The 66,794-nt window shown below is 61.2% G+C and overlaps 4 protein-coding genes across 8 annotated transcripts; 1 reads left to right on the top strand and 3 right to left on the bottom strand.

The window, feature by feature from the left end:
- Positions 1 to 2,000: 2,000 nt before the first annotated feature.
- Positions 2,001 to 17,774, bottom strand: FAM76A (family with sequence similarity 76 member A). Of its 2 annotated transcripts, XM_074563055.1 has the most exons (10): positions 17,630 to 17,743; positions 16,385 to 16,449; positions 15,508 to 15,562; positions 14,780 to 14,932; positions 13,742 to 13,899; positions 13,106 to 13,192; positions 12,317 to 12,448; positions 7,310 to 7,445; positions 6,741 to 6,842; positions 2,412 to 4,141 (listed from the first exon to the last, which is right to left on the bottom strand). In XM_074563055.1, exons 1-10 carry the CDS (start codon positions 17,708 to 17,710, stop codon positions 4,055 to 4,057), a joined length of 1,056 nt encoding a protein of 351 aa, XP_074419156.1. In that variant the 5' UTR covers positions 17,711 to 17,743; the 3' UTR covers positions 2,412 to 4,054. The 2 variants fall into 2 exon arrangements, with proteins under 2 accessions (XP_074419155.1, XP_074419156.1); XM_074563054.1 differs by lacking the exon at positions 12,317 to 12,448 and having other exon boundaries at positions 2,001 to 4,141; positions 17,630 to 17,774.
- A 7,505-nt stretch (positions 17,775 to 25,279) lies between these two features.
- LOC141733133 (digestive cysteine proteinase 1-like) lies at positions 25,280 to 29,371 on the bottom strand. Its single transcript, XM_074563048.1, has 11 exons — positions 29,323 to 29,371; positions 28,721 to 28,780; positions 28,431 to 28,523; positions 28,105 to 28,277; positions 27,448 to 27,688; positions 26,857 to 27,058; positions 26,554 to 26,747; positions 26,300 to 26,391; positions 26,048 to 26,209; positions 25,608 to 25,797; positions 25,280 to 25,467 (listed from the first exon to the last, which is right to left on the bottom strand). The coding sequence occupies exons 1-11, from the start codon at positions 29,369 to 29,371 to the stop codon at positions 25,280 to 25,282; spliced, it is 1,644 nt and encodes a 547-aa protein (XP_074419149.1).
- A 1,555-nt stretch (positions 29,372 to 30,926) lies between these two features.
- On the bottom strand, positions 30,927 to 37,635 carry LOC141733077 (digestive cysteine proteinase 1-like). The gene is given in 12 exon segments (XM_074562872.1): positions 30,927 to 31,297; positions 31,541 to 31,730; positions 32,359 to 32,520; positions 32,611 to 32,702; positions 33,206 to 33,399; positions 34,333 to 34,528; positions 34,604 to 34,847; positions 35,561 to 35,733; positions 35,838 to 35,930; positions 36,167 to 36,226; positions 37,447 to 37,531; positions 37,534 to 37,635. Coding segments are annotated over 12 exon segments (1,770 nt in total). The 5' UTR covers positions 37,627 to 37,635; the 3' UTR covers positions 30,927 to 31,109.
- A 3,191-nt stretch (positions 37,636 to 40,826) lies between these two features.
- FGR (FGR proto-oncogene, Src family tyrosine kinase) lies at positions 40,827 to 53,813 on the top strand. 4 transcript variants are annotated; one of them, XM_074563094.1, is made up of 13 exons: positions 40,827 to 41,060; positions 46,764 to 46,824; positions 47,137 to 47,389; positions 47,501 to 47,603; positions 47,908 to 48,006; positions 48,208 to 48,311; positions 48,392 to 48,541; positions 49,625 to 49,780; positions 50,254 to 50,433; positions 50,593 to 50,669; positions 50,782 to 50,935; positions 51,967 to 52,098; positions 52,322 to 53,813. In XM_074563094.1, the coding sequence occupies exons 3-13, from the start codon at positions 47,149 to 47,151 to the stop codon at positions 52,528 to 52,530; spliced, it is 1,605 nt and encodes a 534-aa protein (XP_074419195.1). In that variant the 5' UTR covers positions 40,827 to 41,060; positions 46,764 to 46,824; positions 47,137 to 47,148; the 3' UTR covers positions 52,531 to 53,813. The 4 variants fall into 4 exon arrangements, with proteins under 4 accessions (XP_074419195.1, XP_074419190.1, XP_074419194.1 ...); XM_074563089.1 differs by lacking the exon at positions 49,625 to 49,780 and adding an exon at positions 49,022 to 49,186 and having other exon boundaries at positions 52,322 to 53,810; XM_074563093.1 differs by lacking the exon at positions 49,625 to 49,780 and adding an exon at positions 49,022 to 49,186 and having other exon boundaries at positions 46,764 to 46,855; positions 52,322 to 53,810.
- The last annotated feature ends 12,981 nt before the right edge of the window (positions 53,814 to 66,794 follow it).

Here is a 66,794-nt window from a genome sequence, read left to right as displayed (position 1 = left end):
GGGAAGTTCCATCCCAACACGAGGAGGAACTTCTTTGCTGTGAGGGTGGCAGAGCCCTGGCACAGGCTGCCCAGAGAGGTGGGGGAGTCTCCGTCTCTGGAGACATCCCAACCCCGCCTGGAGGCGTTCCTGTGCCACCTGCTCTGGGTGACCCTGCTCTGGCAGGGGGTTGGATGGGATGATCTCCAGAGGTCCCTTCCAACCCCTCCGTTCTGTGATCCGAAAACGAGCCTAATAAGGAGGGACGAGGAGCTGCTCAAGGCCACCGACGCGACGCTCAGCTCAGAAAGCCCCAAGTCCTGTGAGGGACACACCCAACAAACCCTGCTGCCTTTGCACCCTCTCCCCGGGTATCCCCAGCACCCTCTGCCTGGGTTTTTGGTCTAACCCCCATTTTTGGTCCGACCCAGCACAGCACGAGGCATCACCCTGAGCCGCAGAAACCCAGCGAGGTGGCGAGAGCTCCAGCGCTCCAAGAAGGACATCCCTCCCTCTAGGGGCTGAAATCCAGCAAACCTGGGATGAAATCCCTGCCTGGCGCACATCAGCCTCTGCTTCCACAGGCGCGAGAAGACAAAGAGATTGGAAGAATAACAAAGAGATTGGAATAGCACCTACGAGAATGATTTCATAGAAACTGTCTTTCTTCCCTGCATTTAACCCTGAATTTCGTTATTTTGGAACAAGTCTGGTGGGGAGCGGCTGAGGGAGCTGGGGGTGTTCAGCCTGGAGAAGAGGAGGCCGAGGGGAGACCTTCTCGCTCTCTACAGCTCCCTGAAAGGAGGGGGCAGCCAGGGGGGGTCGGGCTCTTCTCCCAAGGAACAGGCGATGGGACAAGAGGAAACGGCCTCCAGTTGCGCCAGGGGAGGTTTAGGATGGATATTAGGAACAATTTCTTCACGGAAAGGGTTGTCAAGCGTTGGAAGAGGCTGCCCAGGGCAGCGGTGGAGTCGCCATCCCTGGAGGGATTTAGAAGCCGGGCAGACGTGGTGCTGAGGGACATGGGGTAGTGGTGGCTTTGGCCGTGTTGGGGTGATGGTTGGGCTCGATGATCGGAAAGGTCCCTTCCAACCTCGACCATTCTCTGATTCTTATGTATTTGTCACAACTAACGACTCCCAGCCAAACAGCTGTTTTCTGCGCGCAACTCCGGGCTTTGAAAAAAAATATCTAATATGGAAGGATTAGTTTGAGCTGGAAAAGCCGTCGAGGTGTTTCCCCAGAACTAGGGTTTGCCTCTTCCCACCCGCGCCCTGGGAACAGACGGCCGAGGACGGGGCAGGTCCCCTGCCCTACCAGGGGAAAGCACCGGGACGTCGTACCCACAGGGGACGGGGAGAGCGCAAAACTCAGCTCCGGCTCCCACAAGGACGCGGGACATTTCCAAAGGGAAATCTGCGGAGAGTTTGTTTGGTTTGGTTTTTTTTTTTTTTTTTTCCCCCCACTACCAAATTTCTGCTGGAAAATTAGAATCTTTAAATAACCCCAAACCAATAAACCAGATTTTCCTCCAGACTCACGGCTGAGATAAGGGGAAGAGTTGAGAGACACAACTGGTGTTTACTCACCTCGTTTGCGTCTGTATCCTAAAAAAAAAAAACCAAACCCTTATCCTCGGTGTCTTTTTGTTTCCCACCAAGAGCGTTATTTCTTTATTTTTTTTTTTCCCCTGTGCTCTGCCTTCATTCATGCGGTTGGGGAAGGAAATGGAGAATAGATGTGGTCGGATACAGCCGGATGGGTCCTGGATGTAACCAAGTAACGAGGATCCTAGCAACAGGCTGCACTGGGAGGATTTAAAGATAGAAACAAAAGTAGGAGCGAACCAAACAATGGAAAAATGCCGCCTCCTTCCCATACGCACCAGACCCCGAAGCAGCACGACCGACGCTTCGACCAGGCAGCCGCCAGCAGGAGATAAACCAGTTCCAGGCAGGGAACGATGCTTTGGTTGTTGGCTTTTTTTTTCTTTAAGGCAAATAGAAAGTATCAGACACAGATGAGGATTCTTTTTTTTTTTTTTTAAAACACTTTTACAGTTGTCAAGAGTTTTGTACAAATCAAAGCATCCCTTTTAAAATCTCCATTATTACAAACATACAAAGGAACAATGTTATTACTACAAATCATCGGCTACTCAACTGCATGATCAATTTATCACAATTAAAAAAAAAAACCCCAAAACGTAAGAGTATATACAGGGCCTTTCTCCCTCTATTTATTTCTGTATCTTGAGGGAAGCGAAAAAGCAGAGCCCCCATTTTAAAAAAAAAAAAAAAAAAAAAAAAAATATCCCGTCAACGCACCTCATTTTCTAAAAACGTGTGAAGTATAAAATTAGGTGAGTATTTTCCTGCTGTCACACTCTGGCAAAGTGTAACAACTTTTTTTTTTTTTTTTTTCCTTTTTTTCACATCAGAAGTCTCCTAAAAAAAAATTTAAAAAAAAAAAAAAAGAACAAAAAAAACCCCCACATGGCAGAGTGTCTGATGCTGCAGTGTGCTCCTTCCATGCCGGAAGCCAACATCATCAAAAAAAGTGCCTTTGAATAAAATCATCTTTAGTAACAAAAAAAAAAAAAAGAAAAAAAAAGGAGAAAAAAATAAATCACAAGTTAAAAGCTTAATAAAAACCCTGACGGAGCAGCCAGCCCTGCATCAAAAAAGACAATTTTTCCTCTTCGCTACCTACCTTTAGCGCTGCTCCAAAGGTTTTATCTCCTACTCCTCCGCCCCGAGGGTCTCCAAACCCTGAGCTCTTTCTTCCCAGCCGGAATGGAGCTGGGTGCCCAGCTGGCGAGGAGCTGAGCCGTGCCTTCCCCTCCACACTGGCCAAGTGCTTTTTATCCACCCCCCCAAACCCCAAAAGCCCGAGCCTGGGGAGCTGGAAGGGTCTGTGGTCTCCGTGCCGTTTCTGAGAAGCACGTCCCTGTTACAGGGAACTTCCGTAGCCCTTTTATTCTGCTGGTTTTCAATCAGCAGTGAGAAACGTCCCTGGAGAGCCCCCAAAAAAACCACTCCCTGACTTGGGTCGCTGCCTGAGTAAGCGCTTTCCTGGAGCCAACCTGGCCCCTATTTCTGCATCTGGAAGGGAGCTATGGGGCAGGGAAAGGGGGAGAAGAGGGCCAGCTCCATCCAGGGACTGAGGGGAGCAGAAGGAACATCCAAGCCTTGAACTCTCCTCGCGTAAAGCAATGGAGTAAGAGACGCTCGATCACACCAAGCTGCAGAAGTCATCAAAGCCTCAAAGGTCACCGAGTAACCAGGGCACCGGGGCAGGGGAAGGGGGATACGGGGTGAAATTTGGGTCTGTATCATTACACTCTGGCTCCCAACCCAAAAGGTATCAGAACAAAACAAGAAAACACAAAACCAGGCAGTTCGGTTTGCCAAGTTGACATAGAAAAGCAAAAAAACAAAACAAAACAAACCCAAAAAACTTCCAAGATAAATACATAAGCCCCCGTTTTTGGAAGCATCTTCAAAAAGCTGGATCAACCGTTCTCAGCAGCGGCACAACCTTCCAGTAACGTCTGTTGGGCTGGTGATTTATCGGCTTCCTTTTGAAGAGGGAACAGTTCAAGAAAAAAATAAAAAAAATAAAAAAAATTCAAGCTCCCACCACACGCAGCTCCCGTCTTATCTGCGTTAACGACTGGCCACGGTTATTGCCTCCCAGCAGCAGGTTGGGAACCAGCACGAAGTCTCTAATGCAGCAGGTTCCTGTTTGCTAATGGAAAGGGTTGGCAGTGGTAGTAACTGGTTAGGAAAAAAACTTCGTCCAGAATGCAGTACTTCAAGGGGTGTGTGTGTGGGGGGGAATATTTAGGATGGCTGGGACCTCTCCCCGCGGATCAACAGACCAGTACTCAACAGAGATCGAAACCAGCCACGCTGAAGCATGCTGTCGCAAGGCAACACACACCAGGCGTTTCCATCGAGTCCACGGCAGTGGGATAGTGACAACACTGAGGTTTTGGCTTCCAGCGATCAGGCGGGTCTCCTAGACTCCTTGGCTAATGCTGGGGAAAGCTCCCAGACTGGGGGGTTTGGTTTTAAGGGGAGGTTATTGCTCCCGACTTCTCAGGCTTTTTGCCCTTCGACAGGGCAGCTGCTTGCTTCAGGAGTTCTCTGTTCTTGGCCTGGAAACACAGTGAAAACGGGTATTTAATGGCACGGATCATCACCGGTTCTAGGGATCCTAGAATTGCCTGGACAGAAGCTGCTGGCATCCTGCGCGCAGGCGAAAAAAAGGAGGATGTTGCTGCACGGCATCACAGCACGAGCTCAAGTCCCGCATCTCATCTCTAACCACCCAGAAAGGGCTCTGCACATCCCTTCCCCCTCGCGTCCCCCCGCTGTAACTGAGAAGTGGGCTGAAAGTTAAGAGCTTCCACGGTGAAAGGTGACAAATGCGCAACTCGCATCAAACCAGCCGAGGACACTCACCAAGGTCAGCGGGACTGGCTTTCCTTCCTTCCTTCCCCTTTCACCAGCCACCCTGCTTTCACAGCGTGAGAGGCAACGGAGCAAAACTCTGGTGACTGAAGCTCCCGTCCTGACTCTTTGTTTTAGCAACTCGAAGGCCAGCTTCCCCCACCCCGCGCTCTCACTTCTATCAAAAAAAGCGGGTTGGAGCAGCTGACTGTTCTCCAGCTTTGCTTCACCCTTGGTTTCGTCACATGCCACCAACGTTTTATCAGGATTCAGCGCTGTGCTGACCCTGCATCCCCACTAGAAGCCTTCCGAACCCACCAAACATGAAACGACTTAGTCTCTCTATTTTACGCTGAATTAAAAGTCATGGCAACTTAGGCACAAGGCTCTCTAGCCCCTTCCACCAAACTTCTGAGCTCACTCTCCTCTAGCCTATGTCGTAAATCACGCTACAGCAGTAGGATAAAGGGTAGAACCCATGTGAAGCCAGATACGGGTCTTCTGCATTGGTTTCCAGTGAATGAATGAATATGCAAAGGGTTACTAGAGGAATTAAACCCTCTGCTCCAGTGCTGCACGCGGTAAAGCAGCTTCTTTTACCTCCTGCAGACTGGAAGAATACAGGCACCCCTGCTTCCCCCCAAGAAAAGACAACACAAAATAATAAAACCCCCACAGCACGTTCAAAAAAGTGAATCATATGAACACTTCAAGGCACCTACAATACACCGAGTGGATTTGAGTTTTTATTTTGGAATCAGTGAAGAAAGTTTCCAGAGCCTCAGTCAATACCAGCTGAAGTAAAACATTCGGACACCAGAGAGGAGGAGTTCGGGGCAGTCCCAGTCCGAGCTAAGTACAAACAGCACAGACATGCAAACCCCTCTCCACCCACCCAGGAGAGACAGGAGGCTGCAGGCAAACCTGCTCGTGGAGCTGCTGCTCCCTTTTTCTTTTCAGAATTAAGCAAGTTTAAGGCTGTTGGAAGGTGTCTGACAGCTTTCAAGGCAGAAGTCCTCCTTGAGCTACAGCAGAGGCAGCAGCGGGGTATCCTGTTCCCACACACACCGAGCAACCAGCGTGCGCTGCCTTAAACCACTGCAAGGATGGGGGGGGGTCGTCTCCCACTTAGCCCTTGACCTCGCAGCCAGGGCTGTCAAGGCAACCAAAAAGTGGTGGTTTGGGCTAATGGAAAATTGTCTATTCAGAACCGGAGTAAACACTAACTCATTCTTTGCAGGCCACCCAAAGCTACGAGATAGAAACAGCTCTGGGCTGACACAGGCGGCGCAGGATCAATAAAGCAGAACAGAGACAGAAGGCTCTGGCTGTCATCAGTCCCTCAAACACAAACCACCAGTGCCTCCCAGCTCACGAGGAGCGGGACGCGCAGCCAGCCCTCGGCACACCACACACAGATATTCCAACCTTCAGACAGGCTTACAGCGCTTAAGAATGTGCATTGTGAAGGGGATCTCACAGGCACCAGCTTTCTGACAGCAGCTGTAGTCTCTAAAACCTGTCTTCCACTCCGATAATTAACTTGGGTGTGTGCTGATGGAGGAGGGGCTGTTTTCTCAGGGGGAACATACAAGCCTTTTGTCTTATCCCCTCCCATTTCTCATGGCGAGGGCTTTAGACCATTATAAACCCCAGAGTAATTAAAGGGTGCAAAGTTCATTTCTGTGTCTGGTTTCTTCCCTGTAACCAGCTCCCCTTTGACCCGATCTTGTCGGTGGCTCAGAGCGTATTCATGCTGATAGTCTGCCTAGTGTTTCCATGGCCATGACAAGAATCCTGCTCTCCCTGTTCCCTCCAGCTCAGGGACTCCTTTATTTGGACTAGAGAGATACAGTGCTAGAGGAACTGCCAATTGTTTCTGAAGCTTTGTTCTCTCTGGTAACCGGTCACATAAATCACATTAAGAGCTACGTGGTGCAGGGAGCTGACAAAGGTTCTGCAGTCGGGAGAAACAGGTTCAAACCTGCTTTTGGCAAGGGGTTAAAATGAGTTTGAGGGTTCCCATCTAGTCCACGGGGGACACAACACAGCGCTTTACAATACAGAAGTCTGAGCCTGAGTAGAGAGCAGCAAGGAGGATATAAATAGGGGTTATGATGTACCGCAGCCTGGTACAGAGCTGGGGAGGGGCTCGCCCGGCAGAGCAGAGAGGCCGCAGGACAGGGCAGAGAAGCGTTAGAAGAGCTGTGTGTGCAGCAGCTCACGGGGTGTTGTGAACAGGAGTGTCCTCGGTCACTCCTGGGTACAGCACAGCTCAGCAAATTAAAACAAAAATGCTGTCACCTGTAACTGCTCCATGACCTCCTTGTGTGTCTTCTCCATTTGGTTCATCTTTGCCCTCATCTGCGATTCCTGGTACTGCAGGTCGGCCTTCAGCTCTGTGATCTGCAGATAAACCAGTAAGAAGCAAGTGAGGTGGAAGAAGAAATAAAGGCTTTAACCCCAGGCGAACCTTGCCACAGAAAACACCTCTGCAGAAGTTGTGTGAGACTGGATGAGTTCAGAAACGTGCTGGGGTGGGTAGGGGGAGCGCAAAGAGACCAGAACCGTACCACTGAGCAGCACAGAGAAGCAGGAGCAGCCAGGGCTGTCTTTCTGCACAGAGCGGCATGTTTCCTCTCAGTTTTGCCCCAACATGGAGATCTCCAAGACAGTGGTCAGAAAATGACCCTTTATGAAATGAGATCTCCTGGGTGGGTCCAGAAACCCCCTTTAACTTTGGAAAGGAGGCAGCCTGGAAACAGCCAGAAACTCTCTTGCTCACTCCGAGATAAAAAGCCAGACTCCGCTGGAGTGCGATCTGCGTGAATATGTCAGCATGCTGTGGGGGGGAAGCAAGCCAAGGGCTGTACCTTCTTCTCCTTCTCCAAAATCATCTGATCTTTCTGGTGCAGCATCTTTTTTAAAGTAGCCACTTCCTCCTTCAGCTGGGCAATGATAACAAAGTGGTCAGTGCCAGGAGAGTCCAGGGCGAGGTCCGGAGAAAAACTGCAACAAAGAAGAGGGAAAGACTCTCATCAGGACCCCTTCTCTTCCTTGAAGCAGGGAAACGCCCACAGACGGCACTCGAAGGAGAACGGGAATCGTTTCATGGTACACATTGTATCCTCCAAACACTCCTTGAATGCAGGTGTTACCTGTTTCCCTGCCCTGGATGCCACATGGAATTTGGGAAGCACATGGTATGAAACAGAGGCAACAGGGATTACGTGCGATATATTGAGTTGTATTATCGTGTGATCAGCAGGGACACGGGACTGCTACAGGTGACATCGGCCAGCGTCTGCAGCAACCATTCGAACAGCAAGGATCCCTTTTCCAACCAAAGAGTTGGGGACAGCAACCAGAGAGCTAATGAAACTTTGTACAAGCACTTAGGAACCCTCCTAGCTCGCAGGCAGACCTTGGATGCACAGCAAAATTTTTCACTAAATGTAAACAAACATTCTGGCAAGGAAGGAACATGAAAGAGAAACAAATAACCTCAAGCTAAACAAACAAAGCAAAGGGAGATACCTAGATTAAAGTCAGCACTGTCCTCAGCAGGGAAAAGGGGTAAAAAGACATGCTGGACTTTTGTATTTTGATTCCACCCTGACACTGCAATTTAGGAAAAAGTTTCATCACCACTTGAGAGCAGGAAAGATTCTCTCCAGAAGACAGAGAAATAGCCGAACGCACTACTTGTGCACCACCGGGTACTCTAAACCTAAGCAACCAGCTGAAAACTTATCTGGGCAAGTCGCTCTCCTGCACTGGTGATTCACAAGTGTCCCTACGTGATACCCAGTGAAGGGGGCAGCCACGCACAGTCTTGCACTACAGGAATATTTCAGATTGTAAAATACAACAAACTACAGGCCCAGGGACCTCACCTGATCTTTGCCTGCCTTCTGTTCCTCACCGCTGTAACGATAAACCCGATTTTTATCTCCTGGTGATAAAAGGGCAGCACACTCCCAGCCACACACACCTGAAATTGCTGTATAAAAAGTTAACAGTAATAAGACAACAAAGCTTCACCTAGAAGATTACTTCAAGTCTGGCCGTTGTCAGACAGCACTGCTGCTATAAATAGCCAGGGTTACCTGAAGCCTGACATTTTTTTAAAGTCTCCAGAGTAGGTCAATATATCTTAAGGCCTGCATTCAGCTCTACAGCTGGGAGCTGCAGCGGACTGAGGAAGGCATGGTCTGAACCCAAAATGCTCCCCCTCTCAAATACGCTGCCACCTCCGTGCTTCCAGTCCCCCATCCGTACACTGAGGCTGAGAACACTGTCCGCTCACTTCACACAGGTTCTCCTCTTGTGCCTGGAAATAATCCACTGCCTAATTAAAAGCACACTCTGTGTCGTTTCGACTGGTTAGCAAGGATCTGGCAGAAGAAAAGGCTCTTTCCACCACTGTGCTGGGGAATCTACAGAGGGAAACCGAGCAGGGGCAGCTTCACAGATCTGAAAGTCACAGGACAGCCCTGCGGCACTGGGAGAGAAAGCTTGGCAAAGGAAAACTCAGAACGGAGGGTCTGCAGGAGGCAGCCTGCAGTGGAAGAGTCTTTCATGGTTAAAACATGCTGACAGCAGAGCCCACACCGTAAGATGCGGCAGGTCCCTGGGTACACCAGCTCTGGCGCTGTGCTTGTCACGCTGGGCAGCTCTCGAGTGCAGGAGAGGTTCATACACGCACATTAGTCGAGAATACCTCCATTTTAAAACCATTCCTGAGTACAGTTTCCCCAAGCGGAGGCTGTGCAAGATGATGGTGGGTGCTCCAGCACCTTTCTGTGTGCAAGCACATTACCAACAGCAGCTTTAATTTCCCACTCAGTGCAAATATGCTGAGGAGGAGAGAAAGAGAGAGAAAAAAAAAGCAGCCTCTACAGAGAAATAAAGGCTTCCTCACTGATTCCCTCTGGCTAAAAACAAACTCTTGCTTACACCATTCCTTTGCCCAGGCAGGCTTGCCTCCTGCCATATCCTGGGGTGATAAAGAGTGCTGGGAGATGCTCACATTTCCCTGTGCGGCTCCGGCAGGAAAAATTCCCTCCTTGTCAGCTCCTGTTGCAGAGCACACTGTGGAGTCGAGGAGGTGAGAGCCGGCCCTGCCACCCAGCGGGGAGAAGGGACAGGCAGGCCACCAGCCTTCCACAGAGCTGCTCTCGCACTCAGACGACCTGGTAGCCAGCCCCAGGGCTTCGAGGACTCTGGGCTCTGCACCCACAAGTGGGTGACGGTGGGCTCAGGGTGCCCAGGCATCCTCTCCTGTCAAGTATGTTGAGCACAGGCAGGTATTTTTCTGTCCAGTTGCTGCAAAATGCACCCTGATATGTGTCAAGGTGCTAATTAAAGAAGCAGCTATGTTTTTTCCTTTTTCTTTTTTTTTTTTTTTTTTAAAGACTGACAAGTTAGTAATGAAAGGTTTCTCTGTCTTAAACCCCGCGTTATGGAAGCAGCCCGAGACTCCAAAATTAGAAGGAAAACTGCCAAATACAAGTTGCTCCATTCCTTTAAGAAACAGATTAAAAATTAAAACGACCAACCAACTAAAAAAAGCCATTACCCCTACAAACAAACTCCATACTCCTAGCCCCTTGGAATAGGTCAGGGGGACATGTGCTTTGAACAGTCTAAAATGCATGCCTCTAATTAAAGTCATTTAATGAGCTCCTGTTGCTTTCAATGGAGACAGAGGAAAAAATGGAGTTCTTCCTAAGCCACCTGCCTCTCTATGACTACCTTAAACTCCATACCTGTTAAATGGTTGAAATCAGCCAAAACAAACACCAAACCTGAAGATTTTGCTATTCAAGTCAGGCTAGCATAAAGAGTCACGAACCAGGCTGACCGAACCAGCACCCAAGTTTCACCTCAGACAAAAATACCCGCCATGAGCAAAAATCCATCCAGGTCAACAGGAACCAGCACCTGAACTTACACTTCCTCTAACACCACCAAGAGCAGGTGCAGTCCAGGACTTCTCTACGCAAATGAGAATGGTTGTACTAAATGAACTTTGCTGCTCAGCATCCTGCAGCATCACTGCCCTCCCCCAGCCAGCTCAGTCAGCAGCGCTCATCGTGGCTTGGTGTTAAAAGCACAATTTAGCACCTTGTCTATAGTCACAGAAGAAGGGACTGCAGCGTGTTGATCCGCAGAGTCTGGAACATAAAAACACTTCTGGCAGCATTTGCACAAGAGGATGGGGACACCAAGCCCTGCCCGAATCAGGACAGCACAGCACCAGAGGCTGGAGGTGACACTGGGGTGCTCACACAGGCAGGGGCAGCCCAGGACAGCAGGATTAGTAGGTCAAGGTCTGCAGTGATCAAGAGACAGTGGGCAAGCAGGGCCAGTGCTGTTAGCTCCTCACAGAGCTCACCCAGCACAAACCATTCATCGCCACACATTAAATGACCTCGGAAATCACTCAGTCCCCATATCACAGCCATTGGGAGCAACATCCACTCCAAAATATGTAAGAGAATCACATACAGAGGGAATTCAGTAAGACGCACTTATTGTATCCACAAAGGAGCGACAATTGCAGATAAGCTGGACCCTGCTGGAGATGTTGCCAAAGTCAGCTGAGCTCACGTGTGCCCAAATTTTGTCCAGCTGAAGGCTGCATCAGACCTTTGGCTAGAGCCCATGGCCAAGACACGCTGTACAGAAAGCTGTGACTGATCTCAGCAGCGAAGAGGTGCTGGATGTGTATCACCCCACTCCAGACTACGCTGCTGCTGCTGAAAACATCCTTGCACTGCGGCAGGCCCTAACTCCACACTCAAGCTGCGACCCGGACTCCAGGCTGACTCTGGGCAGGGGGAACAATCTTACAGAAAATTGTGCAAGAGGGGAGGGTTTTGGGGGGGTTCATCCTCACAAAAAGCCCTGCAACTCCAAAACCACACTTAATGAACCACCATTATTATTCCTCTCAAGAAACACAGCCATGTGTCTATTTAAGGCAGCTGCAGCTTGCCTTTTCTACAGCACATTGCTGGAGCTCTTCAGTAGTTGCTAAAATTACACACAGTTTGTTACTGGGATTCATCAAAAAAAGTCTGTGGCAAGGACCACAGCCTTGGCAGGAGCCAGACTGACAACATCTGACACAAGAGCAAAATGAAGGCATTTGATTCCTTTAGTACATGCTCCTGTTTTGCAAACGAATGGCTGAGCAATTGATGCCAGAGCATGGGACCTTTTGCTTCTTGGGTATTTTCAAGCCAGCAGGGGTATTACAATGAGCTGTCAGGTCTCAGCCCAGGCTTTAGTGAGCAGATAAAAATACCTGGTGCTGCGCTATAGCCCGGAGAGCAGCCTCAGCAGGTGAGCAGGAACCTCTCTAGAGGGAACGCTGATGGGCTGCACCAGTTCTACCAGGGATCTCTCACCAGCACTGAAGGCAGTCAGATGAATTCTCTGACCACTCCGTGCTCAGCCACAGCTCCCAAGCCACAGTTAATCCTTAGATTTTCCAGCCTTTCACTGAAAACACCATTCAGATGATAAATGGTCTTTTAGACAACTCCATAGGAATCACTGCCTTACAAATATTTAAGTTCTGTTTCCCATTGTAGCATTTCACATATTAACAAACATCGACAAGGTGTCAATAGTATCTATAGGATAGATGTGATTTGTGATCTCGAAGACAAGACATTCAAGGCAGGTAGCAATTAATGAATTACCAGTGGCTTTAACAGACCCTTTGGCACTAATGAGCCTATGCTCTGGTCCCAATTCACTGCTGTTTGGAAAGAAATCCATCGAGAGGGACAGTTTCCGTGTAGGAGTCATTTCCCAGGGAGTGAGGGAGGGAGGGCAACAGGGGAGAAAACAACGGGTGATCTCACTTCAGGATGTCAGTGCCTTGAGAAACAGGACAATGGTGGGCACCGGGACTCTGTTGGGAAGCAGCCCACTGCGCCAACGTGGACGGGGCACTCTGGATAGGGGGACAAAGCATCTCGGGAGAGGAAGGAACGCTGAGAATCAGAGAGGAAAGGCAGGAATGAAAATATGCATGTACAAGACCGTAAAAAAATAAAAATCCATCTCAATCTCCTGTTTCTGCTAGTGACTCCCATTCTGCTGCGCATGCAGCTGGCATCAACACAATCCAGCAAAAACTGCGACTGCAGAATGGGATCGGATGCTTTCAAAGCTGTTTGGTTGCTTGTCCCTCCCCCAGAAGGCAGGAGAGGAAATGGGAGGTGGGTCTTGATCCTCTCCTCTGAGGCAGTCTCCCTGCAGATCAGTCTGATAGCCCCGAAAGCACAAAACCTGCAGACCTCGACCCTACAGCGCAGCCAAGAGCCCCCCTCTCCCTGTAACAGCGTGGAGAGGATAAAGCTGATCTGGCTGCAGTTTTTCTAACTGTTGGGGAGCTCAGCCAACAAGCAGTTTCTATTCTAGCAGGTACAGACGCTAGGTATTCTTTTCCTCTTCAAACCTATGTCTAAATGCCAGATAAGACTGGCATGCCAGGTTCCGGAAAGCTGCTAACACAGCCCCTTGAGGTCCCAAAGCTCGAGATCCCTGCTCTAGCATAAGAGCTTTCTCCTATTTGCACAGAACTCTGTCTTACAAAAACTTAGCAAACAAGACCGCCCGCCCACAATTTCCCCATGTAACAGGCTCACCTGTCACCATTGGCAGATATAGCATCAAACTTGGCTTTCTTCTTTGGGATTTCGTTCTGAATAGAAGAGGTGGATAAGGTTTTCTGGCTAGAAAAACGAGGAAATCGTATGTCAGAACCTAAATGACTTGCAGTCTAAAACAGAGAAGCAGATAAATATTCCCACCCACTTTGAACCTATTAAAACAAGATTTCCTAGCGCAAGAAAGAATGATAAAAAATTAATTCCTTGAAGAGTAGCTGGAGACTAAAAATAAACAGAAAGCAATGCGTCAGTCAGATCAGTAGGTAGGTGAACAACTCACGCTTAAAATCTACATTTCAATCATTAAATTTTACAAATGCAATTTAGCTTTAATTGTATACAAGTTCAGTAAGTTGAATCACTAAAAAGCACTGTCGGACTACAAGTCTACTCCAGCGCAGTGGGGTTTGCAAACTAGCAAAGCCTGACTTAGCCAGATTCTCCCGAACAACAGACAACTGCCAAAACCCATCACCAAGGTGCCGAGCCCCCAGGCGCTTCTCCCAGTTACTTTAAGGAGCGTGCCTAGGGAGCGTGGAGCAGCCAGGCACCCTCTTTGCTCACCCCAGAGGCAAGCTCACCCTGCGCAACAGAAAAGCTCCTGCAGGTTACCTGTTATAGTGGCTGCCACTGCTGAGCCTACTGTACTGTTCCTTCTCTTGCAGGCTCGCCCGGGAAGAGCTGCTTAGGTGTTTGCACTGCTCTTTGGTCTTCTGTAGGACCCGTTTGTAGGACAGCGTGCACAACCAGCATAGCAGCTTGCCATCCACCTGGAAGGCAAGAGAAAGAAAGGGGGAGAAGTTTTGGTCTTCCTTCCTGCCCACAAACCAAACACTGAGAAGACAAGAAGCACCGTCAGGCTTAAGATCACATACGAACAAGCAGCAATCCAAAAAGGATCCCTTGAGTATCTGGAAAGGGTAAGAATTGCATCTGGCATGGCTGGTGCAATGCAGACAGCACTCATTAATAGCAGCTTATCTATCGTAACAACAGCCTCTGCCAAGCTTCGCTTACCGACCGTCTTATAGCACCCATTCCCCAGGACAGGCTACCTCTGGTGGGATTTCTGTCAAAGCAACACCAAAGAATGGTACATGACAGGGTAATCACTGGAGACCAAAACCGATTGGGTCTCTGCTTGAGGAGGATCCACAGGAGGACAGGGATTATCAGTGAGAGATGTTTATAGCCTGCAGGAAGCAGGCCTTAGAAATACACACCTCCTAAGAAGCACTTATGTTGTTTAAGCACAGGGCGTGCAGAAGCCATGGAATGGGGTTCCTGGTGGAGGTATGGCACTTCCAGCTCCTCAGGCTACAGCACAAATATCGTTCCCCACCTCTCTTCCCAAGCAGGCACCTCACGTTTCACTCAGAGGCGCGTTCTCCTTTGCCAGCCCACCTACCCTTTGGCCAAATGCAAGAGATCTTCCACAGCTGATCTGGCAAAGGAGTTGAGGGGCTCAAAGACTAAACAGCTCCACAACACAGCTCCCACAGCAAAGCGCAACTCCAGAATCCAGAAAAATACTTTACAACAAAGAGACCCCCCCTTTTGAAATGCTCGAGATTATGTGAGGGAGATGGACAGACAATCACTGCCATCAGCCCTTTTACCTTTTTGGCCTCCTTTTATAGAGATACTGACCTTCTTTCTGTCATCCTTCCGGTCAAATGCACACTGCTGCTTGCACTGCTCGCAAGAGTGCGGAGGTCCATATTTCTTTTCGGAGTTCGTGCAACGCTGGCACTTGTTTCCAATAAATGCTGCTATAATGTTGCAGTACTGGCAGGGTTTTGGCTTTAAGAAACAAGAACAACTGATAGAGCAGTGCTGCCTAATTACATTAATACATTGCTCTTTCCCCTTCTCCCCATCACTTCAAAACTTTTATTTCCTCATTCCAACCTAAGTATAATGCTGATCCAGGAGACATAACTACATCTGGACCGCTGGTCTCCAGCTAAATGTATTTAGCCATGGCACCCAGACCATTTATTAAGGGCTATGAAATCTTCAGAAAATGTGTAACACCAAAATAGAAACAATCAAAATTGCTTTTTCAGATTTCAGACAGGCAGGAAAGAAAGATTTATCACTGCTTCCTGCAGCAATCTCAGTTTGTGTAAGCATGCTCTTGTTTCTATTGGGTATCGAATAGTTCATTTCCTGGCCTCAAATGATGCAGAGCGTCTCTTTTCTGCACTAAAAGAAGAGAAAAGGTAAAAGCTTCACGCTTGAGGGACCCACATATTATTGATCAGTCATGCTATTACAACAGAGCCAACCTATAAAACTGCTCTGGGATTCAGCAGGATAAAGACAAGAAAGATGAAAGGAAAAAAGGCTGGTGAGAACGAGCCCTGCTCACTTACTGTTCCATAGAGCTTCACGTTCTGAGCACACTTCTTGCATATTGTGTTGGTTTTGCTGTTAAAAAGAAGGACAGATCATTCTATTAACACTTCCTCAAAGAAAATTAAACCTCTGTGGTTAGGATCTCAGTCTCCCCTAGGCTCTGTCTCTAGTGGCAAGACTGTTTTCATCTTCACTAGGGACTCAGATATCAAAGTGCATTTCCTATACCCATCTGGTTGAGGATAATTTGCCAAAAAGTAGTATTAGTAGGAGGTATTTTTTAATTAAGGCATCCCCAGATGACACCAGTTTTTTGCCCTTACAAATACAGGGGTCTGATCAACGGCTAATTGGCAGCAGGCGTGACTCAGCACTGGTGACAGCCTCAGTTCTGGAGGAGGTCCGGTCTGGATGACGAGGTTAAGGCAGGACAAATACACCTCTGTCTTGACCAACAAACACAGGAAAGAACACCCCACACACTGCCCGCACTCAGCTACTGGATTTAGCAATCCTTCCTCTGTAAGCTACATAACTTGCAAAAAGGCAAAAAAGGCAAAAGCACAGCTAAAGAAAACACATTAGGAAATAATTTTTGGATACCAGAAATCAGGTAAGAGGAAAACTCGTGAGAAGATGCACTGACATCCTTTACTGGAAGATGCATCTGAACCCTGACCAAAAATAAAAACCAAGCAAAAGGTGCAAATCTAAGGACACCACAGAGGCATACCAACTCGCCCAGCAGACCTTTGAGGAAGGCCAAAGTTCCCCCCAGTATTCCACAGCAACAATCTGTTAAGGCTCAGTCATCAAAGGCGTGGAAACATTACGGTTCCTCGGGTGCGTCTGTTCTAAAGAAAACATCCTCTCCCCAGTTCAGCGGGCATTTACCTTTCCTGCTGGAATTCAGTCCTGCAGTAAGTGCATTTAACAATGGGATGCGCAATCCGGCACTCCTGCAACAACAGAAGCGTTTGGTGAGATGCAGTGCTTCCCCCACACACTGTTTCCCAAAAATACTAGATCACCTGCTGACCTCTGCACCCACCGCACGTACACACATCTGCCAAACCCTTCCTCCTTGTACAGTCATGTTGCTCTCACAAGGGCTGAGAGCAGAGGAAGGGCAACAGGAATGGCATGTGTCACAGGTGACCCACAAGTAAACTGAGATTCGTAACGAGGGCTTATTTGTGCCCAACGCCCACAGACAAGGGTCACAGTGGTTGGCCTCACCTCCCAGGGCAGGAACACGGAGTCCTGCCACAGTTATTCACACCTCTGCCCTCCACAAGCTTCCTGTGCCCGGAGTGCACTGTCCCGGCTCTTCTCTCACCCCATGCTTCGGAGGTTTCCCTGTGCCCGTCTGCTTTACCCCATCTGCCTCAGCAATCCCAGGCTACTTCATTTCCTGCCCTCTATTACTTGTCTCATCCCTGATCTCATTCTTCCTCACCCATCCAGACTGTGCCCCAAAACCCATCTACCTCCTTCAAGATACCACAAGATCTCCCCTAAACATCCCCAGACCGTCCCAAACACCCTGGCATCCCCCAAATGCCCCAGCCCTCTCCCCTTGCTAACACCCCCCCTCACAAACAGCCCTTCAATTGCCCCCAGGCCTTCCCTCATGAACAGCATCCGCTTACCTCCCAATTCTCCACAACAGCCCCACGACTCCCTCTCCAACGCCTTCCAAATACCCCCAGCACCCCCAAATGGCCTCCAGCGCCCTCAGGTCCCCCTGACAAACAGCTCCCAGATACTAGCCCCTCAACGCCATATCCCCCCCCCCCAGCCCCGCCACGGCCCCCAGGCTCTACCAGTCGCCCCCATGCCTCCAGCCCCTCCCCACACAGCCCCCAACTGCCCACCCCGTACCCTCAGGCCCCAAACAACCTCCCCGAGGCCCAAACCTCCCTCAGGGCCTCCCCACAAACAGCCCCCACCCCTCAGTTACCCCCAGGCCCTCCAAGAGCCCCCAGGCCCTCCAAACGCCCTCCTGCCTCCCTTCCTTCCCAAACAGCCCCGTAGTCGGCCCTTCACCCCCCCCCACCAGCAGCTCCCTCACAGACAAGCCCCCCGCAAATCCCCTTCCCCCCAGCACCCCCACGGGCCCCACCGGCCTCCCCGGACCTTGCAGAGCTGCTGGCCCTGGCTGAGCGCCTCGAAGGGGAAGCGCTGGTGGCACTTGGTGCAGGCGTAGAGCGCCGCCATCCCGCCGCCCCGCTGACAGGCGCAGCCCAGCCCGCCCCGGCCGCCCGGCTGCACGGCCCCGCCCCCTCCTGCCGCTCCGCCTCCTCGCCATTGGTCACCCGCCGCATCACTCAAGCTTTACCCGCTTCTCATTGGTCAACGCAGCCGTCATTCATAAGAGGGGGCGGAGCGGGGCCTCCTCTCCCCCACCCCCCCCGCCCTGTCCCTCCGCGGGCGTTGGGGAAGGGGAAGCGTTGACGTCACGCGCGGGGCGCTGCGCGGTGACGCAACCGACCTGCCCGCCCCCTCCGCGTGACGTGTCACGGGGGCGCGCGCGGCCGCGCCGGGTGTGTGTGTGGGGTGGGGGGGGGCTGGCCCAGAAGGCCTTGCGGGAGGGGACCCGGAAGTAGGGCCCGGGGCTGAGCTGGGCCAAGGCCGGGGGAAGGGGTTGAGCTGGGCCAGGGTTGAGAGAAGGGACTGAGCCAGGCCGGGCCTGGGCTAGGGAAGGGGCTGAGCTGGGCCAGGGTTGAGGGAAGGGTCGGACCGGGGGAAGGGGTCGAGCTGGGCTGGGCCGGGCAGGGCAGGGGCTGAGCTGGGCCAGGTTTGAGAGAAGGGGCTGAGCCAGGCCGGGCCTGGGGAAGCGGTTGAGCTGGGCTTGGCCTGCGCCGGGCTGGGCAGGGGCTGAGCTGGGCCAGGTTTGAGGGAAGGGGCTGGGCTGCGGAAGGGGCTTTGCTGGGCCACGGTTGAGGGAAAGGGCTGGTCCGGGGAAGGGGCTGAGCTGGGCTGGGCCTGGGCCAGGGAAGGGGCTTTGCTGGACCAGGGTTGAGGGAAGGAGCTGGTCCCGGGGAAGGGTCTGGACTGAGGTGGGCCGAGGCCTGGGGAAGGGGCTGATTTGGGTCAGGGCTGGGGGAAGGGGCTGAGCTGGGCCATGCCAAAGCCGGAGGAAGGGGCTGAACTGGGCTGGGCCAAGGCCAGGGGAAGGGTGAAGGAGAGTGGTGGCAAGGCTAATCCACGCTGAAAGATCCAAAGATCCGTAGCTGGTGTGCGTTAGGGGAGAGCAGGGTGAGGAGGACATGCAGGCCCAGAGGAGGAAGGGAGGCTGGCTTAGGGCAGGGCTCAGGGGCTGGGGAGGTGAGGAGATGCTGGAGGGAGGGGAAGGCCTCTGCAGAGGTGGGTGAAGGAGAGGCTGAAGGAAAGAAGGGAGCAGAAGACCGGCGAGCAGTGGGTGTCTCCACCTTCAAAGTGGACTTGAGGGGGAGCAGAGCCACGTGGGTGGGCTGGAAAGGCTGGAGGCAGAGCAGGGGCAGAGGGAAAACTGTGTCTCAAAGGTTGAGGGAAAGAGAATTGGAGGAAAAGGAAGGGAGAATGAGGTAGGAGGTAGTGTCGCAGCGAAAGGAAAACCTTCACGTGAACTTGTTTCCCTCTCTGCTCCCACTCCAGCAGCTGCTGGCCCGCTGCTAGGGCAGCTGCTCATCTGCAAGTCCCAGGCGCAGCCAAGACTCTGATTTGCATGGGTGGATCTGCCTCTGGTTTGGGGCAGGGTCAGCACTGCAAATTGCAGCTCGCTGTGTTTACGCCGCGGTTTGGGTGCTGGAGTTTGCAGCTCCAGACGCTGGGAAGATTTTATTTTTATTTTTTTTTCCCCCTCCTGTTTCATTTTAGGTATGGGGTTGGACTCCAGCCGCTGCAGCAAGGGCAAATTGTTCATGGCGCACACACTGAATAATTGCTCATTATTTTTTTTTTTAATCAAGTAGTTGTCATTTCTTCCAATGTGATGCAGAACAGGTGCTGCCTGCCTGAACAAATGGGGAAATTAAAGCATTTTGGAGTTAAAAGGTCACTCTAGATCCAAGATCGAGCGAACAAAAGGCAGTAACTACTCCCGATTGTGTTAATAAACCCACAGCAGTGTGATCTGGTCCCCTTTTGTGCCTGTGTTGCGTGACATTCCTGTGTTCTCACACCCTTCTCTCCCTCAGACCGTCAGGGATGCCTTGAAATCTTTGAGAAACTTCTTTCCCCACCTTTCCTTTTTTTTTTTTTTTTTTTTTTTTTTTTTTTTTTTACACCAGATGACAGAGTATTCCCAGGCCGAGCTTGTGCAAGTGGTGAAGCTGAAATACGAGCTGCTCGCTGCAGCGCTCAGCCTTTCCCAAGAAGGACCGGGGGAGTGTCTTGGGTTTTTAGTAAGGCTGCGTGGGTGTGCATATTAAACCGAAATTCTGCTGTGCTTGGCTACCTCGGGGACTAGTTATAATCACCGGGCAAATATGCTGTGTGTAGGAGAAATACTTAATTTCATGAAATTCGTTGCATTGTGCTGGATGTTAGCTTGTGATTGGGAAATAATCAGGCGGCGAAAGCAGAAGGCAGAGCTTGGCAGAGGCGGCGGATGGCTTTAAACAAAACCCTCCTCGCTGCTCAGGGGCCGCGATGCTCCGAGGAGAGAGGTTCTGGGGGAAATCAGGCGGAGGTGGAGGGCTGGGGCTGCCCGGCTTTCTGGGGTTTGAGAGCGCACCTGGAAAACGTAAACGCCGCCAGCGATTCGTTACAAGAAATAAAACCTCCTAAAAGTCATGGGATGGGAGGGGGGGGTTGCAAATCTCTCGAGCTGAAGGAAAAGGAACGATTTCGTTTCAGAACGTGAACGACAAACCTGCCAGAGCAGTCACGGTCGCCAAGGGAAAAACATTTGGCTAAGGAAGAACATTTGTAAAGCTGCTACCGAAGGAAGTGTAATAAGAAACGTTTAAAAAGCCACTGCCTCGGTGATTTTCCAGGATAGCCTCGCTAGCAGCAAAGCAGTTCATAGCTCTGCAGAGCTTGGAAGACCCCTTCAGATCAGGGATGCAACCATTTGTACCCCAAAAAAGCTCCGGTTATCATATTAGATAGTAAAAGCGAGATGGCCTCCCCCTGCATCATGGTCTTTGCCATCTTGAAACCTCAGGGCTCTGCAACACGTGTCCTTTCCCGCTGTGAACCACCCGGCTCCGTCCTGACCTGGCTCCGGAGACCCAGACCCCCAGGAGCCCCTTCCCCAGGGCGTAGCAGTGGCGGCGGGAGCCCGTGATCAGTTCCCCCCTGGGTCGTCTGGAGCCTTTGGGAGCCAAGAAGTTGCCAAAGCAACTTTGCTTCAGCTGCTGTTCTTTGACACCGTCTGGTGTTCTCCGTAAATCACTAACAGACAATATTTTCATATTCTGGCTCTCTCCGCGTCCCCTGCTTTCTGAATAATTACCTTGTTTTGTGTGAGCCGTAAGAGGTTTTTCGCAGATAATTCATCCAGCGCTGAAAGGCAGCCAGCTTCGGGGCTGGAGCACGTTTTCTGGCCACCTGGCATTGCTGCACAGAGGTCTGGGCTGGAGCGCAGCTGCCTCCGGAGGGAAGCGCCGTATCCAGGACAGCCGAGGGCAGGCTGAAAAAAAAAAAAAAAAACAACCCCTCAAACCCAGCTGAAATCCCAGCCGCCCTTCCTCGGGAGAATAATTTAGCTTGGCAAATTCAGCCCACCCTGAATTTCTGGATGTGTGGACAGATTGATCCCGCAGATCTGGATGCTCTCACCCCCAGAAAGGCCGTTTCGCTGGAAACAAAACCCCTCTCGGGAGCTGTTTGCGGCGGTGGGCTCTGCCTCTGCTCGTTCCCCGTGTCCTGGCTGGCCCTGGGCTCCGCCAGACTGAGTGGGTCGGAGCCCAGCACGGAGCTGGGATTGTCCCAAGGTCCCCATCCTCATCCCAGGGGATGAGTTGCTCGGGGGCAGGCAGGAGGAGCGATGATCACTCCGCCAGCTTATCAGCGCCTCCCAGAAGCAGGCCACCAAAGGTGTTGTTGGTACCACTGGTCCTCAATGAGACAACATCAGCAGCCATGGCCTACAGCCTCCACCACCCTGATGGAGAGCGCGGTGTCCTCATCTTTAATACGGGCCGGAAGGGGCATCAGCATCTCCATCTTCACCACAGACAAGGACGTTGTTGAGGTGAAAGCCACATTTAGTGACCCTCACCTGGGAGACGATGACTTTGACAGCCACTTGGTGAGCATCTTCATGGATGAATTCTTCAAGAAGCATCAAGAGAGCATCAGGCAGGGACATGGAGCTGTTTGGAGGCTCAGGGAAGCCTGCGAGGTGGCCAAATGGACTCCCACCTCCAGCATGAAAGCCACCGTCAGCTTGGACTGCCTCTAAAGGGATTGACTTGCAGGCAGACATCACCCACGCCTGGTTATAAGCACCTGAGCACCAACCTCTTGGTTGGCAGATGCCAAGAAGGGGCGGCTGAACAAGGAGGAGACCCTGAAGGTGGCAGAGGACCATGAGAAACACCGAGTAGAGGACAGGGCGCAGGACTGGAGGGTGGCCACCAAGGACTACCTCTGCTCCTGTGTTTTCAGCGTGAAGCTGATGTCTGGAGACATCCTGAACTTCTTCAGCCTGCAGACTGAGAAGGAGATGGGATTCTCAAGGGGGAATATGGGATGTAGATGCCAAATCCTCTCGGCTTTCGCTCTCCAGGCAGTGCTGACTCCCCATGAAGCGCCAGCCTCAGCTGATATTTCCCCATCTAGGTATCAAATTTGGGGAGTTTCCCGCATACCCAGCATTTCCAGCTTGCCAGCTCCGCTGGCAACGTGCCTCTTCCAAAGGAAACCTTAACTGCATACCTTTCGGCTGGCTTTGCTTTCAATAAAACTCAGGGTTCAGGGTGGTGGTTCTTTGCTATGCTCGGCAAAACCCGGAGCGACTCCGAGGTTCGGGTGTCAAGGGGAGTCTGGAGGTCGGAGTTCTCCTGGGCTGGGAGCCAGAGCCCAAGGCTGGCTCTGGAAACAGCCAACCTGTCTTCAGGTACGTCCTTTCTTATTTTCTCCTTTTCCAAACATAATTAATGGATTTTTTTTTTTTTTTTTTAACGTTCCCAGCCATCCTTAACTACCCACGCTCAGAACTCCTATCCCTAATGCCACAAAATGCAAAATTTCAGGCTCCTGCTAAATGCTTCTCAGAGGTGGGGGGTGGCGGGTGTGCAAAACCTCCGGCTCTCCAAGCCGCCTGCGTGTTCAGCAGCAAATTCAGAACATCACCTGTCCAAAGGGAGCCTGAAAGTCACGGTTCCCTGAAAGTCAAAGCATGTTTTATTGACTGCAGTCAAGAGAATCAAAGATCCGGAGACCTGGACTCCCACGGAATAAGCCCCATTATTCCTGCCCGGTGATCGTTCCTCTCCCAGACGTGAATTCGAGTCAGCACCCCCTGCTGAGAATGATTAAAGACCACTTCAGAAATCAGTGCAGCAAATTGTGAAACGAGCAGGTGAACGAGCGAGAGAAAACAAGAAAATGTTATGACCTGCCGCCCTCGATGGGGAGCAGTCGCGTCACCTGGGAGGAAGCGCTGCTCCCTGGGTGCTGCCGGCCGGCGCGAGGGAACACCGTGGCCGAGCCCGGCTGTTTGTGACACAAATTAAGGGTGTAGCCACAGGGGACGTCGCTTCTCGGCTGCCAGAAACCCATTTTGGGGGGAGACACAGCCCACGCACACACTGGTACAAGCCAGGGCTGACTTTTTCCCCTTTTGCAGGCTCCCTTCCCCGCCTGCCTGGCTGCTAATTAGGCTCTCAAATTGGGAAGGCAGAGCCTGGCAGCACCAACGACTCCCACCTGGGAGCTCTGGGCTGCCCACCCACACTGCCTGCCCTGCTCCGTCCCCAGGGTGGGGGTGAGCATGGCACCAGAGCCCCAACAATGAACCTTCACACCACAGAATCCCAGACAGGCAGGGGTGGGAAGGGCCCTCTGGAGATCATCCCGTCCAACCCCCGGCCAGAGCAGGGTCACCCAGAGCAGGTGGCACAGGAACGCCTCCAGGCGGGTTTGGGATGTCTCCAGAGACGGAGACTCCCCCACCTCTCTGGGCAGCCTGTGCCAGGGCTCTGCCACCCTCACAGCAAAGAAGTTCCTCCTCGTGTTGAGGTGGAACTTCCCATGTTCTAGTTTGTGCCCGTTACCCCTTGTCCTGTCCCCAGGCACCACTGAGAAGAGCCTGGCCCCATCCTCCTGACACCCACCCTTTCAGTATTTAGAAGCGTTGGTGAGATCCCCCCTCAGCCGTCTTTTTTCCAGACTGAAGAGACCCAAATCCCTCAGCCTTTCTTCATAAGGGGCTCCAGTCCCCTCATCGTCTTGGTAGCCCTTTGCTGTCCCCTCTCCAGCAGTTCCCTGTCCTCCTTGACCCGGGGAGCCCAGAACTGGACCCAGCACTCCAGCTGTGGCCTCCCCAGGGCAGAGCAGAGGGGGAGGATGACCTCCCTTCACCTGCTGGCCGTGCTCTTCTTGATGCCCCCCAGGATGCCATTGGCCTTCTTGGCCACAAGGGCCCATTGCTGGCTCATGGTCACCCTGTTGTCCCCCAGGACTCCCAGGTCCCTTTCCACAGAGCTGCTCTCCAGCAGATACAAGCCAGGGCTGACTTTTTCCCCTTTTGCAGGCTCCCTTCCCCGCCTGCCTGGCTGCTAATTAGGCTCTCAAATTGGGAAGGCAGAGCCTGGCAGCACCAACGACTCCCACCTGGGAGCTCTGGGCTGCCCACCCACGCTGCCTGCCCTGCTCCGTCCCCAGGGTGGGGGTGAGCATGGCACCAGAGCCCCAACAATGAACCTTCACGCCACGCTGATATCCAGCCTGGCCCCACCCCGAGCAGCGCTGGCCTCAGCTCTGGGTCAGGCTTCCCCGCGGCCATGCAATTTTGGGGTAAAGGGGAGAGAAAAGGAGCTCCACAGCTCTGGGGGATCAGCTCTGAGCCCGGCTGCTCCCCAGGAGGTTGGACAAAACCCACCTGAAGTGTCCCGGGTGAAAGGAACTTTGCATCCCCTTTGAGTCGACTTGGGCTCCCTCCATCCTGGAGGCTGTTGGCAGCAGCATGGAAACCTCCAGAAGCTCTGTTTTCCCTCCAAACGGGTGGGGAAACTGAGTCACCAAGCATTGACCCACATGGGAACCTGGAGAGGGGCTGAGGAGGGGACCCAGGCGTCCCGAGGGACACTGGGCACTGGGAACCGCTCTCTCTGGCAGCGGCAGCTCCCTTGTTCCCGGCATGATGCCGGCTGCTGGGGTGGGGCAGCGTCTGCTTGGGAACAGGAGGGCCCTGAGCCCAGCCCGGCTTCTGAGAGTGGATTCAGGCTCCCTCCCGCTGCTGGGGAAGGGGGTGTAGGCACTTCTGGGGGTGGCACTGGAAATTTGGGGGTTAGGGTACACATAACCCAAACGGGGTAAGCCTGGGCTGAGCACTGGGTGAAACTCATCACACAGGGCGGCCATGGCAAGGGCTGTGGTTGCTGGGCGACGGGCTGGGGAGGCAGAATACACCCCAGCGTGACAGCCAGGATCACTTCTACATGCTTTTATTGCCAAAATGGTAAAATACCTCTCCCAAGGGCTGGGAGCATCCTCCGACCTCCCGGCTGAGTTGCCCCTCTCTGCCCCACAACCACCTCCTGGTGCCCCGCATCCTTCTGCCAGCCCCCCATCCACCCAGAGCTGCCCAGGGGGACATGGAGGGGACAGGACACATATGGGGCCGTGTCCCCATCAGGCCAGGATGGGGAAGGAGGCGGCGGTGGCCACGCCGCAGTTGTTGTCCTTCATGGCCATGAGGATGTAGCCGTCGTTGCCCCAGTAAGTGGACCAGGAGTTCTTGATGAGCCAGTAGCTCTTGCCGTGCAGGACCCCGTAGCCCACGGCCAGCACGGCGTGGTCCAGCGATGACGTCTCGTTTCCTGGCCAAGAGGAGGGAAGAAAATGGAGACATCTCAGCCCCCATCCCCTGGAGATGGAGGTCGTCCCCGGTGCAGCGAGTGGCACCATATCCCAGCCCCAATGAGCGGGACACGGAGCCTCCTGGGCCGGCCGGACTCACCACAGCGGGGCTCCTCGTAGACGCCGTTGGCGTAGAAGGCGAAGGACTTGTGGGAGGCGTCGATGTTGACGGCCACGGGGCCGTGCTTGACCAGCGCAGCCTTCAGCGCCTCGGCGCTGCCCGGCTCCACGCTGGCGTAGCCGGCGAGCTGGGCCACCAGCTCCGACTGGTTGCAGTGGCAGTAGCCATTCTGGGGGGAGCGGGGAGAGACTGAGGTGGCACCGGCGTCCTGGGGAAGGTGGGGGGGGTCCGACCCACCCCGGTGAGGGGGTAGGAGGGAGGGGGGCAGCTCGGATGGAGCATCCATAAACCAAAGCAGAGCCTCCATCCGCTGCCGAAGGGGTGATGGCTGATTTGGGAGAGCCTCTGGGGGGAGGATTGGGGAGGGGGTGGCACTGCACACACACCCCCCCCACCCCGAGCGGCGCTGCCACCCTCACCTGCCCCAGGTAGGGCCCGTAGGACTCGGTGCTGGCGATGCCGCCGTGCTTCATGATCCACTCGTAGGCTCGCCACTCCTCGCCCCCGTCACACGCCTGGTTCCCGAAGCCCCAGGAGCAGTCGATGAGGACTTGTTGGGACAGGGGGGTCAGCACGCCGGTCTGGGTGGGGGGGGACACACGCCGTAGGGACGGGGACGGGCACCCTCCAGGCACCCCGGCCATCCCTATGGGGCACGGCCCCGCTCTCACCTTGAGGAAGAGGGCACCCTCCATGGCACCCGTCGTAGCGAAGCTCCAGCAGGACCCGCAGACGGCCTGGTCCTTCACGGGGGTGACGGCGCCTGGGGACAGCGGGATGGGGGTGGGGGGTGAGAAGCTGGGGTGGCATCGGGGATTGAGGGCGGGCAGAAGGGAAACTGAGGCAGGAGTCGAGGGCTCGCTGTGCTCCCAGAGGCTTGATGCCCTCCAGGCTTCCGCGCCGGTGGCACCGGCTCCCTCCTCACCGTAAAGCCGCCAGTCGAGGCTCTCGGGCAGGACGAGGTCGGCGTAGAGCTGGACGGGGAAGGGCTGCCCGTTGTTGGTGACCCCGCTCCGGCGGCGTCCCCGCAGGGCGGCCAGCTCCTGGGGCGTGCGGTCGGCCAGGTGGTTCAGCGCCAGCGTGTAGGAGAGAGCGGCGCGGTTCCTGGAGTGCACGAACCTGCGGCAGAGCGGGGATGCGGCGAGAGGGGAGCGGGGGGACCACGCCGGCCACCCCATCTCCGAGCCCCCTCCACCCCGGAGCCCCCCCCCGCAGCCCGTCCCCCTACCGCATGTTATGGATGAAGGCGCGTTTGCGATGCTCGTGCTCCTCCTCGCTGCCGTAGCTCTTCCCGAACCGCTCCTTGTAGCGGTGGAAGAGGCGGTGGTGGACGTGGTCCATCTCCGGCGCCCTCCCCACAAACTCCTGCATGGGGTTGGCCACGATGCGGTGCTCGGGGCCGGCCGCGGGCCACTGCTCGCACTGCACCCCTGCCACGAGGCACGGATGGCGGCTGATGCCTCCCGAGCGGGGACGGGCTCTCCCGGCCCCCCAGCTGGGGTGCACGGCATGGTCACCCCCCAAAATCATTGGGGCAGTCCGTCCCGTGTAGACACCTGCACGCAGGGGGGGGGCTGCACCCACACCAGAGCTGGCTCCCGGGCACCCACGATCCCACCCCGCGCTCCGGGAAAGCACCCTCATCACCCCGACTATCAACATTCACTAGATTTCTCCCCTGCTTTTTTTTCCCCGGCCAAACTAATTCACCCAACTGAGAAAAAAAACCCTAAAAAATGAATTGAAAAGGTGGAAGCGGTGGCATTTTGGTGGCAGCACCGGCCGCGGGCTGGGCTGCGGGGTGGCGGGGGACGCTCACCCTCGGGGAGACGGAAGATGCTGGGGGAGAAGCGGTGGCCGAAGGAGGAGTAGTCGATCTCGTACTTGTCGTAGTGGGAGCCCAGGAGGCTGTTGAAGCCGCGCACCTCGTAGTGCAGGGGCACGGGGCCCCGGGCGGAGCTGCCCACCCGCAGCGTGTAGACGTTCTTCTTGTGGCCCCAGTAGGAGACGTTCTGCCAGACGGCGCAGCGCTGCCCGCGAAAACGCTCCTCCCGCACCCGCTGGGGACAGCACACGTGTCAGGGACCATATTGCCATCCCGGCACCGCCATTGAATCATAGAATCTTCACGGTTGGAAAGGACCTTTGAGATCATCGAGTCCAACCAAACAACCTACAATCTCTGCCACTAGAGCGTGCCCTGAAGTGCCACATCTAGACGTTTCTTAAACGTCACCATACCCCGCGGGACACCTCGTAGTGATGGCGTCCCATCCTGCGTCATGCCAGGCTGGATGCAACCCCTCCACCTCCATCACCCATGGCCACATCCAACCCCGTATTTACCCATTCCCAGCCAGGGAAGGCTGCTCTGCCCTCATAGGGAGGTAGCCATCAGACACCCTGTACCCATGGGGGTCCCTCGTCCCCTCCCCTGCCCCATCCCGCATCCTGGAGGACCATGCCCAGGGCTCACCTTGAAGTTCTCCAGGCTGGGGAAGACGCTTTGCGGGGCGATGAGGTCCCCATCGGTGCCGTTGATGCGGAAGCACTTGCGGACATTGACCTCCGTCTCCGTGGTCTCGGGAGTCACCTTGAAGCTGGCACCGAAGGGCTCGATGGACCCAAACTGGTAGGTGACCACTTGGCCTGGGGATGGGGACAGCGCTAAGGTCAAGCCAAACCCCCCCCGGTCCTGGCATGGTGGTGGCTCCCAGGGCTTTGCCGGGGCACCCAGAGGTCCTGGGGCAGAAGGAAGGGGCTGGTGAGGGGTCGGGGGGATGGACCCTTTTCTGCACCCACCGCCGTAGTACTCGATGCGGCTCTTCCCCCCGGTGAGGTTGTACCAGGCTTCGAAGGGCTCTCTGATCTCGGCGTAGGGCAGGCTGATGACTCCTGTGGGGACAGAGGGGCCGGGCTCGGGGGGCTGCGCGGGGGCCGAGCCCCGGGGACATCCCTCGTCCCCCTGCCCTGAGCGCGTGGCCGGGAGGGCAGCGTGGGGAAGGCAGGGAGCACCCCAGGATCCTGCGGCATCACCCCCTGCTCCCACCTACGGCCACCGCCGGCGGTGGTGCCCCATCCCCGTGCGGTACCTGTGACATGGTAGATGTCCCCAAACGTGGGTGTCTCCAGAGGAGCTTTGCATTCTACTCCTGGAAGAAAAAAAAACAAGAACAAACCCCAAACCCCATAACGCTGCTGATTACCCCCCTCTCCGCGGCAGGGGCTGGCAGCGGTGCCGGTCCCCAGCTTGCTGTCCTGTGGGAGAGGGGGACAGACCCGGGGGACCCTGTCCTGGTGGCAGGGCTGGGCAGGCTCCCACTTGCCCGGGCAGGGAAGAGACCAGGGGTCCCCAGGCCAGTGGTCCCCACTCCTCCACCAGCTCTTTGGCTGACCCGGAGCCCCCACGTGCATCTCCCTGGGGGGCAGCCGGCTCGGGGACACCCCAAAGCCCCCACGCACTCCCCAGGGTGTGGGGGGCAACCGTATGAAGCCCCATATGCCAGGCGCAGAGCGTGCCCACTGCTCCGGGCATGGGGACAAGGACAGAGCAGCCCCCTCCAGGGGCACAGACCCCCCCAGCAGCCCAGGACCACCGCCGTGCCCAGGCTAAGGGGCACGATGGCATCACCCCGCGATGGAAGCACGGCATCCGTGTCCCCCCCCCTTGCTCTCTGCCCGGGTGGGTGCTCACCCAGCAGCACGGCAGCCCCCAGCACCAGCAGCCCCCCCAGCCCCTCCATCCTGCCCACCCCAGCCCACGCTGCCGCCCTGCACCCACGGGTGGCTTAAATACCGCGGGTGGGTGGGCAGGGAGCCGCAGGCAGCCAACAGGCAGAGCCCCGTCCTTCCCTCGGCTGGGGCTACACCAAGGGGGGGGGGGGGGGGCGTGGCTTTATCTTGCCCCCCCATGGGCACCTTTCCCACCAGGGTGGGTGCCGACACCGTGTGCTCGCAGCGCTGAGGGAGCAAGGTGGGACCCAGACCCCCGTGGGCACTAGCGCCCCATGGCAGCGCCGACCCCTAGGGATAGGGATTGGGGGGTCCTGGTGGTGGGTGCTGGGGGGGCGGGGGGGGGGGGGTGTGTGTTTGTCCCTGCGCTCCCACCCACCCCACGTGGCAGTTCGCAGCCAGGCTTCGCTGCGAGCAGGGGGAGCATCTGCAAAACCCTGGGGCAAGGAGGTGCGTGCGGTGACACCCTGCTGGGCACCCCAAATTCCCTGCGGGTGCCGCTGGGACAGGAGCCAAGGCGTCCCCAGCGAAGGCAGCGGCGGGGAGACGGGGGCCGTTTGCACCCCTGCATCCCCCTGGATATACCATCAGGGCAAGCCCAGCACTGCAATTCGGGGGTTTTAATTGGAAAAATTAAAAAAAAAAAAAAAAGGGGGAAAGACGCAGAAGAAATGCCAGGAGCTCCATGGAAAAACAGCCCCGGGGAGGAGAGCTGCGCTGTCACCGCGGCGGGGTGGCCTTCACCCCTCCCGCTTGCCGCCTGTCCAGTTGGCCCCCAGCCCAAGGTGACAGCGAGCGGCCGCGGGGCCGCCCGAGCCCAAAACAAAGCCGATAAGGGCTCGGCGTGGGCCGGCAGCACGTGCCACCGGGGACGAGCCGGGCTGGATTCGGCAGCACCCTTGGGTGCAGGGCTGGGCTGCTGCACCCCCGTGCTGCGGCACCCACCTCCCCAGGGACCGCCGCCGTCGCAGCACGCCGGCACCCAGGGCGCGTCCTGCCCCGAGGAGGTGCCACCGAAGATGGGAGACCACCGGGGTCTCGAATCCAAACCGGGAGCAGCCAGGTGAGCCGCGGCCACGGTGTAAAGCGCCTTTCCCTGGATGTTCCCCTGGGGTGAAGGGGAGCCTGGCTCATGGCAAACGCCGCCGGTGACATCCCTACCCGTAGCCACAACAGGGACCGGGGGCAGTGGGGCAGAGGGTGGATGCCTTCCCCCCACCCCCCCCGCAGCCCTCCAACAGCCCGTGCCAGGAATTTCTCATCTCAGCAGAAATCCCTGGGGTTGTTTGTGCTCCACCTCGAGAGAAAGGGCTGGAAAAGCCGCTCCCCTCGCCCTGGGTGTCTGGGACCGGCTGCCAGAGCCAGCTGGCTCTGCCAGGAAGGCCCCGTCCCCCCTCCCCGGGAGGCCCCTGCCATCCCACGGGACGGAGAAAACAAGCCTGGGGACAGGGACCTGTGCAGGGGACAGACGGTGTGTCACGCACCGCGGGCGCTGGGGTCTGCAAAGGGGGCAGAGCCGGGTGGGCAGCAGTTGGATCCCTCCTGTAGAAGCAAACCAGTATTTTTCCAGGGTCTTTATTGGCAAGCTCACAGCTGGGTCCTCATCCAGCCCTTTGTCCGGCTCCCCGTGGCCCTGTCCCACCATGTCCCCAGCTTCTTCACGTGTGGTGGCTTGCACCGAAGGGGCTGATCCAGGGATGGGTGCTGGGAGCATCACCAAGGGCTCTCCCCGCAGAGCCGGGAGGTGGCTCAGGCCAGGATGGGATAAGTAGCTTCGGTGGCCACGCCGCAGTTGTTGTCCTTCATGGCCATGAGGATGTAGCCGTCGTTGCCCCAGTAGGTGGACCAGGAGTTCTTGATGAGCCAGTAGGTCTCTCCCTGCAGGACCCCATAGCCTACGGCCAACACTGCGTGGTCCAGCTCTCCTGGCTTATTCCCTGCAGGCAACAACATGGGAGATGGCCTGATCGGACAGAATCCCTCCCTGCCTGGAGAACATCCCTGTCTGGAGAGCATCCCTGCTCCCCGGAGCTGCCGGCAGCACTGGGGGTGGCTGTAGGACCAGTTCCCTCTTCCACCCCTTGGCCACTCAAGCTGCTCAACAATGATGGGATCCCGGGTGTCCCAGCACGTCCCTGGGCACCCAAGTGTCCCCGTGCCCCACGTGCCACCCAACTCACCGCACTTGGGCTCGTAGTAGACGCCGTTGGAGTAGAAGGAGAAGGTCTTGTGTGAGGCATCGATGCTGACGGCCACGGGGCCGTGCTTGTAGATGGCGGCTTTGACCGCCGTGATGTTGCCGGAGGTGACGTTGACGTAGCCCGTGATCTTGGCTAGCATCTCAGACTGGTTGTAGTGGCACAAGCCGTTCTGCAGCACCCGGAGGAGGCGGGGGGGGGGACACTGCGTCATCCAGAGCCCCCAGGTCCCCTGCCCACCACGGCTGCCCCCATGCAGCTCTGCTCTGATGCAGGGAGTGATCGGGGACTCGGTTTGTGACAGCATCCCGGCTCGGGTCCCTCTGTCCTCCCTTGCCCATCGTGGTGGGGACGTCTTCCCGCTCGCTGCAGGGACACAGGGTTGCCCACACGCAGCACGGGGAGCTGGCTCTGCCCCCAAAACCCCGGGGGGGCTGTTGCCTGCGTTTTGCAGCCACGTCCCTGCCTCCGGGGCAGCCCTGCTCCATCCCTGCCCCCCAGGGTACGGAGGGACCCGTGGCACCACCCATGGGTGGAGGAGCCGTGTCCCTGTTTTGCAAGAAGAGAAACTGAGGCACGCGGTGATGAAACCGCCCAGCTGAGCCCTGGGGCTTGGCCTTGGACCCTGCTTTGACCCACAGGGAGCCTGGCGCCTTGGGAAGGAGGTGACGTCCCCGTCTCCAGAGCCCGTTAGCGTCTCTGATCGATCCTGATCGCCCCACCATGGCTTCAAAGCCTGGCCCGGGGGCCACATCCCGAGAGCCGGGGGGACCCCGGCAGGAACATGGGGCCACCCTCACCTGCCCCTTGTAGGACCCGTAGGACTCGGTGCTGGCGATGCCGCCGTGTTTCTTGATCCACTCGTAGGCTCGCCACTCCTCGCCCCCGTCGCAGGCGTAGTTCCCGAAGCCCCAGGAGCAGTCGATGAGGACTTGTTGGGACAGGGGGGTCAGCACGCCGGTCTGGGTGGGGGGGGACACACGCCGTAGGGACGGGGACGGGCACCCTCCAGGCACCCCAGCCATCCCTATGGGGCACGGCCCCGCTCTCACCTTGAGGAAGAGGGCACCCTCCATGGCACCCGTCGTAGCGAAGCTCCAGCAGGACCCGCAGACGGCCTGGTCCTTCACGGGGGTGACGGCGCCTGGGGACAGCGGGATGGGGATGGGGGGTGAGAGGCTGGGGTGGCACCGGGGATTGAGGGCGGGCAGAAGGGAAACTGAGGCAGGAGTCGAGGGCTCGCTGTGCTCCCAGAGGCAGCGCAGCCAGGGCTTGGCGCTCATCAGGGTGGGGGGCAAAAGCACCAGCGGACCTGCGGGACCCCCACCCTTGGGTTCAGCAAGCTCTGGGGGTGTCGCTCCCAGCTGGTGGGGACACGGGGGGAAGCCAGATGCGGCTTCAGATGCCACATCTGTCGCTGGGGCACCAGAGCGAGTGAGGACCGAGCTGCCTTTTGCCAGATAAACCTTTGCTTCCATCTGAGCAGAACGGGGGCCACAGGGAGATGTGGGTCCCCCGGCACAGCGTGGCCCCACGGGCTCCCAAGCGGGGTGATGGAGAGCGGGGCGGCTCGCTGGAGGAGCAACCTCACGACACCCAGAGGGCGAGACCCCCCCACACCCACCTTTCCCCGGACCCCGCACCTACCGTACATGCGCCAGTCGAGGCTCTCGGGCAGGATGAGGCCGGCGTAGAGCTGGACGGGGAAGGGCTGCCCGTTGTTGGTGACCCCGCTCCGGCGGCGTCCCCGCAGGGCGGCCAGCTCCTGGGGCGTGCGGTCGGCCAGGTGGTTCAGCGCCAGCGTGTAGGAGAGAGCGGCGCGGTTCCTGGAGTGCACGAACCTGCGGGCACGGTGGCGAACGGCGTCAGCGATGCTGCCTGCCGCCGCGGCGGCGGCGCAACCCTCTAGGGATCATGGAATCACGGAATTTCAGAGTTGGGAGGGACCTCTAGAGATCATCCAGTCCAGCTCCCCTGATAAAGCAGGATCGCCCAGAGCACATCACTCAGGGCTGCATCCAGGTGGAGCTTGAAAGTCTCCAGAGAAGGGGACTCCACACCCTCCCCGGGCAGCCTGTGCCAGGGCTCTGTCACCCCCACCGTAAAGAAGCTTTTTCTCATATTTGATCGGAACTTTCTATGTTCCAGCTTGTGCCCGTTCACCCCTCATCCTGTTACCGGGAACCACCGAAAAGAGTCTGGCTCCATCGTCCTTCAACCCACCCTTTAGATACTTGTCAACATTATTAAGGTCCCCCCTCAGCCTTCTCTTCTCCAGGCTGAAGAGCCCCAGCTCTCTCAGCCTTTCCTCCTAAAGGAGATGCTCCAGTCCCTCCATCATCGTTGTTGCCCTGCGCTGGACTCTCTCCAATAGTTCCCTGTCCCTCTTGAACTGGGGAGCCCAGAGCTGGACACAGTATTCCAGTTGTGGCCTCACCAGTGCAGAACAGAGGAGGAGAATGACCTCCCTTGACCTGCTGGCCACACTCTTCCCTACGCAGCCCGGAATTCCGTTGGCCTTCTTGGCAACAAGGGCACATTGCTGGCTCAGGGATAATTTACCGTCTACCAAGACCCCCAGATCCTTTTCTTCAGAGCTGCTTTCCAGCAGGTCCACCCCTAACCTACACTGGTGCCTGCCATTCTTCCTCCCTGGGTGCAGGACCCTCCACTTGTCCTTGTTGAACCTCATGAGGTTCTTCTCTGCCCAACTGGGATGGGGAGCATCCCCACGGGGGGGGTCGGCATCCCCCCCCGGCTCCCTCTGCCTGTACCTCATGTTGTGCACGAAGATGCTCTGCCTGTGCTCCATCTCCCGTGCCGAGCCGTACCGCCGCCCCAGCCGCCTGCGGTAGTGGTGGAAAACCTCGTGGGCCCAAGGTTGGTGCCTTCCCACCAGGTCCTCCATGGGGTTCGCCAGCACCCGGTGCTCCGCCGAGCTCCCCGGCAGGTCCCCGCACTTCTTCGTCTCTGGGGAGCAAGGAGGGGACGCCATCAGCCTCAGCCCCACGGCGGGGATTGGGGGGGTTCCCCAACCCAGCTCACCGTTGACGGGGAGGTCGAAGATGGAGGAGGGGAAGCTGTTGTCGAAGTCGCTGTAGGCGATCTCGTACTTGTCGTAGTGGGAGCCCAGCAGGCTGTTGTAGCCCCGCATCTCGTAGTGGACGGGGGCCACCCCGCAGCTGGAGTTGGTCACCCACATGGTGTAGACGTTCTTCTTCTGCGCCCAGCGGGTGACGTTCTGCCAGACGGCGCAGTACCGGCCCCGGTAGTATTCCTCCCGCAGGAACTGGGGGAGACGTGGCATCGGGGAGGGGATCTCGGGGTGAGGAGCCCTCATCACCCCCCAGGCTCGCTCCTTCCCACCCAGCGTCTTCGCAGGAGCACCGGGCTCTCGGGATGGATCCAGCGGCTACATGGCTTTAGCACATGTGTGGGGCAGAAAGTGGGGCACGGATTCGGGGTGCAACACAGGAGACAGACCCTCCGTGAGGCTCAGCAGTGCCCTGGGGTCACCCCGCTGTGCACCTATAGCCGGGGGGGCCTGGCTGCACGTCCCTTCCAAAAGCCTCCAGGTTTTTCCTGCTTGTTTCCAAGCTCTCGCCCTGCGGGCACGTGTCCGGCTTTGGTGACAGCTTGGTGTCCCCATCGCTCACGGGCTGCACCCCACCTGCTGCGCCCAGCCCTGCCGGAGGCCGGGGCCGGCGGGAGCTGAGCCGCCGTGCAGCGACTTGCCCAAGTTTTCCCGAAACGCCGGCGCTCGTGTGGGCTGCAACACGTCCCAACACGGCTGCCGGGGTTGGGAAAGGAGTCGGGAGTCCGGCCCCGATCCGGGTGGGGAATAATTGACCCTCCCTGCGCCCCGGGGTGCGGGGACATGTCCTGGCCTGTCCCAGCACCCCGCACCCCCCGGGATGGAGGGGAGCGCCTCCAGCACCCCCCACCCAGAGCCTGAAGTTGCTCCGGGCACCGGCTGTGGATCCGGGCTCCGGCGTTTCTCACCTTGAAGCCATCCATGCTGGGGAAGACGCTCTGAGCCTTGACCACGTCCTCCTTGGAGCCGGGCAGCTGGAAGCATTTTCTGGCGTTCACCTCCTTCTCGGTGGTCTCCGGCGTGATCTTGTAGCGCATCCCGTAGGGTTTCACCGCCGCCAGCTGGTAGGTTATCACCTGCCCTGTGCCAGCGCGGCGGGGGAAACTGAGGCACGGCGGTCCTGCCCGCGTCCTCCCTTCGCACGGGGCTGGGGACGGGGCAGGGTGGGCACAGCCCGACGCTTACCCCCGTAGTACTGGATCCGGCTCTTGTTTCCCGTCAGGTTGTACCAGGCTTCGAAGGGCTCCTCGATCTCAGCGTAGGGCAGGTTAATGACGCCTGCGGGGTCCCCGAGGCCTCAGCACCCCGACATCCCCCCCCCCCCCCCCCCGGCACCCGCAGAGGGTGCAGACCCACAGCCAACCAGACTGCCCTCCCCATGGGTGCTGAGGCGGGGAGAGGCACCCGGCTGTGGGAAACTGCCCCAGTTTGGCACTGGGATGGTCTGGTCCTGCCCAGTGCTGAGCTGCGCCGCCCCCCACCCTGTGGCGAAGGATTCTATGGGGTCCCGTTACCTCGGACGTGGTAGATGGAGCCGAAGTGGGGCGGGCGGCGGTGGAGCCCATAGTCCTGTCCTGGAGGGCAGAGAGGGCTTGGGGTGAGGGAAGGGTGTCCCCCCCAGCCATGGCCGAGCAGGGGACAGGGCAGGAGGCTGCCCGAGCCAGCGTCCCCCTTCCCCGCAGCCCCTCCTGGGGTGGGCGGTGAGGGGCGGCTTGGCCAAAAGCCGCTCCACGAGCCCACGCAAAGGACACCGACCCGCTGCCACCCTCCCAGGGCCAGATCCAGGGTTGGCACCGCGTCACGACCTGCCGCCGCGCTGGAGCGAGCCCTGCGATGTGGCACCCCCGGGGAACCCCGGCTGCCGGGGGCTGGTGTCCCCGTGGGAGGCAGTGCCACCCCAGGGCTGGTGGCCGTGGCTTTGGGCCATGTTTCCAAAGCGGGAAGCGGCCAAGCTGTCCCCTGACAAGCAGGGCATGGATGAGGGATGCCGGCGAGCCGTCTAGTCCCGCCTGGCGTCTCCCAGTGACCTCCCCAACCTCCCCCGGGGCTCCCAGCTTGTGCAACCCCACGCCAACACACCCGCCGCTGGGAACGGGCCTTTGCCTCCGTCAGCATCTTCCTCCTCCCCGGCAGCGATCCGGCAGCGCCTGCCCCATCGCCGTCCCCAGGCAGTGGGGACCAGACCCGGCTCTGCCTCCGCGCCCAAAATCTGGGGCAGGCAGGGACCGGCAGCCCCCCCGCTGTCCCGTGGGTGCCCGTCACGCCCTGTGGGTCTGGGCACCCACAGAGGGTGCCCAGGGCAGGAGGAGCGATGGATCCAGCAACGCCACAACCCTGCTTGGCTTTACACCCACCCGGGAAGGGGGTCCTGCGGGGCCATGATCCCCCCCCTCCCCTCCCCTCCACAACCCCTGTCCCCTCCCGCTGCTTCCAGCCTCCCCGGTTTCCCTGCCGGCTCTTTGCAGGCAGCAAGGTTTGGGAATGGTTTGGGCTTGCGCGCCTGTTAAAGCCCATCTGGCTCCATTTAGCCTTATTTTCACACACACACACACCCCCCCCCCAGCCCCTCCAAGCCCTCGAGGCACATCCACCCCCCCCCGCCCCCCGCCCAAACCCTCCTCTCTCTTGGGGGAACTGCAAATCTGGGGACCCAACCAAGCAAAGAAACCACTTCCCCAGCCTGCCTGCCCCGCGTTCCCAGCAGGGAGACCCGCCTGGGTGTCCCCGGGGTGTCCCCGTCGCGGGGAGAACAGTGCCATGGTGGGGCAGGGGGGGGGCCACACGCCAGACTCACCCCGGATGGCGACGCAGAGCGCAGAGGCCGTGAGCCAGCGGAGAACACCCATCCCGGCCACCCCGGCTCGCCCGGACCCAGCTCTCTCGCCTTTAAGCTGGAGCCGATGGCGGCGAAACCCGGCTGAGCCAATGCCGAAACCGGGGCCCTCCCCGGGAGGAGGGAAGGAACCGGCATCATGTGGTGCCTGGCGGGGGGGACGGGCACCCCAGGGTGCTCGTCGGGGTGAGCGTGTCCCGGCAGGGTCCCCCCGCGGAGGGAGATGGAGCAACGGCGGGTGCTGCAGGGGGACGGGAGGTGCAGGATGAGCCCCCAAGAGCCGCCAGCAGCATGACGGGGGGGGTGGATGGTGCAGATTGGAGGGGGACACTCCAACCTGGGGCGGGGGGCAATGGGGCTGCGCGTCCCCCCCTGCCTTGTGCAGGGGGAGAGCTTCCCTGGGGCTGGGGGAGTTCTTCGCCGAGCAGCCCCGATGCCGGGGCGATGGGCAGGAGGGCTGGGGCTGTGAGTGCCACGAACAAACCAGGCTCTGAGACTGGGAGCGCTGGGGGGCTTGAAAGGGGGGCTTGAAAGGAAGGAGGGGAAACGCGAGCACCCCCCAGGCAGCCCCGAGGGGGACAGGCTGAGCCGCCCCAGCCCCCAGGGCTCGGGCAGAGGGCTGGACACGGTGCGCGTCACCCCTCGCTCGCTGCTCAGCCTCTCTGACCGCAAAGAGGGAAACTGAGGCACGGGGGGGGGGGGGGGCTGGGCTGAAAGGGAGAGCGTCCACTAGGGAGGCAGGGGAGGGTTTCCTCCACCTACACAGGGAAAACACCCCCTTCCTCAAACCCTTACCGGCCTCCCAGGGTTTTGGGGGCTCCCCTGCCCCTCTCTGCCGGGGGTCCAGCCTCCCCAAGCCGTTGGGGCAGGGATGGGGACACTCCTGGAGGGGGGGATTTATATGCCACACACCCCCCCCTCCCAATTTCCATCCTGCACACAGAGACCAGGCTGGGAGCCCTCTTGGCAAGGTTGTCCCCCCCCACCAAGGGGATGTCCCATGCCAGGCTGTGACCCCCAGGCCGTGACCCCCATGGCAGCCCCTCTCCCCGTGGTTTGCCAGACTCACCCCCCCCGCCATGTGCTGCCTGCTCCCATGGGACGGGGATTCAGCATCTCTGACACCCCAGCACCCACCCTGCCTTGTGCCAGAGCACCCCACCAGCGTGCTGGCAGCCTGGGGGGGTGGGGGGGGCCGGCAGGGTGGAGGGCAAGTGCCCCCCCCTGGGGATGAAGCCAACCAGAAACACCTGGGCCTGCAATTTGGGAAGGGTCCTGGGAGCCCAGGAGGAGCCTGGAGGGTCTCATCACTCTGCAGGTGACGGCAGCCCCTGTCCCTGCCGTGCCCTGTCCCCTCCCAGGGACACTGGCAGGGCTGGCTCCATCCCCAGCAGGGTCTGAACCTGCAGGCCCCCCCCCAACAAATCCCAGAGAGCCCCAAAAGCCCCCAAAGCTGGGACTAAAGCAGAGCTGTGATCCGCGCCACCCCCGGAACGAGTCGGGGGGTGACAAGGCAAGTGTGGCACCAGCCCGGGGGGGGGCACGTCCTTGTCCCAGTGGGGGTCCGAGGACTTCCACCAGCCCAGGCCCCCACCGTGAGAACCGGAACCGCGGGGTTCAGACCCACCATTACACAGGAAAGAGGTCAGCCTGCGAGGGCTAACCGCAGGGCGAGGAGGAGGAGGAGGGGGAGGAGGAGGAAGGCTCCAGAGAGATGGGGAAGGACCCCCACCCACCAGCAAGGGCTGCGTGGGGAGATGGGGCAGCCGAGCCGAGATGCAGCCAGCTCCGCGGGGGGAGGACGACCGCAGTCTCCTGCCCTCCCCGTGCACTCTCATCCCCACTTAGGAGCACGGCCCCATGCCGGAAACTGTGGCCGGGGGTTGGGGGGACATCAAAATATCACCGGCCCCTCGCTGTCACCGGCCCCTGCGGTGGGAAGGTGGCTGTGGCCCAGGGCGGGGGGTGGGGGGGGGGCCTGCAGGATTGGGCCCAGGTCAGGCTGCGGAGGGTATTTCCAGCCAGAGAGGTTTTGCTTTGGAGGGGGGGGGGGAATGCCCTGCACCCCTCATCAGCATGGGGGTTCTTCACTGACACACCCCCCCTCCCCCCCCAGCGGGATTTCCCCCCCCGCACCGAGACTCCCTCGATCTGGCAGTTGGGGTGCCAAAAGCTTGAGGTGCTCTCTGCGGACTGGGAGCCCAGGCAGGGGGCGGGGGGGCTCACCCCCCTCTCCCAGAGCTCGCCAAAGTTTTTGGGTCAGAGTCACCGATGCCAAACCTTGGGCTCATCCCACCAGCGCCTTTACCTGGATGAGGAGTAAATAAAGGGTCTGGTGGGCTACTGATGGCCACTGTAGCCTTGAGCTGGCCAGGAGCTGCACCCCATCCTGGGGGGGACACATGGGAGCCCCCCCAGAACGTGGTCCCAAGCTACCAGCCGGGCAGGGTGGGCTCCTTGGCCCCCCTAGAATACGGTCCCAAGCTACCAGCCAGGCAGGGTGGGCTCCTTGGCCCCCCTAGAACACGGTCCCAAGCTACCAGCCGGGCAGGGTGGGCTCCTTGGCCCCCCCAGAACACGGTCCCAAGCTACCAGCCGGGCAGGGTGGGCTCCTTGCCCCCCTAGAACATGGTCCCAAGCTACCAGCTGGGCAGGGTGGGCTCCTTGCTCCCCCTAGAACACGGTCCCAAGCTACCAGCCGGGCAGGGTGGGCTGCTAGCCCCCCCTCCACAGCTCTGTCCTGCCCCAGGCTCACCCCGTCCCAGCAGAGCCACCGTGGCAGGGCCCCCGTGCCAGGGGGACGGGGCGGCTGCTGTGGGTGCTCTGCCATGGGAGGGTCACCTTATTCCTGCCCCTCGCAGGGTCGCAGCCCCCTGTTTGCAATACCTTGTCCCCGTGCTGTCCCCTGCCTGGGGATGCTGGCCCGGGGGGGGTGGTGGTGGGGGTGCTGGTGGTGCTGGGGGGGCGATGGGGTGACGCCAAGCTCTCGGGATGGGCGCAGGCAGCCTCCGGGAGCGGAGCTGGAGCCCACGGACCTGGGCATCCCCATGCAAATCCCTGTAAATCCCCACAGACAGAGCGTGGGGAGCTGTGGCAGTGTCCCCCCCCGCCCCGTGCTGCTGGGGACCGGGGACCCCTCGATACCAGTCTGTCCGTTCCCCCCACACACACACATGCCCATGCCACCTCCACGGGCAAGCGACGGGCCCCGGCGAGCGACGCCGGAGGGTGAGCCGGCGGCCGCCCCGGCTGGGTTGACTGGTACAATGAACACGTTTGCTGGGAGCGCTGGGAGGAAGGGGGGGGCCGAGGGGAGGGGAAGCTCTTGCTGGGCTGCGAGAGCTGCCGAAGAGACAGGGGAAACGCAGGCACGGGCTCTCCCGCTCTCCCCGCGGCGCCCGCCTCGTCCTGCCCTGCCACGCCACCCGCCTCGACACCCCGGCCACCAACGCCGGGCGGTTGGGGGTGCTGGGGTGGCCCACCCCCCTACCACCCCCCCCAGCCCCGGCCTGCCATCCTGCCGGGAGCAGCCTGGGAGCGGGGGGTCCATGCGAGCCGGAGCAGGAGGACTGACGGTAGGAGGGATGCGCGGGGCGGCATGGGGTGGTGGGGGGGCTCTGCAATGGGGGTCTCTTAATCCCCTTGCTGTGTGCTGGGCAGGGGTGCTAAGAGCTGCCCCCCCGCCGTGTGTGGGGTGGCTCGGGGTTCAGCGTGGGGACAGAGAGCCCTGTGACCCTGGGGGGGCGGTGTTATAAGGGGGCTGCCACCTGCCTTCGTCGCTCCCCCCTGGGTAACGCCAGCTGCTGCAACGAGCCTGGGGTGGGGGGGAAGGAGACCCCCGTCCTCCCCATCCTGGGGGGGGCAGCAGGTCAGCGGGGGGGGGCAGCACGCCCCGGGGCCGTGGCATGGGGAGGGCTGGGGGCAGCCACCAGCCCCTGCTCGCCCCCCCGGCACGAATCGGTGGCAACGCCGCGGCAGGGAGCCTGCGGAGACAAATGGTGCCTTCGCCCCCGCCGGACCCGAGCGCTGGGGAGGTGGCAGGTCACGGCACCCCAGGGGACACCGCTATGGAGACGGAGGAGGACACCTGCTCCCCCCATCCCTGCAGGTGCCCATGGCGTGCCAGCCCCACAAGCGCTCACCGGGGGGATGCTGGGGGGCTGAGGTCTCCCCGACCGGGGCTGCGGGGCTGAGGCCCTGGCCGGAGCGGGTGCTCCCCCCGCTCCCCGCAGCTCTGCCTCGTCCCCCGGTCCTTGGTGTGTCCCAAGGAGGGGACAGGAACTCGCCGCTTCCTGCCCTGCACAATTCCCTCCCCGCCCCGCTCCTCCGGGGACATTGTATTTGGAGCCCTGGCCGGCTCCCTCCCTCCGCCCCTGCAGCCCCTCGGATCCGGGAATTGCTCTTCTTCCAGCGGAAATCCTGCTTTCCCAGCCAGCGATGGGGCTGGGAAGCCGGGGGCAGGGAGGGGCGGGGGGGCAGGGGGGGGCTCCCTCTGCCATGGACATCTCCTCCCAGGGCCAAGGGGACACCCCCTGCCACAGACCTGGTTGCTGGCGGGTGGGCTCGTGGGGACAGATGGGTTATGGGGGGGTGGCGAGTCCTTCCTCTTCTGTCCCAGGGTCCTGGGGCGGGGGGGGGGGACAGGCAGCGCCCTGTCACCTCCTGGGGCTGGCACAGGGACGATGCCGGCCAAGCACTGGCCATGCCCAGCCGGACCGTGGCTGGTTTTGGAGGGCTGGCAGCCCCATTTGAACCCCGTCCTGCTGACGGGCAGGCAGGGGAAGGGGTGTCCCTGCGGGCATGGCCACCGGAGAGTGCCCGGGAATAGCACCGTCCCACCACCACCTTGCCCAGGGATCAGTGGGCATTTCCAGCCCCCTTTGTGCCCCAACCAGGGAAACCCACGCTTGGGGGATCCTCTCGCAGCTGTCACCCCATCCGCATGTTCCCAGTGGAGTGTTGCATCCCACCGGTGTCCCCATGGTGGTCTGGAGCCGTGTGCTCCTGGCGTGGGTCTCTCTGGCCACGGCAGGACCCTTCTCGTCCCTCCTCGCACCCCCTGTCCTCGGGGAACCTGCTCCCACCGGAGATGAGCCGGGCCGGGAGCTGCCATGCTCTGCTGGGAGCTGTGGGGGACTCGCCAGGCACTGGGTGAACTGGGGGGACTGGAGCAGGAGCAGGGCTCTACCCCAGGACCCTGGCTCCGGGTCGCAGGGCTGGACTCGGGGCTGGGGGCAGCAGTGAAGGAGCAGGGACGTGCCACCGTCTGGCACCACACTGAGCCAAAGAGCAGGCGGTGGAGAGGCAGGACGTGTCCTCTTGTCCCCTCCCCAGGTCTGCGGGGACGCTGGGGCCGGGTTGGGGACACGGCTCGGTGTCGTGGCTCCTAACGAGCTACCTAAAAGGAGGCACCTTCCCCTTCTGCGCTGCAGCTGCGTCGTGCCTCAGTTTCCCCTCCGGGACCAGGGAGGTCCAGAGGCGCGGGGTGATGGCGGAGCCCGAGGGGGCTGCGGGCTGGGCTGTGCGGCGATCTCGGTTCCTCTTCCCCCGGGGGAGGCTGTGGCAGGGCGGCGAGAGCCACCGGGGTGCAAGGCCACACGCAAAGGATGGGGGGTGTGCAGGGCAAGGCCGGGGGGGAAGAAGGCATGGGGGGGGGGTCACAGTCTACCCAAGGGGCTACAGCCCCCGCTCAGCCCCGCTGTGGCCCCTGCCTGCCACCCCCCCACCCCCCCCAGCTGCCACTGTCCCCAAGGCCTGGGATCCTGCCAGCCCTGAGGTTCCCCTTGGTGGCCACAGCACCGTCCTCTTCCTCCTCCTCCTCCCCCATGCCGTGCTCCCGCTGCTTCCTCCTCCCGCTGCATAGGTGCCAGCCAGGTTCCTCCGGCTGCTGCCCCTCTCTGCTGCCCGCATGTCCCCGGGGAGATGTGACATGCCTGGGTGCCACCCTGGGTGGCTGAGCCTGGCTCGTCCCCATAGCACTGGGAGCGTGACATTTCCAACAGCCCCCGTATCTCTCCGTACGGCTGCATCCCCCCCCGGCCCCGTGGAGCCTGACCCCTCCATCGCCGTTATTCCCCACAGGGGAGTGGAGGCATGGGATGGGGGGGATCCCCACGGGGTGCCTTGGTGCTGGAGGTGACACGCAGGGTGACACCGGTGGGTGACACCGGGACATGGTGCTCCGGCTCAGAGCTGGGAATGGGGCTGAAACCACCCGTGTCCTGGGAGGGGGGGGCCGGGGAGCAGATGGACGGGCGGCCGGGGATGCATCATGCCCAGCCATGCCCGGCGGGGCGGGGGCCGCGGCGGGGGTGATGAGTTGGCCGGGTCTCAGCGCGGGGCGGGAGCTGGCAGCTCGGCCGGGACCGGTGCCGGCGGAGCCGGTGCAGGAAGGGCTCGGTTGCCATCTGCTCCCAGGCTCCAAACAGCTCCTTTTTGGGAGAGCCGGGGCCAGACGCCAGCGCAGGGCCGGCTGCGTCCCCTCCCTGGGGACAACGCGAGGGGACAGCTTTTGTGCCACCCTGCCCGGTGGCAGGGACCAGCTTGGGGGGGGTTGTGGGTGCCCGGAGAAGGGGGAGCATGGGTGCAACGCCGCTGGGCACGGCGGGAGCAGCAGCGAAGCCCCGCGGTGCTGCGATATTTCGGGCTTGTGCTTGCCTAGAAGATGGTCCTCGCCCGCCCGATCCCCGCCGGCAGCCGTGGCAGCACCGAAATTCAGCGAAATGGGAAGTTGCTGAGCGCGATGCCGGCAACGGGGGGTGTGTGGGGAGGGGTGATTCCCACCCCAGAGGAGACAGGGTTTGCAAGGGCTGGGGATGTTCGTCGGCTGAGATGGCCACTCGCTGTCAGCAAAAAAATAACAAACCCCCACTGGCCAAGCCCTCTCGGATTTGGCAACGCTGCCCCGTCAGCAACGGCCGCTGCCTTGCCACACTGCTGGTGTCGAAAGCGAAGGTGGAAGGGGGAGAGCCGGGGCCCTTCCCGCCGAGAGAGAGAGGAAAGTGAATCAAAGAAGCGTGATGGGGGAAACCCGCCTGAAAAGTCTCGTCTGCCCCAAAACCTCCCTCTCCCCCGGCTCTCCGCAGCGCGGGGGAACAGGACATGGCTGCCGGGCCGTGCATGCTGCATCGCCGCAGAGCCCTCGGCCGGAGAGCTCTGCCCGGTCCAAACTGGGCAGACCGGTCTGGGTGGGTGGCCAGCAGCCAGGGGAGGTGACAGGGCTGGGGACAGCAGTGGTTTCGGTGCAGCCGTGGTGGGAGAGGTCCGATTTCCTCCTCCTCCTCCTCCTCCGCGACACCTTCGCTGCCGAGCGCGGCCCCGGCCGGAAGAGCTGGGCCCTGACCGCAGCGAGGAGAGCGGGGTCCCCTCCTCCCCCGAGTCACGGCTTCCCCTGCCGAGCCCGGGGGACGGCGGCGCTTCCAGGGCTCCTTTCCACCCAGCCTGGCTCCCTCCGGCATCGGGGCAGCCGGGGGGGACGCGTCTCCCCATGGAGATGGGGTGATGGGTTTGTCCGGGATGCGGCGGGAGGAAAACCTGCTCAAGGATGTGGTCGCGGCCCGTGTGGGGGTGGTTCAGCTCATGCAGGGGTGTCGCAGTTTGTACAGGGGGGTGCTGCAGCCCGTGACGGCTTGTTTTAGCTCGCGCAGGGGTGTTGCAGCCCATGCAGGGGTGTTGCAGCCCTTGGAGGGGTATCTAAGCCCATGGCGGGAGTATTGCGGTCCGTGCAGGGGTGTTACAGCCTGGGCAGGGGTGTTTCAGCTTATGCAGGGGTGTTGCAGCCCTTGGAGGGGTATCTAAGCCCATGGCAGGGGTTTAGCAGCCCGTGCCGGGGTGTTTTATCTCATGCAGGGGTGTTTTAACCCATGCAGGGTTATTGCAGTTCGTGCAGCGGTGTTGCAGTCCATGTAGGGGTGTTTTAGCCCATGCAGGAGTATTGCAGCTCATGCAGGGGTGTTGCAGCCCTTGGAGGGGTATCTAAACCCATGGCAGGGGTGTAGCCGCCTGTGACGGGATGTTTTAGCCCACGCAGGAGTGTTTTAGCCCATGCAGGGGTACCGCAGTTTGTACAGGGGCGCTGCAGCCCGTGCCGGGGTGTTTTAGCTCATGCAGGAGTATTGCAGCCCATGCAGGGGTGTTGCAGCCCTTGGAGGGGTATCTAAGCCCATGGCAGGGGTGTAGCCGCCTGTGCCGGGGTGTTTTAGCTCATGTAGGGGTGTTTTAACCCATGCAGGGATATTGCAGTTCGTGCAGCGGTGTTGCAGCCCGTGCAGGAGTATTGCAGCCCATGCAGGGGTGTTTCAGCCCTTAGAGGGGTATCTAAGCCCATGGCAGGGGTGTAGCAGCCCGTGCAGGGGTGTTTTAGGTCATGCAGGAGTATTGCAGCCCATGGCAGGGTTACTGCAGCCCATGCAGGGGTTTAGCAGCCTGTGCCGGGTTGTTTTAGCTCATGCAGGGGTTTTTTAACCCATGCAGGGATATTGCAGTTCATGCAGCGGTGTTGCAGCCCATGTCAGGGTGTTTCAGCCCTTGGAGGGGTATCTAAGCCCATGGCAGAGGTATTGCAGCCCGTGCAGGGGTGTTTTAGCTCATGCAGGGGTGTTTTAGTCCATGCAGGGTGTTGCAGCCCATTCAGGGGTGTTGCAGCCCTTGGAGGGGTATCTAAGCCCATGGCAGGGTTACTGCAGCCCGTGTAGGGGTGCTGCAGTCCATGCAGGGGTGTTTTAGCCCATGCAGGGGGGTTTTAGCCCATGCAGGGGTACTGCAGTTCATACAGGGGTGTTGGAGCCCTTGGAGGGGTATCTAAGCCCATGGCAGGGGTGCTGCAGCCCATGCCGGGGTGTTTTAGCTCATGCAGGGGTGTTTTAGCCCATGCAGGGGTGTTTTAGCCCATGCAGGGACATTGCAGTTCGTGCAGCGGTGTTGCAGCCCATGCAGGGGTGTTGCAGTCTGTGCATGGGTATTTTAGCTCATGGCAGGGGTGTTTTAGCCCGTGCAGGGGGTGTTGCAGCCCTTGGAGGGGTATCTAAGCCCACGCAGGGGTGTAGCAGCCTGTGCAGGGGTGTTTTAGCCCACGCAGGGGTGTTTTAGCCCATGCAGGAATATTGCAGCCCATGCAGTGGTGTTTCAGCTCATGCAGGGGTGTTGCAGCCTGTTCAGGGGTCTTTCAACTAATGGCAGGGGTGTTCCATCCCTTGGAGGGGTGTTGCAGCCCTTGGAGGGGTGTTGCAGCCCGTGCAGGGCTCTTGCCCTCCGCCTGATGCCCTCCCCGGTGTCCACAGGTGCCTCTTCTCCTCCCCGAGGTGACATGGAGCAGCTGAAGTGACCCGAGGAGCCATCGCAGTGAGTGGGGTCGCCGTCGACAGGAGCACCCGTGGGTGCCAGGGGGGGGACGCAGGGTCCCCCCGCGCAGCACAGCCCCCCTGGCAGCCTGGTCCCTGCCGGTGGCAGCGCCCATTGGGACCCTGGTGTCCCCATGTCACCGCACAAGCTGTGCCAGGGGGTGGCGGGACCCCACTCCTCCCAGCGCTGGGGTGGGCCGGGGCTCATGCATGTACCCCAGTGCCCCTAACTGGGACCGTGTGTGCACACGCGTGTGCCCTGCCGGAGGGGGTGGGGTGGTGGCGTGGGGGTCACGGTCCCTCTGTCCCACAGGCCGTGCCCAGGATGGGCTGTGTGCACTGCAAAGAGAAGGGGTCCGGCAAAGGGCAGGTGGGGGGTGAGGTGGGGGCCCCCCCGCCCCCCGCCTCCCAGTACGACCCCGACCCCACGCAGCCGGGCGCCGCCTTCACCCGCATCCCCGACTTCAACAACTTCCAGGGCGCGGGGGTGCCCTCGGCTCCATCCTTCCCGGGGACGGGGGTCTTCGCCTCCAACACGCTGCAGATGCGGAGCGGGGGCATCACAGGTCAGCGAGGGGCTGGTGGTGGTTGGGGAGGGGGGGCGTGCATCCGGCTGCACCCCTGCAGGTGAGGGGGGGGACCCGGGGGCTCACCGTGGTCCCCTCCACGTGCCGCAGGCGGGGGTGTGACGCTCTTCATCGCCCTTTATGACTACGAGGCCAGGACGGAGGATGACCTCACCTTCCAGAAAGGGGAGAAATTCCACATCATCAACAACACGTGGGTCCCGTCCCCCCACCCCGGACCCCCTGCCACCCCCGGTGTCCCCCGTGCCACCCCAGGGAGGTGCCTCTGTGATAAGGGTACCCCCCGCGGGACCCAGGCTCTGCCTCAGCTCCGTGGCTGGATACTGAGAAAACCAGGGCCATGTGTGTGATGAGTTGGGTGGTCTCAGCAGAGGCGGGTGCCCTCCGTGGCGGGGTAGAGCGGGGTCTGGGGGTGCTGTGTGTGGGGAGAGGAGGTGCAGGGCAGCCAGGCCGGTCCGTCTCTCCCTCCTCCTCACTCTCTGTTCCTCTTTCCCCAGGGAGGGTGACTGGTGGGAGGCCAGGTCGCTGAGCTCAGGCGCCACGGGCTACATCCCCAGCAACTACGTGGCCCCCGTGGACTCTATCCAGGCAGAAGAGTGAGTCCAGGGGGGACGACACACAGGGATGGAGGGGGGACCCCGACCCTGTCTGCCTTGAGCCTGGGTGTCTTGGCGCCGCTGGTGAGCCCCGGCAGTGCCGCGGTGCTGGCAGGGGGCCGTGGCGTGGGGTCCCCCTGGGTGCCCCTTGGCGGTGCCCCCACCCCCCCCCCCCCGGCGCTGAGCCCGGCTCCTCGGCAGGTGGTACTTCGGGAAGATCGGGCGCAAGGACGCAGAGCGACAGCTCCTGTGCCACGGCAACTGCAGGGGCACCTTCCTCATCCGGGAGAGCGAGACGACGAAAGGTAGGGGGACGGGGATGGGGACACGGGGGGCTGCGCCCCGCGTCCCTCCCTGACCCGTCCTGACCCCTGCCCCCACCTAGGTGCCTACTCCCTCTCCATCCGGGACTGGGATGAGGCCAAGGGGGACCACGTGAAGCACTATAAGATTCGGAAACTGGACAACGGGGGCTACTACATCACCACCCGCGCCCAGTTCGACACCGTCCAGCAGCTGGTCCAGCACTATATAGGTAGGGTGGGATGGGGGGCACCGGGGGGGGAACATTGCAGAGGGGCAACGGGGAGGGGTGGGAAAAGCCCAGAAGACCCTTTGGCAAGAGACAGCCGGCTGGGCTAACTGGGTTTAACTGGCGAAGGAGGGGGCTGCTCTGGTGGGGGACCCCCTGAGGGTCCCCCCTCTTCTGTATCCTTGGTGCAGGGGGCACCCGGCCGCTCCAGAGAAGTTAAATATCCCCTGGGTCTGGGTGGGCACAACCGGGGGGGCTGGGGGTGCAACCAAGCCCGAGGGGGTGTGGGGCCATCCCTGCGGGTGGCGGATCGGGGGGGGGGGGGGGGGAGCACCCCATACACGTGTGTGCATCTTGGGGGGTGGCTGGACCACGCAGGAGCCTGGACAATGCGCAGGTGGGGGGCAAAGCGCCGGCGGGGGTCCGTGCCCGGGCTGATGCTTGTCTGTGTGCGTGTCCCCCCGCCCCGCCGGGGTGCCGCAGAGCGGGCGGCCGGGCTGTGCTGCCGCCTGGCCGTGCCGTGCCACAAGGGAACGCCCAAGCTGGCCGACCTCTCGGTCAAAACCAAAGACGTGTGGGAGATCCCTCGCGAATCCCTCCAGCTCCTCAAGAAACTGGGCAACGGGCAGTTCGGGGAAGTGTGGATGGGTAGGGCCCGGCGGGCAAGCCGGGGCGAGGGGTGGGGGGGGCGGTGGGGGCACCCCCAGGCCTGGCACACCTCCCCCCCCCCACCAAGGAAGGGCTCTTGCCTACCCCGACAGTTTTCCAGCATGGGGAGATGTCCCACGTCCTGCTCTGGGGTCACGCCAGGGACACCAGGATGCCCCATGACGTCCCTGCAAGGGCAAGCAGCCCCCCCACCTCCCCCCCACCCCACCCCGCCCCGCCATATTTCAGATGGGACCACAAGCAGGAGACAAAAACCAGGCCGGGGGGTCTCCTCTTCGTCATCCTCTTCCTCCTGCACCCTGTGCTCCCTCCGCTCGGCGTGCATGCTCCATTCATCCCATCGCACCCCCTCCTTCCCTCCTCCCCGCCCCCAATCCTTTCTCCCCCTCCCCCCCCTCCACCCCCACCTCCCCACAGAGTGTAACGACGGGTTGTGCCACCTGCTAACCCGCGCGTGCCCCACTATGAAGCCCCAGACCCTGGGATTAGCTAAGGACGCCTGGGAGATAGTGCGGGAATCCATCAGCCTGGACAAGAAACTCGGCATGGGATGTTTCGGAGACGTGTGGATGGGTAAGGCTGGCCCAGCCGGCCGTGGAGGGCGGCAGGGGGGGGGACACGACGTGGAGGGCAGGAGCAGTCCGGTCCTGCCCCCGGCAGGCAGCATCACGGGGTGCCAGGCGGTACCCACCGCGGTGGGGGAGATGGCAGCTTGGCACAGGCTCCCCCGTGGAGGGACGGGGAATGGGGTAAGGTTGGTATTTAGGAGATGAGCTCACGGGTGCCTTGTCCCCACGCCACGGGGTTGGCGGGGGTGGGGGGGGCTCCTTGTCCTGCGTGGGGTATGGTGGTGTCACGCCCCTTCCTTGCCCTGCCCTGATTTCCTTGCTCCTCCATCCATGCATCCCTCCATCCATGCATCCCTCCATCCATGCATCCATCCATCCATCCATCCATCCATCCGGGCACCCATGCACCCCTCCGTCCCAGCCCTGCCGGGGCTGGCTGTCCCCTGGGCTCGCCGTGACGCCCTGTCCCCGGCCCAGGCACGTGGAACGGCACCACGAAGGTGGCGGTGAAGACGCTGAAGCCGGGCACCATGTCTCCCGAGGCTTTCCTGGAGGAGGCGCAGATCATGAAGCGGCTGCGGCACGACAAGCTGGTGCAGCTCTACGCCGTGGTGTCCGAGGAGCCCATCTACATCGTCACCGAGTTCATGAGCCAGGGTGAGCTGGGGGCCGGGGTGGCGGGGGGGAGCCTCTTCTGCAAGCCTCACCCTTCCTTGGCATGGCCAGGGAGATGGTGCCAGGGGTGGGGGCTTGCTGGGGGAGAGGGGGGGGCATGGGTGGTTCTCGGGCGCTTTGAGCAGCACCCTCTGCCCGCAGGCAGCTTGCTGGATTTCCTAAAGGACGGTGACGGCCGCTACCTGAAGCTGCCCCAGCTGGTGGACATGGCTGCCCAGGTAGCAGGGAGGCTGGCACGGGGGGGGGGGTGCCCCCCATGGGGTGCATCCGGGGGGGGGGGGTGGTGGGGGTGGTGGGGGGGGTTGGTCCTCACTTTTTCCCCCCACCCAGATCGCGGCGGGCATGGCCTACATCGAGCGGATGAACTACATCCATCGGGACCTGCGCGCTGCCAACATCCTGGTGGGAGACAACCTGGTGTGCAAGATCGCCGACTTCGGCCTCGCTCGCCTCATCGAGGACAACGAGTACACGGCGCGCCAGGGTGAGCCGGCGCGGTGCCCCGCTGCTTTGGGGACCGCTGCCCTTGTCCCCTCCGTGCTGCGTCCCACCCTGGGCCTGGGGATGGTCAGCCCCAATGCTGGGTGATGGGTGCCCCGGCTGATGGGGGCCCCAGGGGATGTGTACCCCCAGTGATGGGTACCCCGGAGGATGGGCACCCCAGGGGATGGGTGCCCTGGGTGATGGGTACCCCAGGGGATGGGTGTCCTGGGTGATGGGTACCCTGGGTGACGGGCACCCCAGGTGATGGGTAGCCCCGGTGATGGGTACCCCAGAGGATGGGTACCCCAGGGGATGGGTGTCCTGGGTGACGGCCACCCTGGGTGATGGGCACCCCAGGTGATGGGTAGCCCCGGTGATGGGTACCCCAGAGGATGGGTACCCCAGGGGATGGGTACACTGGGTGATGGGTACCCCAAGGGATGGGTATCCCAGGGAATAGGTGCCCCGGGTGATGGGCGCTCCAGGGGATGTGTACCCCAGGGGATGGGTACCCTGGGTGATGGGTGCCCCAAGGTACGGGTACCACAGGGGATGGGCATCCTGAGTGATGGGTGCCCTGGGTGATGGGTACACCAGGGGATGGGCATCCTGAGTGATGGGTGCCCTGGGTGATGGGTAGCCCAGTTGATGGGTAGCCCAGGAGATGGGTACCCTGGGTGATAGGTGCCCCAGGTGGTGGGTGCCCCAGGGGATGGGTACCCCGGGTGTGGGATGCCCACAGTGCAGGTTGCCCAGGGTGCTGGGTACTTCTAGAGGTGGGTGCCCCCTGTACAGGGTACCCCAGGTACAGAGTGCCTTGGATGCGGGTGTCCCCGGTGCATGGTGTCCCAGTGCAGGGCTCCTGGGATGCAGGACGCCCTCAGTACAGGGTGCTCCAGCTGCAGGGGGTCTCTGGTGCAAAGATGCCCCAGGTGTGGGGTGTGCCCAGTGCTGGGTGCCCCAGGTAGGGGGTACCCGGGGTGCGGGTGCAGTGGGGTGCCCCAGACGCAGCTCACCTGCCTCCCCTCGCAGGTGCCAAGTTCCCCATCAAGTGGACGGCCCCGGAGGCTGCGCTTTTTGGGAAGTTCACCATCAAGTCGGACGTCTGGTCCTTCGGCATCCTCCTGACCGAGCTGGTGACCAAAGGCCGGGTGCCCTACCCAGGTACGGGGGCAGCGGGCACCCTTGGGGCGAGCCGGGTGCGTGGGGGGGTGCAGGCAGGGCAGGGGCTGATCCTCCCCAGGGCTGCCACCAGCAAGGCTTGCCCCGTGCCTCAGTTTCCCCGTCAGAGAGACCAGCGCTCAGCTGGGCTCCCAGTCCAAACCACGGGGCAACGCCGCTGCATCCCTGGGCCTGCCTCAGTTTCCCCGTTGCGCTTGTCACGCAGGGATGAACAACCGGGAGGTGCTGGAGCAGGTGGAGCGGGGCTACCGCATGCAGTGCCCGGGCAACTGCCCCCCATCCCTGCACGAGGTGATGGTGCAGTGCTGGAAGCGGGACCCCGAGGAACGTCCCACCTTCGAGTACCTCCAGTCCTTCCTCGAGGACTATTTCACCGCCACCGAGCCCCAGTACCAGCCGGGGGACAACCAGTGACCCGGCGTTGGCACCCCCCCTAGCCGGGCTCTGGGGTGGCTTTTGGGCAAATCTCCCTCTTTTTGCAGGGTGGTTGTTGCTCCTTTTGCCTCTGCCCCCCCCCACCCCCCCAACCTCAAAACGCCTGTCGGGGGGGTGCTCGGGATGCCCCGGGGAGGACGGGGGGCTTTGCACAAGGATTTTGGACTCAGAGAGGGGGGAAAGCTGTGCCCCCCACCCCAGCCCCCTCTTCTGCCCCCCAGCCCCTCTCTTGTTGCCTTCACACCCTGAGAAGTGCTTTGGTTGGGGGGAGGAGGGTGGGGTACCCCACTGTGCCCCCCCCCAAACACCCCTAGCCCCACAGCGTGGCAGGGGGGGGAACACACCTCCCCATGCCAACCCCAGTCTCCTCTCCCCCAGCTCCTGGGGGGGCTCAGCCCCCAGAATCCTGGCACCGACCTGGGGAAGGTCACCTCAACCCCCCCCCACAACCCCCTTTATATCGTCTTTAATTTATAAGATTTTATACTCCTCACCCAGCAGCCGCCTCACCCCCCGGCATCCCCGTATTTGGGGGATCTCCTTGCCCCCCCCCCACTTTTATTTCCTCTCCTTATAGTAGAGCCAAATCCTGAAAGCCATAAACCTCCGCTTGCACTGGGGGGGGGACAAGGGGTCCTGGGAGGGGACAAATGCTCCTGGAGGGGACCAGGAGCCCAGGCTACGGGGGGGCTGTTTCCCGCTGGCCCCATGTGGGGCAGGAGGGGGGGGTACAGGATGGGGTCACCCCCATGGCACCCGGGGGGGGGTCCCGGCTGCATCTGGGCTCGAACCCCTGTTGCAGGCATTAACGGGGGGTGGGGGGGGCACTGGGGGCGCAATGTGAATGTGATGGCACTGGCGGGGGGTGGGGGGATGTGCCACCCTGCCAGCTGGCTCCTGGGGGCCGGCTGCCCCCCCCGGGTACCCCCTTTCCTGCGGGGGGGGGAGGATCTGCCTGTGGTCCCAGGCTTGGCCCCATCCCCACTCCCCATGGCCAAGAGCTCCCCTGCACCCGTGGGGCAGGGCTGGGGGGGGGTGGGGCAGTGCCATCCAGGGGGGGGCGTGGGGGGTGTCTAAGGGAAGGGGAGGGATTTGTTGTTTATTTTTTTTTTAAATCCAGTCTGTAAATAGAGAGAAATAAAACCTTTCTAACAAGCCGGGGGTGGGGGGAGCCTGGGTCCTTTTTGCCCCCTCTCGGGGAGAGGGGCTGCGCTGGTGGGGGATAGACACCGGGCAGGGGGACGGGGGGGTGAGGGGGGTGCAACAACCCTGGCTTGCAAGATTTGGGTGGGGGGCACCCATCCCCACCCCGGGGGGGGTGTGTGTGTGTGTGTCCCAGGTTGCGTGAAGCCAGGACTAAGGGCCGTATCCTCACCCCCCCCTCCAGCCCCAGGGCACAGACATACCCCGGGGCTGGGACGGGGGCGGGGGGGGGGGGCGGGAAACCTGCATGGGAGGGGAGGGCACAGAAAAGCCCCCCCCATGCCCCATGCCCCCCCCAGCCCATTTGGGGCTGCGGCAGCATCTCTCCTTGCAAAGAAAAGCCTGGAAAAAAAAAAAAAAAAAAAAGGGGGTTGGGAAGCATTTGGGTTTGCAAAGCTGCCCCCACCCAGGGCACCCCACATTCCCACCCCCATCCCCCCCCCGGCACCCAGCATCCCCACGGCGGGGCCCGTCCCCTCCTGCTAGGCATGTGCGTTAAGGAGGCAACAGCGTGGGTTTAATTAGCAAGGGGGGGGGTCCCCGGGCAGTGTTTGGCTGGGTTGGGGTGGGGGTGGGGGGGCCCTTCTGGCCCCCTCCTCTGTGTGAGGGCAGAGGTGCCGGTGGGGGGGGGGTCCTGCGCTCGGAGGCTGGGGAGGAAGAGGTTAATTTTCCTCGCAGCTTGGCCTCCCCAGCAGGGCCCAGCTGTGGCCGGCTAATGAATTCCCCAGCACTGGTGGGAAGTGGGGGGGGGGGACGACACACACTGGCCCCCGGCCCCATCCCATGTTGCGGGGGTTGAGGTGGGGGGGGGGGGGGGGGTGTGTGCTCAGGCTGTGGGGAGAGGCCCCAGGCAGGTGGGGAGGGGGGGGCACGGAGCCAATGCCAGCGGGTATGGGGACATGCCGGGGGGGGGCGGGGGGGGGGCTTGGGGACATGCCACCATCCCTGGGCTCCCGCTTCACCCCAGTTCCTACAAGGGCTGCGGGGCTGGATGCGGCCACCCCCCCCCTTTACACACACACACACACCCCCCACCCCAACACTGCTTCCCCATCCCAGGGAAAAAAATCCCTCCGGGAAGGGCCAGGCGGGGGGGCAGCAGTGGCACGATGCCCGGTGCCGGGGTGGTGGCGGTGGCGGGGTGGGGGGACACACACACACACAAGGCAGGGGGGGGGCGAGGAGACCAGATTGCGTGGCAAGGAGGAGGCGGTTGGCACCGTCCCGCAGCCGGGCAGAGCCCCCCCCCCCCCCCCCCCCAGCTGCCAGATTGCAGCCACAGGTCCCCCGCCACCCCACGCCCGGGGTGGGTGGGCACCCAGGGGCACCCCCAACACCCAGCACCCCGAAACCGCGCTCCCTTCGCGAGGGGCACACGCCTGGTCCGCGGGATGTGTCCCTTGTCCCCGTGCCCATGGGGACGCGTGCGCTGTCCCGGGTGGGGGACGGAAGCTTCCAGCTGGGGGGAGCACCCCAGTTCACCCCCTGCTCTCTGAGCTGGGGACAATCCCGCTCGGGGCAACAAAGCAGAGTGGTGCCCCCCCATGTCCCCCATGACCTCACTGCCCCCCATGGCCCCTGTGGCCACCATGGCCCCTGTGGTCCCCGTGTCCCCCATGCCCCCAGTGCCCCCAGTGCTCCCTGTGGCCCTCCTGTCCCCCATGTCCCCCATACCCCCAGTGCCCCCTGTGGCCCCCATGTCCCCCATGCACCCAGTGCCCCCAGTGCGCCCTGTGGCCCTCCTGTCCCCCATGTCCCCCAGTCCCCCAGTGCCCCCTGTGGCCCCCGTGGCCCCTGTGGCCCCCATGTCCCCCATGCACCCAGTGCCCCCAGTGCTCCCTGTGGCCCTCCTGTCCCCCATGTCTCCCATGCCCCCAGTGTCCCCTGTGGCCCCCCATGGCCCCCATGTCCCCCATGCCCCCAGTCCCCCAGTGCTCCTTGTGGCCCTCCTGTCTCCCATGTCCCCCGTGCCCCCAGTGCCCCCTGTGGCCCCCCATGTCCCCCATGCCCCCAGTGCCCCCTGTGGCCCCCCATGTCCCCCATGCACCCAGTGCCCCCAGTGCTCCCTGTGGCCCTCCTGTCCCCCATGTCCCCCATGCCCCCTGTGGCCCCCATGCACCCAGTGCCCCCCGTGGCCCCCATGTCCCCCATGCCCCCCATGCCCCCAGTGCCCCCGGTGGCCCTCATGTCCCCCATGCCCCCCGTGCCCCCCATGACCCCTGGCACCCCGTGTCCCCCAGCACCAGCCCTGAGCAGGGTCCACCTGCGCCTCAGCCCCGGTGATTAAAGTCTCCCACTTAATTGCAACTGGAGGTTCTGTTGAGCAGGGCTGGCTCAGGGGGGGCCACGGGGACCCCGACCCTGCGCACCCCAGCCGTGGCAGCAGCCTCCGCTGCTGGGTGCTGGCTCGGGGGGGGGGCATGGATGTGGCCGCATGGCCACGGCGGGCACCTGTGGAGAGGAGGGGGCAGTGGGAGGTGGGAGCAGCTGGGCACCGGGGGGGAGGAAGGCTCCCCATCACCGTCACCTTCGCCACAGGCAGCCCCTCCATCCGGGGTGCGATGGATGGACGGACACTGATGGATGGACCCCGGTGTGCCAGGTCCCAGCTGTGCTGGCCCCCCCAGCCCTGACTCCGTCCCGGTTCCTGCCTGTTCCTGCCCGTTTGGGCGTACGGGGGGGGCTGATCCCCCCATGCCCCGGCTGCCCGCGGGGTTACACCGGGGCAGCACCGAGCAGGATCAGCCCCTCGCTCCGCCGGGCTGCCAGCATGGCAATTCCCTCCAGCGCAAAATTCACTTAAAAAGGGATAAAAATGTAAATGCAGGGCCTGGCCGGGCGCAGAGGGGGCAGGCTGGTGGTGGAGGCTCCCCACTCCTGCCTTCCCAACGCTCTGCTTTCGCCCCCCCCTGCAGCCAGGGCCGGATCCTGACCTCCCAACGGGAAACGATGCCGCCACCCACCGTGTCCCCACCAAGGACCCCCATCCCCAGCGGTGCCGGTGGCAGGAGCGGGTCAGGGCCGAGGCAGAGGGTCTGTGCCGGCCCTGCCGTACCCGCGTGGATTTTGGCGATGTGCTTCCAAACGCAGTTGTGCCGCTGCAGTCCCTCCCTGCGGGACCGCGGTCGCCTCGCCGTGGTCTGTCCCCAAGTTCCCCCTTTGGTGGCATGAGCGTGAGAGCTCTTGGGGACGGAGAGTGGGGCACGAGGTTGCAGAGACCTGTGGAAAGGGGCTGAAGGGAGGGACCCCCATCCTGGCCTCCATCCCTCTGTCCTTCACCCCATGGCTGCCCTGAGGCAGGGGCGAAGGGGTTAACGGGGTGACCGCGGGCTGGGCAGGGGAGGGGGCATCGATTTTATGTTAATGTCGGGCTGCATCGACCAGGGATGGAGGCACCGACGGTGGCCAACCGCTTGCTCCTGGGGCCACCCACCCACCCCAGAGCCCTTGCGGCTCCCGGCAGCCCAGGGCAGGGTCCACCTTGGGGTCCCCCCAGCCCGGAGCAATGGGGAGGTGGGGAAGGAGGCTGGGAGCCCCCCCCCCCCAAAAAAAAAAATTGCTGCGAGGTTCATTTTCACTGCAGAGCCCGGGTTGGGTGCTCAAAGGCAAGAGAGCCGCGGGTGCTGGGGAGGGCGAAGCTCAGCATCCAGCCCCGGGGGGGGGCTCCGGCTCCATCCCCTCCCGGCTGCCCGCTCCCTGCAGCATGGCAGGCAGCGCCGCATGGTTGCAGCGTCTTCCGGAGAGGAGGCGAAAGCAGCTCAGCGTCACCTCCCCTGCCCTCGCCCTGCCCGCAGCCGAGGGCCGAATCCAGCATGAGGCTGCGGCGTCGTGTCCTCCCCCCTCCCATGCCCTCCCAGGACCCCCCCCCCCTCTTCGTCCCCCATCGTGCCCGGACCTGCCTGCCCTGCTCCTGCCTGCGATCCCTGCCCACGCGGTCCCGCTCCGGCTGGCTGCTCCGCCAGCGCCGTGCCAGCCCGGGTCCACGCAAGCGTGGCAGGAGGTGGCGGACGAGGGAAGGGGAGGCGGGGGGGGGGTGGTGGGGGGGGTGGTGGTTCTGGAGCGAGCGTGCCCACCCGGTGCCAAGCGCGCGGTGGGCGCAGGTGTGAGACCGCTGCAGATGGCCGGCGCTGCAGACCCTGGCACGAGGGAGCCGTGGCATTGCCACCCTCCCCCCGGGGGGGTTCCCCTCGCCCGGAGCTGCCGCCGGCGGGAGGTGTGTCTCCCTTGCGAGCGGGAAGGAGCCATCCCCACCCAAAACAGGCCTGGGGACAGGGTTTGTCCCTGTCCCCTTCTGCCCAAGCTCCCCAGGGACTTGGAGAGCCCGCAGAGCTCCCGGGTCACGGATCAGAGCTGCGTCCCCGCGGCGGCGATGGCCAGACAACAGTGGAAGACAGCCAAAAATGTGGTTTGAGGCTTGACCAGGCTTGGAACTGCTGGTCCAGGCCTGCAGGGACTGTGTCCCCACAGGGGAAACTGAGGCACAGAGGGACAGTCACCCAGCAGCTCGGCACCAGTCACTGGGAGGGGACGTCTTTTTCCATGGAAAAAAAAAAACAACAGAGGTTTGGGAAGAGCCACGCACCAGCCACGGCAGCATCCGTGACAGGAACCGGGGAGCAGCAGGATTTGGGGACGGAGGTTTCTGGGGCAAAGTGAGGCGTGGGGACAGTCGGGTGACAGCGCAGATGGGTGGGGAGGGGGCTGTGCCCGGGGCCCAGGGGGCTGCTGGGGGCCGCTCAGAAATGGTTGCGTTGAAATCCAAGAGAAATCCAGGATGGTTTTGCTGCTGCTCCGGGGCGACAGAGGGCTGGAATTCAGGGAGGGCTGGGTCTCTTCTGCTGCAGTTGCATTGATCGGGGTGAAATGTGCCCGACCCCAATCCTCCACAGACGCCGGAGGGGCGGGAGACCCCCACCCCCCACCCCCAACCCCGACCGGGGTCTCTGGACCGCGTTCTCCACAAAGGCAGCTCCCGCGTCCCACCACCTTTTGCTGCCCCCCCTCGCCCCCCCCCCCCCGCGCCCTTGCACCCCAGCTCTCCCCCAAAACACCCCGCTGCCCCCCAGCTCTCCCCCCCCGAAGCACCCCGCTGCCCCCCAACCCCCCTGCTCCCACCCCGGGGGGAGCTGGTGGCTTTCGGGGTGACGACTGCCACCACCCCCCAGCCAAGCCAAGCTTTTTGGGGACAAACCCGGGCGGGCCACCCGCTGGCCTGATCCTGGCGAGAGTGGCCTTCGCCCCCCCCCCCCCACCCCCGGGTTTTGGGCGAGGAGGGGAAATGGGGGTTGGACTCCCGGGGCAGCCGCCCGCGGGGTGCAGGGACACGGGCTGGGAGCCGGGGACAGCGGTGGCCCCGGCTCGGCAAAGCAGCCACTAGATGGTAGCGTAAGTCCACGCCAACGCTGCTGACACAGCACTGGGCTGGGAGAGGGGACAGGGTGGCCGGGTGACCCGGGTGGCCCTGGGGACCCACCTCCGCCGCCCCCCTTCCCCGGTAAAAAGTGAGACCGGCGGGGCTGAGCACCCGCGGGGTTGTGACACGGGTGGCGTGGGCACGGCTCCCCCGCCCCAATGCCGCTTGCCGTGGCCAGTAGCCACCCGTGCCTGCCGGCGGGTCTCTGAACGGGGTGGGGGCGAGGGGAGGACCCCATTCCCCAACCCACGGCATCCATCTCCCCACCTTCACCCCAAACCCGACCCCCCCCCGCCCCGTGCAGCCGAGCTGGGGACAACCGCGGGCACAAGCCTGACTTGAAGGGGCATAAAAGCCAGGCCTGGGGACAAACGGGGTGGCCACCAAGGCACCCAGCGCAGCGTAGGGGTGCCGGGCACCCACGGGAGCCTGGCAGGGCCGGAATGTGGGTGCCCCTCCGCAGGGAACCCCCCTGTAAATGCCGGATTTTGCTCCTCATTCCCGCTCCCAGCCCTGCCGAGGGCTCCATGCCAGACGGATATATATATTTTATGATAACTATAGAGATGCACTTCAAACCTGACAAAGGACTTTGACAGTTTTAAGCATCTCTTTGATTAATACATGACCTTTTAATGCTTCGGATTAAATTAATAAATCTTTTACATTCCAACCCGTTCCGCTTGCAACATAACGCTTTTTTGCACGACCTCCTCCTCTCCCTGCCCCGTGCAAGACAGCTTGACCCGTCCGTCCCCCACCCCGTCCCCGCTCCCCCCCCCCCCCCCCGCCGGTGCACGCGCAGGTACGGCAATACCCAGCCTTGCGATATTCGTCGGGAGCAAAACCCTGCAAGGCGAGAAGGGAGGGATCCTCCTCGGGTTTGGGTTTTGGTTTGTTATTTTTTTTTTTGGTTTTTTTTGTTGGTTTTTTTTTTTTTTTTTGAACTGTCCCTAAAAATAGCCAGAAAATTCAAAGCTGACATTCAGGGCGAGGGGACGAGGAAGCCTGTGCAAAGTTGCTCACTCAGCCACCAGCGATTGCAGCGATCCTGTCTGCGTGTGCAGATTCCTCTTGCTGACCGGGCTGGAGCCCAGGCCTCCTCTCCACACCGCTTCCAGGAGGGATGCAGAACCGGTCCCCGTCCTCATTCCGGGGGCGCGGAGCCCAGCCGGTCCCTGATCCGTCCCCGTCGATCCCGCTGCGGGCCATGGAGGCGGTGGACGGAGCTGCCCGGCTTTTCGGGTGCGATAGGTCCCTGCTGGAAGACAACTCTCAGCTCAATCCGAGCTCACCAGTTCATCCCAGTCCGGCGGCGAAGCTGGGGTGCCCGGCGCGTATCCTGAGAGTAGATTCGCCGCCTGTTGATGCCGAAACAGGCGTCAAACCCCAACCTGCGCCACGCAGGCGAGGCGGAGGGCTGCTGGAAAGCCAGGTGCCGTGTCTCTCCCTGCACCCATGTGTTATTCCATCGATGACTCACGTGTTATTAGCAGCCAAGCAATATTCCCAATTCCCTGGAGTTAACCCTTCACTCGTCACTCACAAAAACACAATGTCATAACAAACATCAGTGGTATTATCTACTTTAATTATATTGTATCTACCCGGCTCCGGGAATATTAACATCGGCGGAGACTTGGAGGGAAGGTGCTGGGGAGGTGTTCGAAGGAGCCACGGGGAGGGAGGTCACGGGGTGCTCAGGGAGCTGGGGGGGGCGCAGCTCCCCGCTGTGCCACCGCTGTCCCAAGGGACCTTCGTCACCGGCTTGCCCTCGGGGACCTGGCTGAGAGCGGGAGGGCGGGGGGGACGACAGCGCTGTACCCCAAAGAAGGTGGAGGCGTTAACGGCGGGGAAGTTTCCAGGCTCCAGCCAGAGCTTTTACTTTAAAAAAAAAAAAAAAAAAAAGAAAAAAAAAATTAATTAAAAGTGGGGGGAAAAAAAAAAATAGAACGGGAGGGGGAGTGCTTGGGTGCGGAGGTAGAGAGGGTGCACCCCGGGTTGTGCTGGGGGGGGGGGGGGGCCTGTCCCCCATCAACCTTACATTTTCAAGGAGTGGAGGGGGGGGTGCGCAGTGCGGGTGCAACCCGGGAGAGGGCAGCAATGCCCCACGCATCCCACTGGGACCGAGGGGGGGGGGGGGGGCATTCCCGAGGGGGGGGGGGGGGCAAACCACCGGAGGTGGTTTGCCCCCCCCCCCCCTTCGGGAATGCCCCCCCCCCCCCCCAAGTATCCCCTTCCCCAAGCAGCGCGCACGGCTGCGCGCCCGTTTGCGCCCCTCCCTGCGCAGGGAGGAGAAAGAAGGGAAGGGGAGGGGGGGAAAGAAGGAGGGGAAAAAAAAAAAAAAAAAAAAAAAGGGGGGGGAGGTGGGGGGTGGAAAAGGAAGGACTACAAGGCCCGGCATGCCCCGGCGGTGCTGCACGGCTCCCGGGGTGCCGGATGCTGGCCGTGCCGCTGACAGCGGAGCCGCGGTCCCCGCCGCGCACGGAGGACGAGAAGGAGAGAGAGAGAGAGAGGGAGGGAGAGAGAGGGAGAGAGGGAGAAGGGGCAGGGCTCGCCTCGCCCGCCGGCTCCGTTTCCCCCCCCCCCCCCCCCCCCCCCGGCCCTACAACACACCCGGCTTTTTCTTTTTTTTTTCTTTTTTTTTTTTTTTTAATTTTTTATTTTATCCCAGCCCCCACAAAGCCGGGAGCGGCAGAAGGCAAGAGAGAGGGAGGAGGAGGAGGAGGAGGAGGAGGAGGAGGAGGAGGAGGAGGAGGAGGAGGAGGAAGGGGGGAGGCAGCGGCAAGCCAGGGCTCTGCTGCGCTGTGTCTTTCTTTGCTTTCCGCAGGCGGCGAGCGGCGGAGGCGCAGAGGGGAGGTCGGTCCCCCTCCGCCTCCCGCTCCGCTGCCTTTTGTGTGTGTGTGAGAGGCGAAGGGGGGTGGGGGGGTTAGGGGGGGGAAGAAGAGGAGGCAAAAAAAAGAAAAGAAAAAAAAAAAAAAAGGCAAAAAACACCCCCCCCCCCCAACTAAGGGGTAGAAAGGAGAGAAAAAGCCCGGAAAAAAAAAAAAAATAACATAGAGGGGTGGAGGGGAGCGGGGCGGGGGGGCAGAGGGAAGGAGGAAAGCGGTGAGGAAAGAGCAGGCAGGGGACGGAGGAGGGGGCGGGCTGGCAGGAGCGGAGTTGCCTGGGGAGAATGTGAGCAGGAGGCGCTGGAAATGCTCTCGTTGAAGGTGGCGAGCGGTGCCGAAGGCTCCGGGACTCCCGCGGCCGGTCAGGAGGTAGCCCCGCCGGACGGCAGGAGCCTCCCCAAACGGGCGGGCTCGGAGGGGCCGGGAGCGCAGCAGCCGGTGGGTGAGTACCGGGGACCCCCCGCCTTTGTGTGGGGCTGGGGGGAGGAGGAAAGGGGAGGCGGGGGGCGAGGGGGGGGACACACACACACACAGAGACAGACGGGACACCCCCTTCGGGTAGAGTGGAAGGTGGGGGGGGGAAGGAGGAGGCGGCGTGTCGGTGTATGTGTGTGTGTCGTCGTCGTCCGTCCCCGTCCCCCCCCCCCCCCGTCCCCCCCCGCCGTCCCCCCCGGCTCCGCTGAAGTTGCGCGGCGAGTTGGTGCCAAATTGCAGGAGTTTAATGGCACTTGGGGCGGGAGGGGCGTGCAAGGGTGGGGGGACGGGGGGGACCCGGGGCGAGCCCCCCCCCCTCCCCCCCCAAAGGAAGGGGGGCTGCGATCTCCACGAGTTCGGCCGCCTCCCCCCTGGCCGGCCCCCGTCTCCTTGTGTCGCGTCCCCCCCCCCTCCGCCGTCTTTCCCCCCCCCTCCTTCTTTCCCCGTTGAGTGACAGCTGTCAGAGCCGGCTCCCTCCGCTAGAAGGCAGGCCGAGCGTGTCAACAACGTTTGGGGTTCGCCGGGGGACGTGTGGGGGGGGGCCCCCCCCGGGGGCTGAGCATCTCACTCCCCCCACCCCCCCCCCCCTTTCCCCTGGCAGCCGGGACCCCGGGGGAGCAGCGGGCCGGCCCGCGGGGGGCAGCCCCGGAGGCGGAGGGGAGGCGGGGGGGGGGGGGAGCGGGCTGTGTGTGTTTGTGGGGGTGTTGGGGGGGGGGGGGGTTTTCACCCCGGCGCCGCCGGCGAAGTTGCGTGGTTGCGCGGGGCTCGGCGAGCGGTTGTCGCTTCGGTGCCTGTCATCCCCCCTCTGATTTGTTTTTATCGATCAGCTGATTTAAATCCATCCCCCCCCCCCTTCCACCACCACACACACACACACACACACACACACACACACACACACCCCCAGCATGGCCCCCACGGCGATGGGGACAGCAGGGGACCGGTGGCTTTGGGGGGGGGCTGGAGTCACCTCATGGGGTCATGCCAACGCCGAGACCCTCTGCCCACCCCGGGGACGTGTTTGGTGTCCCCAAGGCCCGGGGCAGGTGGAGTGACACCTGGGTCCCCGCTTGTTTACGTGCTGGGGGGGGGTGGGACACACGATGTGGCCCCAGCCCGCGACAAGGTGGCCTCGTGCATCCAAGCCCCTCGGCCCGTGGTTGCCAGGAGGGGCCACCGAAAGCCAGGGGCTGAGCTCATTGTGTGCCGCCGCCGCTGCGAGCCCCGGGCGCGCGGTGGAGTCGCTCCAGATTTATCCTGGCGTGACAGAGAGCAGAAGCGAACCCCCCGGGGCGACGGGCACGCATCCTGCCCCGCTCCCCTTCCACCCAGGCGCCGGCGGGCGTTGGGGCGCGTGGTCCAAATCGGGGGCCCCCCCACCCCCAGGCCTCCCCCCACCACCACCTCCTTTCCTCGCCACCACCACCCCCCCCCCCCCCCAGGTGTCCCCTTACACTGGCTTCTCCTGCTGGGCTGAGGAATTTGCAGGGGAGGGTGGTGGTGGTGGTGGTGGTGGGGGAGGCGGGGGGGTGGGGGGGGGGGGGGGGGCTGGAGAAGGGATGGCGCGACGCCAAATTCCGCTCTGCCATGTCTCTGTAACCTGAATAGGCCAACTCCATCCCCGGTGCGAGTCCCCGGGGCTCCGCCGCGCTCCGATGCAGTCAGGCGGGAGGTGGCCCCCCCGCCTTGTCCCCCCCAAGCCCCAGTCCCCTGTCCTTCCCCCCCCCCCCCCCCGCCTTCTTCCCACCACCAACCCCGTGAACCACAGTCCGGTTCCCTCCCTCCTTCCCACCGTCCGGCGAGCGGCCGCCGGCCACAGCAACCGCGCACCGCCGTAGCCACCGCGTGCCCGTCGGCAACCGATCCGGCAGGAGGTGGAGATGACCGGGGGTGGTTGTTTTTTTTTTGGGGGGGGTGGGGTGGGAATGAAGGGTTGGCACCGTAGCGGGGACGGTGGTGGCCAAGGACACACGCCGGGAGCGGGGCGGCCGGCGGTAGAGAAGTGATGGAAGCCCGTGGAAGGTTACGGGAAGCCTGGGGGGGCCAGCGCTTGCCCTGGCCTCCTTAGAGGAGGCAGCAGGGACCCGGGGCGGGCTATTTCTGCTGAGATCCCGAGGAAAGCTCTGGGAGAATTGTGGGCTTCTATAAATAGTGTGTGTCAGCCGAGTGGAAACAGGGCCTTGAAATGCTCCTGCTATTCTCCCGAGTGCTTGGAACCAGCTCTTGGTAAACAGGGCAGCGGTGGGGAGGGCTGTTTCCTTCTTCCGGGCTCGTTAACGGGAGCGTGGTGCGGGGGGATTGGGAGGGATGGCGGAGAGGGGGGAATTTTTGCCTGGCGTTAGGGCAGGGCTCTCCCCTCTCCGGGGCCGGCCGGCTGGATGCTGGGCTGTGGCCGTGCTGCCCGGATGCGGGATGGCCCCTGAATGCGTCGCAGATGTGTGTTGCGTGTGTGTGTGTGTGTGTGTGTGTGTGTGTGTCCCCTCCTCAACTTCGCCGTCGTCCCCTCCCCAGCCCCGCCGCCCGCCCAACTTCGGGGTTGGGATGCGCGGTCCGGCCGCGGTCCTCGGGGAGACGGCGGTTCTCGGGGTGCGAGGGCTCGGCTGGATTGGGAGATGCTCCGCAGGCTCCCTCCCTCTTGCATGGGTGTGTGTGTGTGGGGGGGTCACAGCATGGTTCCCTCCGCTCCCCTCCATGCGTCCGGGCTGGAATCGTTCCTGCTGTACCTCGGGGACAGGCGCTGAGCGGTGCCTGGGCCCGGTGCATGTGCTGCAGGGCAGGGAATTTGGTCCCGTGGGACCAGCACCCGGGCGCTGGGGGGGACCCCCTCCCTTTGGCGGTGGTGGTGGTGGGGGGGGGGGAGTTTGCATGCCGAGGGGACGTGGTGACATGCGCCGTGGGTGTTTGCTTGGCTCCGGGGTGCATCCCCACAGTCCCACGCTGGGGGAGCGTTTCGGCTTCGCACGAGGACCCGGCATCGCGCGCGGCGTCGCCTCCCCCCGCACCCCGCTATTTACCCCGTGCCCGCAAACGGCGGCGCCAAGCCCGCGCTATTATTATTATTTTTTTTATTATTATTATTATTTTTCCAGCAAAATGACACAGAGGGGAACAACCGGGGTACCGCCAAGGTGCCCGCCGCCAGTTTTTAAGGCGACGTGCGATGGGGCTGCGCGGTGAGAGGCACCCGGCGCGCCGGCGGTGCGGGGAAGGGGGTGGTTTGGCGTCGCGAAGCGAAGCAGCCGGCACTCGGTGGGGGTGTCGCAGGGCTGGGGAGCTCCCCCCCGGCCCCGTGGGCCTGCCTGAGCCGGGCGAAGGCTGGGGTGCTCGGTGCCGGCGCGGCGGAGCGTGCCGCTCTGTGGGGGGGGTGGCCAGGGCTGAGTCCGGCCATTTCCCTTTTCCCCTTTCTCATCCTCCCCCTTTTTCCTCCTTCCCTCCCCCCTTTTCTCCTCCTTTCCCCCCCTTTTTCCTCCTTTCCCCCCTTTTCTCCCTCCTTTCCCCCCCTTTTCCTCCCTCCTTTCTCCCCCCCTTTTCTCCTCCTTTCCCCCCTTTTTTCCCTCTCTTCCCCCTTTCATTTCTTCCCCCCCTTTCTTTTCTTCCCCCCTTTCTTTTTTCCCCCTTTCTTTCCCCCCCTTTCTTTTCTTCCCCCCTTTCTTTTCCTTCCCCCCTTTCTTTTCTTCCCCCCTTCTTTTCTTCCCCCCTTTTCTTCTTCCCCCCCTTTCTCTTCCCCCCCCTTTTCTTCTTCCCCCCCCCTTTTTCTTCTTCCCCCCCCTTTTCTTTTCTCCCCCCCCCTTCCCCCCCTTTCCCCCCCCTTTCCCCCCCCCTTTCCCCCCCCTTTCCCCCCCCTTTCCCCCCCCCTTCCCCCCCCCTTCCCCCCTCTTTCCCCCCTCTTTTCCCCCCTCTTTTCCCCCCCTCTTTTCCCCCCCTCTTTTCCCCCCCTCTTTTCCCCCCTCTTTTTCTCCCCCCTTTTTCCCTCCCTTCTTTTTATCCCCTCTTTTTCCCCCCCCCCTTTTTTCCCCTTTTTTTCCCCCTCCCCACCCCTGCCCCCCCCCCCCCTTTTTTTTTTTTTTCCCCCCCTTCTCCCCCCCCCCCAACCCCTCGCTCCCTCTCTGTGGGTTGAGCGCTGGGGCGACAGACAGGAAAGTCTGAGCAATGGTCTCCCGCGCTGGTGCTGTCTTCAATCACCGCGTCCCAGAATCCCTCGCTCTGGGCCTTCTAGGCACAAGGGCTTACAGCGAAAATCGGCAGCTGCAGCTGCGAGTGAA

The sequence above is a fragment of the Larus michahellis genome, chromosome 19 (assembly GCF_964199755.1).
Source record: "Larus michahellis chromosome 19, bLarMic1.1, whole genome shotgun sequence".
NCBI classification, from domain to species: Eukaryota; Metazoa; Chordata; class Aves; order Charadriiformes; family Laridae; genus Larus; species Larus michahellis.
Note: the sequence above shows the minus strand (reverse complement) of the source record. Positions and strands in the feature narration are given on the sequence as shown.

What these genes read in the sequence shown, in the direction of transcription:
- FAM76A (XM_074563055.1), bottom strand. Translation starts at nt 17,710, where the DNA reads ATGGCGGCGCTCTACGCCTGCACCAAGTGCCACCAGCGCTTCCCCTTC. An exon ending in AGTGGCAGCCACTATAACAG is followed by an intron (nt 13,193 to 13,741) that starts GTAACCTGCAGG and finishes TCGTTTTTCTAG; the next exon opens with CCAGAAAACCTTATCCACCT. An exon ending in ATATCTGCCAATGGTGACAG is followed by an intron (nt 12,449 to 13,105) that starts GTGAGCCTGTTA and finishes TCTGATTCTCAG; the next exon opens with CGTTCCTTCCTCTCCCGAGA.
- LOC141733133 (XM_074563048.1), bottom strand. Translation starts at nt 29,371, where the DNA reads ATGGAGGGGCTGGGGGGGCTGCTGGTGCTGGGGGCTGCCGTGCTGCTG. An exon ending in GCCTTCATCCATAACATGCG is followed by an intron (nt 26,748 to 26,856) that starts GTAGGGGGACGG and finishes GCTCTGCCGCAG; the next exon opens with GTTCGTGCACTCCAGGAACC. An exon ending in ACGGGCCCTACCTGGGGCAG is followed by an intron (nt 25,798 to 26,047) that starts GTGAGGGTGGCA and finishes CGCTCCCCCCAG; the next exon opens with AATGGCTACTGCCACTGCAA.
- FGR (XM_074563089.1), top strand. Translation starts at nt 47,149, where the DNA reads ATGGGCTGTGTGCACTGCAAAGAGAAGGGGTCCGGCAAAGGGCAGGTG. An exon ending in GTTCGGGGAAGTGTGGATGG is followed by an intron (nt 49,187 to 50,253) that starts GTAGGGCCCGGC and finishes TCCCCGGCCCAG; the next exon opens with GCACGTGGAACGGCACCACG. An exon ending in CACCGAGTTCATGAGCCAGG is followed by an intron (nt 50,434 to 50,592) that starts GTGAGCTGGGGG and finishes CTCTGCCCGCAG; the next exon opens with GCAGCTTGCTGGATTTCCTA.